Source organism: Setaria viridis, chromosome 5 (genome assembly GCF_005286985.2).
Source record: "Setaria viridis chromosome 5, Setaria_viridis_v4.0, whole genome shotgun sequence".
Classification (NCBI taxonomy): Eukaryota; Viridiplantae; Streptophyta; class Magnoliopsida; order Poales; family Poaceae; genus Setaria; species Setaria viridis.
Window position 1 is genome coordinate 12,263,467 of NC_048267.2, and position 64,487 is coordinate 12,327,953.

Sequence of the window (64,487 nt, forward strand, 5' to 3'; positions counted from 1 at the left end):
GTACGGGCCGGTGGAGAAGGAGAAGAAGCGGTTCTCCAACCTGCTGCAGGCCATCGAGCAGCTGAAGAGGAACGGGCTCACTAGCGTCGGGGTCATCGGAGCATACCATGCCCGACGGGTGGCGCCGCTGATGCTCCGGATCCGGCCGCTTGCCGCCATGACCCCCGACGCGCCGACCGAGGGCACCGCCTTGGCGACGGGCGCGCTCGCCGCCTCCGAGATCCGGCAACGGATTCGGGAGGCGCTGGAGGACAAGGACGTCGAGTACCCGATTCCCGGGCACCCGCCGATGCGCCCGGACGCAGGCTTCATAGACCTGGTAAGGAGTTGAGGCGTCGTCCTCCTTTCTTTGTATCCTGTGATCGTCACTCTGACGCGGAGCTGTTTTGCGTTTGTAGGGCCCACTAACCCGGGTCGTGGACTCGCTTCCGCCGGTGCCGGAAGATGCTGAGCGGCGAACGCGCAATCGTCTCCTTGCCGAGGCGCAGAAGCGTCGTAAGGACAAGGAGACGGCGAAGAAGCGGAAGAAGGCCGCCAAGGAGTTCCAGCGGCGGCGGAGGGGGTCGGTCGTGTCCGACGACGACGATGACGACGACGACGATGATGAAGAGGATGAAGATGAGGAAGATGATGAAGAGGAGGAGCTGATTTCCTCCCTCCGATCGGGCGCCCTTGCCATTCGGGAGGCACCCCCGCGGATGGCCGCGGGAGGTGAAGCGGGGGAGGCGTCCGCCCGGGCTTCGGCTCTACCAGGCCCTGGGGCTGCGCCTCAGGGGCTAGCACAGCGCGTCCCCCAGGAGTTAGCGCGGGACGCCCCCCAGGGGTCGGCGCAGGGCGTCTCCGAGGAGCGGGCGCGGGACGCTCCCCAGGGGTCGGCAAGGGGTGCCCCCCAGGGGTCGACACGGAGCGCCCCTCGGGGGTCTTCGGAGCCTGCCCCCGCCGCAGCTTCGGAGCCGGCACGGGGCGCTCCCCAGGAGTCCGCTCAGGGCGCTCCTCAGAGGTCCGTGGAGCCTGCCTCCACCGCCGTGCCCGCTACTGGAGAGCAGCGAAGCGGCGACAAGCGGCTGCTGCCGGATGCCTCGGGGTCGGCGTCGGGCTCCGAGTCGAAGCGCGCGCGCCGCCCTTGTGCTTCAGGGACGTAAGTTGGCCTTCCTTGCGCCTCGTTCCTCTCCTGTTCTTTGGTCCGTTTCTGCTGACGTCCGTTCATTGATGTGCAGCGCTGCTCCCTGAGGCCTTACCCTGCAGCTGGCGCCTAAGAAGGCGCTGCGGTTGTCGACCTCCTCCGGGGGGCGAACCGCGGTCCCGCCCGCGGCGAGCGGCGGGGTCCCTGGTGAGGCCGCGGACCCCTCCGCGGAGGTGGCCCCTGTGGCGGCGGCTGGCGGAGCGACGGCGGCGTCAGTCGCGGGAGGGGGAGCGGACCCCACTCCACCTTCGGTCCCCCCGGTCACCCCTACAGTGCAGGGCGCAATCCTCCTGGGTTCTCAGGCCGGGGAGGTGATCGACCTCGACGCCGACGAGGCAGAGGGGACGGCGGCGACGGGAGGTAGGGCGGAAGCCCCCGCAGCCGTGGCGGGATCAGAGGCGGAGGGAACGCCTGCCCCCGAAAGCGCGGCGGCGGCGGAGGCAGTGGTGACGGAGGCGGGGACCTCCGCCCCAATCACCCCCGTGGGAGTGGCTCCGGTGGCGGAGGCGGAGGGGCCCACTGGGATACCGCTGGCGGCCTCGGCGGCGACGAGCATGCAGGTGTCGGGGCCGTCGGTAGACCCGGCGGCTTCTAGTGCAATGGTGCCGACCTTAACGGCAGCGTCAGGGTCAGCCCCTGCCTCGGCCTCGGCTCCCTCCGTTCCCAGGGCGTGGAGGGGGTCCGTCCTTCGCTGGTCATCCCACGATGACCCGCCGAGGCATCTCTTCGCGCTGGACGACGCCGCTGAGTGGCACAAGTGGCAGGCGATGCAGGGCGGCCTTGCCCACATCCAGGCGGCTCTGTCTTCGACGTTGGGGGTTCTTGGTAACACCGTCCTCCCTGGCAGCCAGGTATGTTGCTCCTACTGTTGGTGATCAGCACCTCCCCTTTGCTTTTTTCCCTAACGGCACGTTGCTTTGCAGGCTCTCCAAGAGGGCAGTCGGGGGAAATCTGATTTCCTCCGGCGGCAGCAGGGTCTCTGGGAGCGCTTCAACGCCGAGAGGAAGCGTACCAGGGACCTGTCCCTGCAAGTCACCGCCGCCCAGGGGGTCATTCGTGACCTGCAAAGGCGTGAGGGGGCGGCGTTGGAGGAGGCGCGGCGAGCGGAGGCCAAGCTCCAAGCCGTCACTGAGAAAGCCCGCCTCGACCACGAGGAGTTCCAGGCTGTCGCTAAGAGGGTCCGCCGCGACGCCGAGGAGCTTCAAGCTGCCACTGAGAGGGCCCGTCGTGACGCCGGGGAGCTTGCGCAGCTGAGGGGGGAGCGTGAAGCCCTTAGCGCGGAGACTGGTCACCTTCGCTCACAAGTGCAGGGACTGCAGTCCGCCGTGTCTCGAGGAGCCGACCGGGAGCGCGAGTTGAAGGCCTGGGCCGACGGTGAGGTTTTTTCCGTTCCCGCGTTCCCGTGTCGTTTGTGTTCTGTTCTTTGACTTGGTGGGCTTTTCTGGATGGTTCCTGCAGGCGAAATCGCCAAGTTGCAGGGTTTGCTCGGCGCGGAGCGCAGCGAGCACGGCGTCCTGCGAGATGCGGTCCGCGTCGTCTGCGATGACTTTGGCGTAGTTCCGGAGGAGGGGTCGAGCTCTCTGCCGGCTCGTGTCCTCGGGGTACGCCATCAGCGTCGCGAGATCGCCGTGGACGCGCTTCACATCGGCATGCGGCGAGCCTTCGGGGTCTTCGGCTCCCATTATTCTGGCATATACTTTGCCGGGATGAGTGAAGGGTACGCCGCCAGTTACACCGAAGCTGAGCTGGACGGGATTGATGCAGCGGTGTCCGCACCGGCGGAGGCCCTCGCGAAGCTCCTGGAAGATGAGGCCGTCCCTCCTGCCGACCCCTCATCAAGTTAACTGTACCGGGCTTGTGCCCAAAAGTGTAATTATGTCAGTCTTGAACTTGTTTTGCGATGGCCATACGGGCCTGTTCTATGACTTCGTTGTGCGAAAGGTCCCGATCCCCTTTGCTGTTCCTTTGGGCTCGAAAGCTTAGAATGCGTTGTCGGGTGCGTCAGTAAGTTTTGATGGGCGAAGGTGCCGTAGCCGCTGGGGCGTAGGTTTTTTTCGCAGTTTGATCAAACTTGCCTGAGCACCGTTCACGCATCCTTCTCTTTTTTGCACCCAAAAGTCTAGAAAGGGAGTGTTCGGTTTGAAAAAGAAAAAACGTTTCTTTTAGATGGCGCCAAGCGGCTGGGGTCGGAACCCTTGATAGCCCCCGAGGGGTATGCGGTCCTGGAGCAAGGCCAGGGTCGGATACCCTTGAGCTTAAAGGAAAAGGCCTGAACCAAGGCGGCTCGGGGTTTCTTTTTTCGCAGAAGAACAAAACTGGTAGCCCCCGAGGGGTATGCGGCCCTGGAACGAGGCCAGGGTCAGATGCCCCTGAGCTTAAAGGAAAAAACGGAATTGAAGGCAAGCTTATGCAGAACTTGGAAATAAGAGCTATGGGTAAAAGCGCCTTAGCTGTTCTATGTTCCAGGCGTTGCTGAAGACCTGCCCGTCGGGAGTTGCCAGCTTGTAGGTGCCTGGCCGTAGCACTTGCACGACGATGAACGGGCCTTCCCATGGGGGAGTCAACTTGTGCCGACCCCTGTTGTCCTGGACGAGGTGGAGCACTAAATCACCGACGTTGAAGGCTCGGCCTTGTACCTTGCGGCTGTGGTAACACCGTAGAGCCTGCTGGTATTTAGCCGAGTGTAGTAGGGCTACGTCTCGCGCCTCAACGAGTTGATCTTGTGCGTCCTCGAGTGACGCCTGGTTTCCCTGTTCGTCGTATGCCTTGACCCTCGGCGACCCGTACTCTAGATCGGTGGGCAAGATGGCCTCTGACCCGTAGATCATGAAGAATGGGGTGAACCCCGTTGCCCGGCTGGGGGTCGTTCTCAGGCTCCAAAGGACTGCGGGAAGCTCCGCAACCCACCGTCCGCCGAACTTTTTAAAGCGGTCGAAGATCCGTGGCTTGAGACCCTGGAGTATCATGCCATTGGCTCGCTCGACTTGCCCATTCGTGCGGGGGTGCGCCACGGCCGCCCAATCCACTCGGATGTGGTGGTTGTCGCAGAACTGGAGGAATCTCTTCCCGGTGAACTGCGTGCCGTTGTCGGTGATGATGGAATTTGGGATCCCGAAGCGGTGGATGATGTCGGTGAAGAACTGTACCGCCTACTCGGACCTGATTTGCGCCACTGGTCTTGCTTCGATCCATTTGGAGAACTTGTCGACAGCGACGAGCAGATGGGTGAAGCCCCCGGGCGCCTTTTTGAAGGGTCCGACGAGATCCAGCCCCCAGACCGCAAACGGCCACGTGATGGGGATGGTCTGCAACGCCTGCGCGGGCAGGTGAGTCTAGCGGGCAAAGAACTAGCATCCTTCACAGGTGCGGACTACCTGGGTAGCATCCGCGACCGCGGTCGGCCAGTAAAAACCTCGTCGGAAGGCGTTGCCAACGAGGGTCCTTGGCGTGGCGTGGTGACCACAAGCTCCGACGTGGATATCCTGGATCAGCGCCTTTCCCTGTTCGATCGGGATGCAGCGCTGGAGGATCCCAGTGTGGCTTTTCTTGTAGAGCTCCCGGTCGATGATGGTGAAGGATTTGGCGCGGCGCGCGATCCTACGGGCCTCTGTTTTGTCTGCCGGGAGCGTGTCGCGGACGAGGTAGTCGAGGTATGGGGCTCTCCAGTCGATCGGGGGGTCGGCCCCCACCGCGGGGTCTGCCGTGATTTCCATGACCACGGGGTCGGACGGATTGGCTCCCGGGGCCGAGTCGGGCAAAGCAGTGTCGATTCCCTCGGGACTGGTGCTCGGGTCCGGGACAGGTGGCGCGTTGCCGACCTCCCCTGGCTCGGGTCCCGATCCCAGGGCTGGGGGTGCTTCGCCGACCCCTGCCGGCTCTAGATAACGGATTGAAGGCTTCAACTGGTCGCTAACGAAAACGCCGTCGGGGACGGGCATTCGGCCGGACGCCGCCTTCGCCAGCTCGTTGGCGGCTTCGTTGAAGCGCCTTGCGACGTGGTTGAGCTCTAACCCGTCGAACTTGTCTTTGAGCTTACGGACCTCGTTGCAGTAGGCTTCCATTTTGGGGTCGTGGCAGCTCCACTCCTTCATGACTTGTTCGACGACCAACTGGGAATCGCCCTGGACGTCCAGCCGACGGATACCCATCTCGATAGTGATGCGGAGTCCGTTGAGGAGGGCTTCGTACTCGGCGACAGTATTGGATGCAAGAAAATGGAGGCGGATCATGTACCTGATGCGCACGCCCAATGGAGAGACGAAGACGAGACCCGCTCCGGCGCGGGCCCTCATCAGTGACCCGTCGAAGTACATTGTCCAGTACTCCTGCTTCTCTGGCGCCGATGGGGTTTGAACCTCCGTCCACTCTGCCACGAAGTCGGCAAGTGCCTGGGACTTGATGGCGGTGCGGGGGACGTAGGTGATACCCTGGTCCATGAGCTCAAGCGCCCACTTCGCGATTCTCCCCGTAGCATTTGGGTTCCGGATTACTTCACCTAACGGGAATGATGAAACAACCGTTACCGGGTGGGAGGTAAAGTAGTGACGCAGCTTCCTCTTCGTGATAAGGATGGCGTAGACGAGCTTCTGGATCTGTGGATAACGCGTCTTGGATTCGGACAAGACTTCGCTGATGAAGTACACCGGGCGTTGCACCTTGAGAGTGTGTCCCTCCTCTTCCCGTTCCACCACCAGGGCCGCGCTAACCACCTGGGTGGTCGCCGCGATGTAGAGCAGGAGGGACTCGTCATCGGTGGGCGGGACTAGGATCGGGGCCTTCGTCAGGAGGTCCTTGAGTCGGTCAAGTGCCTCTTGGGCCTCGCTGGTCCATTCGAAACGGTCAGACTTCTTCAGGAGCCGATAGAGAGGAAGACCTCGCTCGCCGAGGCGCGAGATGAAGCGGCTTAGAGCTGCTAAGCATCCCATGACGCGTTGCACCCCCTTTATGTTCCGGATTGGCCCTATGTCGCCGATGGCCGCTATGTTCTCCAGATTTGCTTCGATGCCGCGCACGGAGACGATGAAGCCTAATAGCATGCCCCTTGGGACTCCGAACACACATTTCTCGGGATTGAGCTTAATACGCTTATCCCTCAGCCTTTCGAAGGCTAGTTCTAGGTTGGGAACGAGCTGGTCGCCCCTCCTGGATTTAACCACGATGTCGTCAACGTAGGCCTCAACGGTCCGCCCAATGAGGTCTCCGAAGCACTTCAGCATGCATCGCTGGAAGGTAGCCCCCGCGTTTTTGAGGTCGAACGGCATCTTAACGTAGCAGTAGGGACCAAAGGGGGTGATGAAGGAGGTAGCGAGCTGGTCGGCCTCTTTCATCCCGATCTGATGGTAGCCGGAATATGCGTCGAGGAAGCTGAGGGTCTCGCACTCGGCGGTTGAGTCGACTATTTGGTCTATGCGTGGTAAAGGAAACGGGTCCTTTGGACACGCTTTGTTGAGACCGGTATAATCGACACACATCCTCCATTTCCCGTTCTTTTTTGGTACAAGGACAGGATTAGCCAGCCACTCGGGGTGGCGCACTTCCTTGATGAACCCGGCCGTCAGAAGATTCTGGAGCTCTTCGCCGATGGCCTTACGCCTTTCCTCGTCGAAACGGCGCAATCCTTGCTTCACTGGCTTGGAGCCGGCTCTGATGTTCAAGGAATGCTCGGCGACTTCTCTCGGGATGCCAGGCATGTCCGAGGGCTTCCACGCGAAGACGTCGCTGTTCGCGCGGAGGAAGTCGACGAGCGCGCTTTCCTATTTGGGGGATAGGGCCGCGCTGATCCGCACAACCCCTTCGTTGGAACAGCCGGGATCGAGAGGGACTTCCTTGATACCTTCAGCAGGCTCAAAGGAGATGTTCGGCTGCTTGGAGTCGGGCCGATCCTCGGTGGCCTCCGCAAGCTGGACCGCCAAGCCGCTCATGACGGTGATGGCCGCGGCGTATTCGCAGCACTCTACGTCGCACTCGTATGCCTTCTGAAAGGTCGTGCCGACGGTGATGACCCCGTTGGGCCCCGGCAGCTTGAGCTTGAGGTAGGTGTAGTTGGGGATAGCCATGAACTTTGTGTAGCACGGCCGTCCCAAGATGGCATGGTAGGTTCTGCGGAACCCCACCACCTCGAAGGTGAGGACCTCCTTCCTGTAGTTGGAAGGGGTCCCGAACAAACGGGCAGGTTGATTTGCCCGAGAGGCGTCGCCTGCTTCCCTGGCACGACGCCATGGAAAGGCGCCTTGCTGGGATGGAGGCGGGAACGGTCGATCCCCATAGCGTTGAGAGTCTCGGCGTAGAGGAGGTTGAGGCCGCTGCCCCCATCCATGAGTACCTTGGTGAGGCGCGTTGTGCCGACGATGGGGTTGACGACGAGAGGGTAACGCCCCGGATGCCGGACGCGTCCAGGGTGGTCGAACCTATCGAAGGTGATGGCCGGCCCCGACCAGTCAAGGAAGGCCAGAGTCGCAGGCTCGGTCGCGTAGACCTCCCGGCGCTCCAGCTTTTGCTGGCACTTGGTGTCGTATGCCGCGGAGCCGCCGAAGATCATGAAGCAGCCGTCCACCTTGGGGAAGCCGTCTTCCTTCTCTTCGTCGCCCTTCCTTTCCTCATCGGGCTTCCGCTTCCGATCACCTTTCACCAGATTGCCCACGAAGTATCTCTTCATGAGGTTGCAGTCTTTGTAGGCGTGCTTCACGGGGAACTCGTGATTCGGGCACGGTCCCTCAAGCAATTTGTCGAAGAAGCTGGGAGCGCCCTCGGGGGGCGGCTGCCCCCGCTTGCGCTCGACCGTGGCCATGAGGGGGGCCTCGCGCCGTTGTTTGCCCTTCTTCTTCTGCTGGCGGTTGGAGGTGCCTTCGTCGGCATCCTCCTCCCGTTTCGCCTTGCCTTTGGAGCGGTCGAAGATCGCTCCGACGGCCTCTTCACCCGAGGCGTAGCTAGTGGCGATATTGAGGAGCTCCTCCGTGGTTCGCGGGCCTCGGTGCCCCAGCTCGTGGACGAGGGGCCGACAAGATGTTCCTGCTAGGAAGGCTCCTATGATGTCGGCATCCGCGACGTTGGAGAGCTCGGTGCGCTTTCTGGAGAAGCGCCGGATGTAATCCCGGAGGGACTCGTCCGCCCCCTGGCAACAGCTCCAGAGATCCCAGGAGTTGCCGGGGCGCGTGTACGTGCCCTGGAAGTTTCCTATGAAAACCTCCTTCAGGTCGTTCCAGCTACGAACGCGTCCCGAAGGGATATGTTCTAGCCAAGCTCGCGTTGAGTCAGCCAGGAAGAGGGGTAGGTTGCGGATGATAAACAGGTCATCATCCGCCCCGCCGGCTTGACATGCAAGTCGGTAATCGCTGAGCCACACTCCAGGATTCGTCTCCCCTGAGTATTTGGCTATACTCGTGGGTTGCCTGAAGCGAGGCGGAAAAGGCGCATTCAGGATGCGCGTAGAGAAGGCCCGGGGCCCAGCCGAACCGGGGCTCGGGCTGCGGTCTTCCCCGCTGTCGTAGCGCCCGCCACGATGGACGTGGTAGCCTCGATCTACCCCGTCCTCCCTGTCCGCGCGAGAGCGTCTCCGCGCGTTCAGGGTGTCGCGGGCGTCACGGACGAGGCCGACGCGCTGGTGGACGGATCGAGCCTCGCCTCCCGCGGGTGGTGGAGTCCGTCGGGCGGACGCGGCCTGATTCGCCCCCGGAGGGGGTTGATGGACAGATTCCCCCCGCCTTTCCGGGGGCGCGTCGGGCGTCGCCCGGCTGGCGTTCTGCCCGCGTCGCCAGGACGCCGAACTTTCCGCCTGCTGGACGGCAGCGCATTCGAGCAGGTTGCGCATCTCCTGGCGTGCCCGTCGCTCCTCGGGCGTCGCTGGTTCGGGGAGCTGTCGGAGCAACACCGCCGCGGCTGCGACATTTTGGCTAGCGCGGGCGAAGAGCTGCGGACGCTCTTCGTCCGCGCAGATGCGTTGCTGGACGTCGCGCGCCCGTTGTCGCGCTCCCCCCTCGTGGTGGGGGTGCTCGACTTCTTGGCGGGTGCCCGCGCGCGCCTCTGGTTGCCGAGAGCACTCCGGGGCCCTTGGTAAGGCTCCGGTTGTAGCTGCGGCGCGCGAGGGGGGAGCACTTTGTCTCCCCTCGGCATCGTTGCCGTTGGATCCCTCGGAGTGCGCGTCGACCACGAGGCACTCGCGCGAGGGGTGGCGACTCCCGCTGCTGGAGCCAGCGTCAGAGATCATCCTCGTCGCGCCTACGAGCTCGTTGCTCGCGGGCAACACGGTCATGGACCGCGCTAGGAGGCGTCCGTAAGCCCCCGTGGCGTTGCGTAGCCTGAAGGGCCATCCCCCTGGTGAGGTCCTTCCGGTAAGCGAGCGGCCGCTCGCCGCCGTCCCGGCGGCAGGGCCGGGGGCAGCTGGGCGAGCGGGTAGGACGAGGACAGGGATCAGCTTGATCCCTTCCCCGGTGGCGAGGAAGTCCAGGCTCCTGAATCGGATCAGGGAGCCTGGAGCAAAGCTACTATCGTAATTGGCCATCTGAGGCTGGGAAGGTACGCGCAAAGGTCCCCTACCTGGCGCGCCAACTGTCGTTGTCAAGATTGGCGGATCAAGACTTAGACTAGTAAATTTCTTTTATGCACGTAAAGCCTCAGGTGGTGGCGTGGGAGACACGGGTTAGACTGGTTCGGGCAAGGGAAGCCCTACGTCCAGTATCAAGGATACTCGTATTGCCCACGCGGGGTTCTGTAGTAGGGGTTACAGATTGACGAGAGAGGGACTGGTCCCAAGTCTCTCTTGTGCTTGTGCTCTCTGGGAGCGTATTAATGTGCTTGTGGCTTGTGAGAGAAGAAGCCCCCCTCCCCTCCGGCCCTGGGTTCCTCCTTTTATATCGCAAGGGGGGTGGCCGGAGTTACAGCTGGGATCGGGCGAAGAGGAGCGTGAAGTGTAAACGTAGTACGGTAAAAAATACGGCAGGAAGGAGGAGCAAGTTCCTAGACGCCCGACGCCTCCGCCGGCCTCTGGCGAGCGCCGGCGTGCATGCCGGAGGGGGAGGCGGCCGTGTGCCAACTGTCGTCGCTCCCTACAGATAGCTCATTCGGCATTCGTAGGCGTCGGGTTATGATGAAGGCGTTTCGTCGTTATTTCGGTGTCCGTTGGAGAGGACGGTGGATGCTGCTGTCCTGATGATGGCTCCTGGAGAGAGGGCGTCACATCCTTGCTGCCGGGCGCACGGGACCCGAGGGCGCGCGGGGCCCGAGGACAGGCCAGTCTCTCCTCCGCTCCGGTCGGCGCAGGCCATGAGTACCCTGCGGCGAATGGAAGCGAGCCACCAGCACTGTAGCTTGTACAGTTTGGTCATGCATGGGTACTTGCGGCGGGTGGCGTGAGGAGCGCGGTCACCCTTCCCTCTGCCAGGCCTGCGGCGCATTTATGACGAGGTCGACGGGGGGGGACCCACAGGTTTGTTCATCTTGCCCACCTGGTCCGCATCCGAGGGGGATGCCTGCCCTGGGGGGCCCAGCGAGCCCGACCCCTTCGCTTGGGGTCGGACGAGGCGGAACCTTGTAGCGAGGGGTCGGGCGCCTCCGACCCCGGGGCCGCAGTCGGACGAGGCGGAAGCCTCGTGGAGGGAGGTCGGGCGCTCCTGACCCTGAGGCCGTGGTCGGGCGAGGCGGAGTTTTGATTATGCTTAGGTGGGCCCGAGCCTTCGCGTCTGCTCCTTTAAGCGGTATTTTAGGGGATCGTTAATATTTCCCCCCAACACTATTCCTATTCATACTCAAATAAAAGGGAAAAGAAAAGCATCCCTGAGAGTTTATTCGAAGTGATCTGTTTTAGATAATGGTTGACTAACTTATAATTGTGTAAACTGAAAATGCTGCTAATGCGACCAAATTGGGATAAAAACGTGGTATATTGAGAGAAGGAAAAATAATGATCAAAACCATTAGAGTTGCCTAGCTGTGCATTGCAATTCGAGTATATAAGAATGGTTTCAGTTATTCTTCCCTGTGTTTCTTTCCAATTTGCATAGCATCATACCGTGCTAATAGCTAATAATGTAAATTCACAATATCAATATGGCTATCGATTTACTACACGTTTCTAATGCTGCACTAAAGGTGCTTGCCATCCAGTGGTCTAGCACAAAAGAATTGTAATTAACAGGTAGGCCAGTCAAATGTATTTACATATTCTGCCCTCAAAAATAATGGAGAGCAACAGTTAGAAAATCAGTTCAAAGGATTGGTTTAACAAATTTGCAGTCACAAAGCTTGCTCTCAGATGGATCCTTCCACCATGATAAGTTGCCAGGTATATACATTGTGCCGTTTGATTTTTGTTCGGGCATGGGAATTTTTAGATCAGTCCTAGCATGTCCTACGACCAAGAGAAAGGTAGGAGAAATGGGCTTGAAGCAGCAACATGATAAAATTAATATGGATAAAATTCGAAAAAACATGGGCAAAGCTTTGTTCCTATAAACAGCTGTTAGGAAGTATATATGTGTATTATGAAGTATTTATTCTTTCCATGTATACTTTGTATTCCTTGTACCTCAAGACATATTGACTATATAATAGAGGTCAACCCCCCATTAGGGTGTGTGGTGTTTCCTCATCTAATTCTCTACATAGTATCACGAGACCGGAATCAATCTAATATGGGACTCTCCTTCTGCTCCACTCCTCCTCCCCAGCGCACCTAGAACCCTAGGCGCCCACCTGCGTGGCGGTGCTCCCTCCCCTCCTTGCACTAGCGCAACCCCCCTTCCTCCCATGGCCACCCACTCCACCGCCGACTCCTCCCTGTCCGGCGGCGACCTCCTTATCTCCGGCAATGCCACCGCCCCTCCTATCGGCTCTGGCACCCCTGCACCACCTCCTGGTCCGCCTCCTGGCGCCGGCACCTCTCCTGGTGGCGGCCTGCCTCTCATTCATACGCCGCTGCCCGTCGTCCACCCCTACGTCACCGTCTCCGTCAAGTCTCACGTCCCCATGATGTTGACGATGAAGTCCTCCACCTACTCCAAGTGGGTGTCCTTCTTCAAGTCTATGTGCGGCAAGTTCAGCCTCAAGTTGCACATCGACGGCACGGTGGCGCCTTGTCCCCAAGACCCCAACTGGGATCAAGCGGATTGCTGCGTCCACTCCTGGTTCTTCAGTTCTGTCGATGACTCCGTCCTCGACCTCGCCATGACCGACGACGACCAGACCGCCCAGGATCTCTAGCTTGCCATCGAGGGACTCTTCTGCGCCAACAAGCAGTCCCAGGTGATCTTCCTCAGCCACGACTTCCACTCCATGACGTAGGGCGACTCCTCCATCGCCGAGTACTGTCAGCGCATGAAGACCCTCGCCAACGCCCTCCGCGACGTCGACCATCCCATTCAGGACACCTAGCTTGTCTTGAATCTCCTCCGCGGCCTCAACCCGCGCTACTCCAAAACCGCCGACGACATCACCAACTCCACCACCGGCTTCCCCAGCTTCGCCCAGGCTCGCGACATGCTGACCTTGAAGGAGCTTCGCCTCACCAACGAGGCAAAGGTCTCCACCTCCACCGTCCTCCTCGCTGCGACCAGCTCGACGCCTTCCTCCTCTACCTATTCGGGCGGGTGCCGCTCCTCCTCTGGCTCAGTCCAGGGCAACGGCGGCGGCGGCGCCTTCAACCAAAAGAAGGGTGGCGGCAGCGGTGGTGGCGGCAAGAAGAAGTGGAACGGGAAGCGCAGTGGCGGCCGGTTCCAGCAGCCTACTTATGGTGGACAGCAGGCCGACCAGCCACGCCCCTCCGGTCCGTGGTTCTGCTTCAGTCCAAGGATTGGACCCTATGGCGCAAAGCAGCAGGCCGGCGGCTATGGATCCGATGGCGTGGGCGGCTAGCATGCCTCTGCCCCCGGACTCCTAGACCCACCACCCTAGGTGCACACGGCGTACACTCCTCTCCATGCGCCTGTCCAGGAACCCTCGGCGGCTCCGATGTGGGATCAAGCCGATCTGGTTGATGCCCTCAACCAGATGGCCCTGCACAATGGCGGCTGGGTGGTCAACTCCAATGCCTCCGGCCACGTGGCTTCGTTTGATGGTATACTCCAATCTCGCCTACCTCCCTCTCATTCTTTCATCACCGTAGGCAACGGTTAAACTCTTCCTATTATATGCCGTGGCAACTCCACCCTCTCTACCCCCACTTCATAGTTCCACCTAAATAATGTCCTCATTGCTCCCTCTTTAGTCTGTAACCTAATTTCTGTTCGTTAGTTTACTAGGGACAATAATCACACTATAAAATTTGACGTTCTTGGTTTTTCTATCAAGGACATCCAGACTAGATGTGTGATTCTTCGGTGCAATAGTGCTGGCGATCTTTACACCATCCCACCTGCCGCCAGCCCAGCAGCTCCCCACGCCGACCTCGCCACCTCCTCCAGCTTGTGGCATCTTCGTCTTGGTCATTCAGGTTCCGCCGCCATCAACACTCTTAGACTTCATTCCTCCATAGCTTGTAATAAAGGGACACATACTTTATGTCATTCGTTTCCATATACTTCTCCACATAACGGGGAAGCTGAATGTGTTCTCCACACTCTTAATAATGTGACTCGCACCTTGCTGATTCACTCGTCTATGGACGCCTCATATTGAGCTGAGACGCTCGCCACCGCCACCTATCTTCTGAACAGGCGCCCTTGCTCCGCCGTCCAGAACGATATTCCCTATCGCTTCCTATATTCCCAGCCTCCCGAGTACTCTCACTTGCGTATATTCGGTTGTCTTTGCTAGCCTAACCTTTCAGCCACGGCACGCCACAAACTTGCTCCTCGCTCCACAGCCTATGTCTTCCTTGGTAATCCCTCTTCTCACAAGGGGTACCGCTGCCTTGACTTGCCCGTCGAGTCATTATTTCTCGTCATGTTATCTTCGATGAGCCTGTTTTTCCCTTCTCCTCCCACCCCACCCTCTTGTCACAGCTCGACTTCCTCTTGTAAGTCGACTATATTGTTGCTTGAAACTATTCAAGTTATTGTAACCATTGGATGGGTTGGTCACAGAATAAACTATTCTATGGCCATACGTGGAGTATACTATATATATAGTTTTTCCTATATATCCAAACATAACGCATATCCGGTCAAAACGATCAACAAATTGTAACGGGTGAAGTACTTATCTGCCGATGCCCAGCCGAAACTAGTAAATTTACAGTAACTCTCACCTTGGGATACAAGTAGGAAACGTCTATTCTCCCCTCGGTCGTCAGCTCGCTTTCATGCCCAGCGCCTCTTGTTTGCTCATGTGAGCTAAAGTGCAGCTGATGAGCGTGTAGTGTTTCTGACCATCGTCAACCACGTGTCCATGAAGAATGCATGTATCGGACAGGAGCCTGTGGTTCACAGTTTCACACCGGTAAGTGTGGCACCAGCGCCTACCGCGGGGCAGAATTCGTCTACGAGAAAGCGACCTCTGATTTGGCTTTTGAGTTGGTCGTTGATGACGGCAGCGATCGGTGTTTCCGATCTTGGAAACGACCTCTGACTCGTTCGCGATGCGTTCTCGAGTTCAGCTGGCTCGTCACCTTCAGATACGGGCAGGAAACCTTCACAGCATGTGGCATCTCGATCGGGAGGTGGCCTCCGGACCAGCACGAAATGGCTGACCTGCAGACTGCAGTAGTGTTTTTTTTTTCTTTTCATGAAATATCGAAGGTAACTGTATTTCCTGCAGTAGGCGGTGTCCGTGAGAGCCAAACGGCGATCACCGCAGAACGAACTCGTCTACGAGAAAGATAATAAGGTGTTGTTTGATCCTGGAGCTTCATGTCATATCAAATATTCGGAAGCTAATTAGAAGGATTAATATGAGTTAATTATAAAATTAATTATATAGATGGAGGCTAAACGGTGAGATAAATCTATTAAGCCTAATTAATCCATCATTAGCAAATGGTTATTGCAGCGGCATATTATCAAATCATGGACTAATTAGGTTTAATAGATTCATCTTACCGTTTAGCCTCCATCTGTGCAATAAGTTTTGTAAATAGTTTATGTTTAATACTTCTAATTAATATATAAATATTCGATGTGATAGGAACTAAGTTTAGCCCGGAAAACACCCATACGACTCCGATATTCACAAGCGGCAGCAGGCGAGGTCGCACAAGCGTCTCCGTCGTGCTTCCGTGTTGTGTTTCTGTTACCTTGCCGCAGTAGCAGCATGTATTATTAGCTAGAAAACTATATATAGCAAACGTAGAAAACGGATTAAGTTCTGCAAGTTATTTTGTTTGAGAAATCATCAAATTCAAGTCATTATAGGGTCTAGCCGCGTTTAGGTGCAAATCTATCTTGACGACTCCTGGTCGTGGAGGTTCATGACAGACACTCCTGGAGTATGGCCATAGTATGCGCCAAAACTTTTGCTCGGTTGTATACGTTTTCCAAAGTTGAGCCCTCCCTTTTTTTTCCTTTATATAGGGGTGTTTGATACAAGTACTAAACTTTAGAAGGGTCACATCGGATGTTCGGACGCTAATTAGGAGGACTAAACATGAGCTAATTATAAAACTAACTGCAAAACCTCTATACTAATTCGCGAGAAGAATCTATTAAGCCTAATTAATCCATCATTAGCAATAGTTACTGTAGCACCACATTGTCAAATTATGGACTAATTAGGCTTAATAGATTCGCCTCGCAAATTAGACTCCATCTGTTCAATTAGTTTTGTAATTAAATTATATTTTAATTAGTATCTAAACATCCGATGTGACATGTCCGACGTTGGATCCAATAGTCAGGAGACTTGAGATTTGGCTGTTGGGATGGTGACGACAGAGATCGGCGCCTCCGATCTTGAAAACGACCTCAGACTCGTTCGCGACGCGTCCTCCAGTTCTTGCCCGTCAAGCACTCAACAGCCAACAGTCAACAGTTGGCAGCGGCACCGACTGCTGTGCTGAGTACATCCAATCCAAAACCCCAGAGCAGTGTGCGTATCTGCCAACGCCTAACTGAAGGAAGTAAAACTTGAAGACTGCAGCGACACTCGCCTTTCAGATGCAAGTAGGGAACTGTCCATCTCGTCCCTCGGTCATCTGCTCGTCTTCAACCCAACAACCCCTCTTGCTCATGTGAGCTTCCCGAATTGCTACGCTACACTAGCTCCCTCCCTCATGCTCCATGCCTCCCTCAACCTTCCTCTGCCTGCTGCTGGCCGCCGCGCCCCTACTCGCGCCGGCCGGCCGCGTCCACGCGCAGGGCGGCTTCTTCCCCACGCCGGCATCCACTAAAGTGTCCACCAGCTGGACCATCAGCCTGAAGGCGGACGGCCATGGCGCGCAGCAGCACTTCGGCTACATGGACGGCATGTCGGTGAGCGTCTTCCTCCTCCAGTCCGTCCACGGTCCGACGCAGGAAGGCCTCTGCTTCGCCGCGTGCTTCTACTGCACCGACCCATGCACAGATTTCTACTTCGGCGTCTGCATCCTCCAAGTCGACAGCGGCGGTTTCCTCAGCTGGCCGAACGCCGGCACCCTGCAGGTCGTCTGGTCCGCGAACCGGGACCGCGCCGTCCGTGAGAACGCCACCCTCAGCTTCACGGCCAGCGGCGACCTCCTGCTCCGGGACACCCATGGGAGCTTCGTCTGGTCCACGAACACCTCAAACCAGTCCGTTGCCGGTATGACCGTCACCAAGTCCGGCAACCTGGTGCTCTTCGACGGCAAGAACTTGCCGGTGTGGCAGTCCTTCAGCCACCCGACAGATTGCCTGCTCCCGGGCCAGCAATTGGTGGAGGGGATGAGGTTAACGCCGAATGCCTCCGCCACCAACTGGACGAGCAACAGTCAGCTGTATGTTACTGTCCGTGCTGATGGTTTATATGCATTGGTTGAATCTTCGCCTCCTCAACTTTACTACCAAAAGACGGTGCCCAAATCCGGAAACAGGAAAACTTACATGACCCTGACAAATGACTCCGTGGCAATCTTCACATCCTCCTCCTCTGACAATGTATCAACTCTAGAGACGGGCAGCACGATCAACATAACAGCAGGAGGAATGGGGTACATAAGGCTTGAATCTGACGGACACCTGAAGTTGTATAAGCATAAAGGAATAGACGGATGGGTGATGGTGCAGGATATTCTGAAGGGGCAGGTAGATGATTGTGCTTACCCGACCGTCTGCGGTGAGTACGGCATATGCAACAATGGGCAGTGTACATGCCCGATTGTCAACAGCTCTACATACTTCAAGCAGATTGATGACCGCAGGATCAACCTCGGATGTGCACCGGTGACTCCAATTTCTTGTGCGTCGATGCAAGACCACCAGCTCCTTGCTCTAAGTAATGCTTCTTACTTCAATTATGTAGATTCAAGGGCCGCTTTGCCTCAGATGATTGATGAAGAGAGTTGCAAGAAGGCCTGCTTGCAGAACTGCTCCTGCAAGGCTGCATTCTTTCAGTACGGTGGTAATGACACTTCTCAAGGCTCATGTTACCTTCCAACACAAATCTTTTCGTTGCAAGTAAACCAGTGGGAAGTAACTCATTATAGTTCTTCTGCATACCTTAAGGTGCAGATCACACAGCCACCCCCAAGTCCTAGTCCCTCGAAATCGAATGGTACAGCAAATAGGTCGACACCCAAAGGAAGTACAAGTATTACTGCAGGCGCAATTGCTGGCTTCACAGTAGCAGGAGTCGTCTCTTTACTATCTGTGATCATCATTACATTAGTGATCCTTCGGAGGCGATATCAGCTTAGAGATGATGAGGACGAGTTTGGAGAAGTACCAGGTATGACTACTAGGTACAAATTTGAACAGTTGAAAGTAGCAACCGAACAATTCAGCAAATTGCTTGGGAAAGGAGGATTTGGGTCTGTTTTTGAGGGGCAGGTAGGCGAACAGAAAGTTGCTGTAAAACAGCTGGATCAAGCTGGTCAAGGAAAGAAGGAATTCTTGGCAGAAGTTGAGACAATTGGAAACATTCATCACATAAATCTGGTGAGATTGATCGGCTTCTGCGCGGAGAAATCTCACAGACTCCTAGTGTATGAATATATGTCCAAAGGATCATTGGACCAGTGGATCTATTTCCAAGATGCAAATAGGCCTCTGGATTGGCATACACGATGCAGGATTATCACTGATATTGCCAAGGGCCTAGCTTATCTTCATGAAGAGTGCAGGCAACGAATTGCTCATTTGGATATCAAACCACAAAATATCCTCTTAGATGACAACTTCAATGCAAAACTTTCTGATTTTGGACTATCTAAGATGATTGACAGGGATAAGAGCCAAGTGATTACAAGAATGAGAGGCACACCTGGATATTTAGCTCCTGAGTGGTTGACATCACAAATCACTGAGAAAGCCGACATATACAGCTTTGGTGTAGTAGTCATGGAAATTATCAGTGGGAGAAAGAATCTTGATTATTCCCAACCCCAAGAAAGCATTCATCTCATTAGCATATTGCAGGACAAGGTAAGAAATGATCAATTGGAAGATTTGATTGGTATGAATGGCAATGAAATGCAAATTCACAAAGAAGAAATGATCCAGATGATGAAGCTCGCCATGTGGTGTTTGCAGATTGATTACAACAAGAGGCCTCAAATGTCGGTTGTTGTCAAAGTACTGGAAGGTACAATGAATGTGGAAACTAATATAGAATTCAACTTTGTAGCTACGGTTCCAGGCAACCTTGGCAATGATGGGAAGTTGGCTTCATCTGCTCCACTTCTAGCCTCTCATTTATCAGGTCCTAGGTGAAATGAACCTATTCTGAGTAAAGATCACGCATAGAATATTTGTATACCAAGAATCAACCATGTTACAAAAAATTGTATATTCTGATGTACGCAAATATTTCCCAGCAGTCTTCTCACATGAATATCAAAATACCATTAATTTTTTTTATATGGACCAGATGAAGAGCACAGTTCAAGTTTTTTGCGGTGCCAGTTAATTTTTCTCTATGGATAGAATAAGTATCAAGTTTATATATTCTACAAATAATGCTAGAATTAAGTGTAAACACTGACAACATAACTTTATGTTAGATCTTTGTTAGTGTTAGGCTTTTGTGTTCCTGCTTTTCAAGAAAGAGTGACGGTAATTCTGAGCATTAGTTGTGGTTAATAACAAAAAAAATTAACTAAACAATTTCACAAATTTGGAGAGTATACTTGCAGTTGGTCTTATAGCTACAGGCTTGTCCCGTGATATTTTTTAAAGTAAAGAAATTGCAACAGATACCTTGTACAATGTGTGAGCAGTAGGCATATATAACCAGGCAGAAAGGTAACACACAAGTGAAGTTGAAGTAGTATTATGTACCAGTAATCAGTAGATGGTTCCATCTATAGATAAAATGCCACTTGAACAGAGCATTCTTGCTTAGATATACTTCCTGAGAAACCATATACATTTTGACACCTCTGGCATGCACTTATAGTTTGAGATGCCCTGTTGCTAGTTGTCTTCATATTGTGTCATTTGTCTGGCATCAAAAATTGCAGCTTGATTTCACTTCCCTTCCTGCAAAGCCAATAGAACTATACGAGGAGGCTGTTACTAGTTCTTTCCATTCCTTGATATTGCTAGGAGCCAGGAGTTAAACCACATTTAGCTTATATAATTTGTTCTCTCTGAGATGATTCATCTAGAAGCATCTCTGATAGCAACAATCAGCGGATCTCTCCATAATAGCGTAAGGATGAATTGATCAAACCCATGAAGATGCCCAAGATCAAGGCAATTCACTGTTTCTATCAGTCAAAGCACTAGTTACTGGCACGTTGCACCTCCAAATCCACTGGAGGTTTCAAGAATGTTCATGGTGCTCTTGTTGCAAGAGATACAAACCCTCTCAACATTAACCAATCACCATATTTCCAGCCAAAGACGACGAAGGAACAGGCTTAGATATAGCAAACCAAAGTGTCCCCTGGCTCTCCATTTCCTCAGCCACTCAGTTTGCATCCTGAAACTCAGAGCACACGACCGCAATTCATCACATCATCCTTGCTTGGACCTGATCCTTTGCATTCCACAAGTACCCCAGATGCAGCAGAAGGCTGGAGAACTGGAGATCGCTTCACTGCAGAAACAGCATCAAGATCGAGCACTCGTATCCTATAAGGAGCACGTTGGCTCTCTGTTTCGCCCACCACTGACAGGAGAGGCAGGACCGCAGGAGCAACTCCACGCAGACCACTGAACCCGCTGCGACATCCTCATCATAAGCCACGCCCTCTTGTAGATACTCATCTTTCCTTAAGCCCTGCTCACTGGCCTCACTAGCACATGAGACGGCGCCACAGCCGAGGCAACTGCCTCCCAGAGTGGAACTGCTCGACGCAGCATTTCATCGAACAGGTGGCCGGCGACCCCACGGCAACGGAAGCCCAACTCGTCAGGGGAATCGAAGGCCTTGATCACAGCAGCCTGACAGGCGTGAGTAGTTGAAGCGCACGCCAAGTGCAGCGTGCAGGGGATAACAAGGGATCGGAGTAAGGGACCCCGGCAGTGCGCTGGCCGTGGCCGGCGAGATCGCGGCCGCGCAGGGGCAGAGACAGCGTGGCTGCGTGAGTCGACTGATGACTCTGACGTGCGGGCCAGCACAACGAAAACCGGCACCGACGACTTTCTCGCGAACGTTCAGCTGTGCAGGGAGAAGCGCTACAGGCTGAAGGTTCTCCTCTCAAAAAAGGGTGAATTGACGGTTTTCTTTTGTTCAGGACTTCTGTAATTTCGGTAGATTGCACTCTTAGGGGTGTTTGGATCTTTGCTAAAGTTTAGCCTGAATCACATCGGATATTTGATGCTAATTAGGAAGATTAAATATAGATTAATGATAAAAATAATTGTATAAATAAGGGTTAATTCACGAGATGAATTCATTAAACTTAATTAGTTCACGATTACCACATGTGATGTTACAGTAAACATGTGCTAATCATAGATTAATTAGGTTTAATGGATTCGTCTCGCAAATTAGCCCTCATTTATGCAATTATTTTTTTCATTAGCCTATGTTTAATCATCCTATTGGCATCCAAATATTCGATGTGACCCGAGCTAAACTTTAGCCAAGGATCCAAACACCCCCTTAGTTTGTCGTAGACATGATCATGGACCGCCTGACCCGACAAACCCGACCCGACCCACCTGGAAAAAACCCGATCTGATCCAACCCGACCATGTGACGGGTCGGGCGCGGATCAAATTTTTTGACTCAGGATCCGAAAAAACCTTACCCAACCCGAAAATTACACACAAAAATCCGAACCCAACCCGATCCAACCATGTGACGGGTCAGGTGTGGGCCAAAAATTCCAACCCAACAACCCCATCCGAACCTGACCCGACGACGAATGATCAGGTCTAGTTTGTCCCTATGGTTTCTTTCGATAAGGAAGGCAATACTGTTATGGTCGTGCTTATAATTTTGAGATTGTCTGTAGGATGGTATCGTTTAATCAGGGGTTGGCCTGAAGGGCAGTGAGGTGCTTCGTACTCGCTGAAAAAAAAGTTCAGTTCTCAGTAAGTCACCGGAATGACGTCGGGGTTGTAAGCCTGAGAACCTCGCTTGTGCCAATTTATTTGTTGAATGAAAACAATATTTCAACGACGTGTCAAAGAGATACGGCTATGGCTATTCTCCGAACCGACGAGTTTGCATAGGAGGGAGATGGAATTTCTAACTGAGTTCAGTTCAGGGCGACAGATAGCAAGTTCGTGCGTGCAGTGGCGGATTCAGAAACAGGCTTCACCCCGAGCTAACTAATATAAGACTTAAAATCTTCTCTAGATATAACATATTTTTTTAAAGAACAGTAGAACACAAATAATTATATAATTCCCTAGATTCTAAGTGTTCAACCAAAAGACTCAAACAATACGTAGAATATTGAAGGTAGAAAAGTACCAAATTAAGAGTCTTTAAAAAAAAAGAACCATACATGTCTTCATGAATTAACAACACTTCCACTTGTACCGACATCCTCAATTCTACATAAAAATTTTCAACATCTCAGCCCTTTATAAAGCAAAATAACATTATGTATTGAAATAGACTAATACAATTAAACAACACGCACCTTGAGCCCTCGTTTGGCAAATTCATCTTACGGTTTCTTAAAACTTGAAAGCGCTTTAGAATTTTTCATCTTCAATCGACGCAAACATATCCCTCTCAATATAGCACATCATGCTACTATTCAGCCAATCATCATTCATTTTATTTCTTCATTCGGTATTGATAATATTCATAGCAGAGAAGGCTCTTTCAACTGTTGCTGTTGCCACCGGCAAAATCAATGCAAGTTCAGTGAGACGATACACCAAAGGAAAAGTTGTATCTCTTTTAGTCTAAACCATTTTCTCAGCAAGGTTACCAAGATCAGTACAAGTGTCAAAATTATCATCATTTCTGACTTCATCAATGAATATACGAAGGTTACCCGCAAGCTTTATGTAGTCATAATCACATAAGTCATCTTTATAAATCTTAGCAAGATCAACTAACTTCTATACTTCAAAGTTGGCAAAAGAATTCCTCAGATCAAGACAAGCAACACATCTCAAGAGTTGAGTTGATCTTTCTAGACATCGATTGTATAACTCACAATAAACTTGATCAATCACAACATTGAAAATTCCATGATGAAAATGATGGTAGTAACTCATTAATTTAGCACCACGACATCTCAAACGACCTCTAACTGGTATCATATCTTGCATATTAGGAATTTCTATGTTATTGAGGAGGTACCTTTACCTCTTCAAAAAGAGCATCCCAACCATTTCCCCTCATTTCATTCATATTTCTCATCATAGAGCCAATTAATCCTATTGCACGAATAATATTTTCATTTTTTTTTTGCAAACATTGTGACAGGTCTTGAGTCATCTCCAGTACTCTGATCATAAGATGTAATATGAACACAAATTCAAATGACTCCATTCTTTGAATCAATCCAGAGGTTGTAGTTTTCTTTTCCCATAAGTTCCATCTTCTCTAATATTCTCCAACACCTCCAGTACAGAGGACCACATGATCATAAGACGTGCTAATATTTTATGATGTCTACCCCACCGCCAGGCCTAGCAAGACTAGTTTCTTGGTTTTTCCCTCTCCCAGAAAAAATAGCACTACTATCTAACTGCTCAACAAGCTTATCATGATGACTTTGAAGGAGTTGATCTTTCCTCTTGCAAGAAGCACTAACAACATTGATGATTGAAATGATATAATTGAAGAAATCAAAAGTTGAGCCACAACACTTGGCTATAGAAACTACCACAAGCTGCAATTGATGAGCAAAACAGTGGATGTAAAAGGCATATGGGTTTTCATTCAATACCAATCTTTGTAACCCATGAAATTGTCCTCTCATATTTGAAGCTCCATCGTATCCTTACCCTCTAATCTTGGAAATAGATAGACCATATCTTCTAAGCATAGTATCCAATGCTTCTTTTAGTGAAGTTGATGTGGTGTCAGAAACATATTTAATGCTAAGAAACCTCTCAATCACACTTCCTTTATCATTGACAAACCTACAAGAGAAAAGAGAAAATAGTGTTACTTGAAAGCAACAAAAGAAAACCAATGAAATAACCAAATGGAGAGGAGGTATATACCTCACAACTACAGCCATTTGTTTCTTAATAGATGCATCACGAGCCTCATCGACAAGCACCGCAAACCAACGATCTCCTATTTCACTTTTAATTAACTCACTTGTCTCCTCTGCACAAGCCCTAGCCAAATCTTTCTGAACCATTGGACTACTCATTTGATTATTCCCTGGAGCATTTTCACCAGTCACAAGTGCAGCCTTAGGATCCTTCTTTCTGTACCATTCAAGCATCTCCATAAAATTCCCTTTATTTCTTGATGTTTTAGACTCATCATGTCCACGAAAGGCTAGAGCTTGCAAAAGGATAAATCTAACAATGCCTAACATGATAGTTAAATGAGCTTTATATGCCTCCTCTTCTGCTGCACTTGTAACAGTCCACACATGTTTAACACTTTGCCTCTGATTTTTAAAATCAAGTGCATGCTTTCTTGCATTATTATGAAAGCCATCAATTGATTGAGCATGCTCCTTGAAAGAATCCTTTGCATTCTTACAATTTCTAAACCCAACTTTGATGAATGTATCATTATTATGAAACCCAGCTTGTTGTGGCTTAAAGAGATAGCAACAAAAGCAATAAGCTGCATCCTTGGCTACACTGTACTCTAACCAATCAAATTGATCAAACCATGATCCAACAAATCCTCTTGATTGGCCTTTACCATCTTTTTTCGTTTTTGAAAACTTATGACTAGCTGGCCTATATGGACCTATTTGTAGATATGCTCTCCTTGCCTCATCCCTAATGTCACGATGAAAATCATCAATTGACTTCCTTTCTCCTGGATCAACAACTATATCTCTCATATCAAGTTCAATCTGTGGTCTTTTTTGCTCAACCCGGCTTTCTATACTTTCGGCACCACTTGTTGACGCATTTTTTTAGCATAGTATTTCTCCATTCTAAGGTATGAAATATTGCAATTGCAAAGTGAGACTCAAATACTCAATGACAGTCCTGCTCAATGAAATGAATTATTCATGACTTTGCAAATTGTAATGTAAAAAGAAATGAAACTAGAAATCAACCTATTTCATGGAGTGATGGAGCAATCATGGATCCGCTCCGCTCAGGCACTCAACAGGGGGCTGGCGAGGGGCTGAGGCGGTCAGGCGGGCACCTGGGCGCCGGGCAGCGACCTGGCGACGCGCGGTCGGTGGGGAGCCGGGGACACGGGGCCTGGCGGTCGGGAGTCCCTGGGATGGGAGGCGGCGAGTCGGGGGGGGGGGGGGGTGGGCGGACGCCTGGGCAGATAGGAGTCGGCCGAGCGCGATTTTGCGAGGGCTAGGGCGACAGCCAGTTGATGGGCCGACTTCTCCTCGGGATGGGCTAATGGGCTAGGAAGCCTTTTTATTCCATTTTTATGAAGGACCTTCTGTGGCGGAACCGCCCAACTTAAACTGGTTTAAGTGCGCCTAATCGCTGTTGGAACAGCAATTATTCGAAATGCACTTAAAACAGTATAAGTCCGGTAGTCCGTCGAGTGTCCCTATGACTCCTCGAAACATCCACGACTTGTTCCATAGTCATACATCAGGATTGCTTCTGCGATGGGATAGCATCAACAAATATTATATTTTACATACATAACAGAGGTATGATTTATTACAAACCATGGATTGAAAGAAACTTAACAGTGCAAGTTAAACCATTACTAAGAGTTTAAAATATAAACCAGTCCGGGGCAAGTAATTAAACGTCTAAGTTTTATTCTAGGGTATCATGAGACTCATGAGATACCCTAGTTCTTCAGAGCTTCCTCCTCGGTGGGTCCCTCCTGGGTTTCTGAAAACAGCAACAAAGGATTCCCTGAGTACGAACTACTCAGAAAGTCTGACCCGACTAACCAATATAGATAGTTTTTCTTTTACTGAATGATAGTTGTTTGGTGTACTGGCTGACTCACATTTTTGCGGAAAGGCTTACTATAAGTGGAACCTTAACTTTATTCTTTTATTTCTATTTAGTTGTTACCTAACCGGTCTAGATGAATAAAATATTTTTGAGCACTCATTGGAACTAAGTCATACAGCATATTAACTTCATGAAAAACATTGTACTCAACTGGATTACACTACGATGTTGAACGGTGATCAAAGTGCATTCATAACCGAGAATTGCGACGATCCGGACCGATTTACATCCTGCAGGAGATACCCGACCACCAGCCATGTACAACTGTACGGGTTGTACACAACAACCTTTCAATTAGTCGTACTCAAAGATTGGGAATATAACTACCCGAACCCAGGGACGCACCCTCACATGGGACCCCACGTCTGGCCTAATCTCCATGTGAGTTTTAGGCTACGCCCCTGCCATTCTCCAGCACGTCAAGCACAGGTATGAAATATTCCCGATCAGAGAGCCAACTAACCTACCGGGCTATGCTGGTCCTGTCGGTGTTTTATACCGGCCGTCTACCAAGGGGTACATGAGGTAGCAGAATGTGTAGCGGGGGATCGCCGGACCTGGAACTTGAAGGTAAAAGCGAGGACACGAGACACGGATTTAGATAAGTTTGGGCCGCCAGAGTAGCGTAATACCCTACGTCCTATTTAGAGGTGTTTGTATACTGCGCCCTGCGCTTGGGTGTTGAGGTGTGACCTGCCGAGCTAGATACCCCTGCCCTCCTTTATATACTCCAGGGGGCAGAGTACTAGTCGGATTACAAGGAGGAGTCCTAGTAGGATTACACGAGATGAGTCCTAGTAGGATTACAGGGGAATCCTAGTAGGAGTCTGACTTCTTCCTTCCTTGCGGGTATTGGGGATGTATCCCCGACAAGCCCCCGAGTGCTTCATAGTCGAATGCAGCAGTCTTCGAGTAGTCTTGAGATATTCGCCGAGTAGTCTTGGTGCTCTTCGAGTACTTTGTCAGGCTGAATCTTTCAATGCTTCTCAAAGCTGCCATGAGGCTATGGTGTGCTTAAAGTCTTGATCAACATGATATTGTAGTCTTCATGTATGGAGGGCGGCAAAAGTCGCACTCCATATGGAGTAGCCCTCGAGCCTTAGGTTGAATCGTAGAATCAGGCTGAGGGTCAAAATCTTGAATCTTCCTCTTTCGACTTGAAAAAATCAATTGTTGGGTGTACCTTATCAGCCCCCGAGCCTTGGATTGATTGAATAATCAACCCGAGGGTCTTGAATCTTCACTCAGGTCATCATTCGAGTAGTCTTGTAGCGTCCAGCCCTCGAGCTTGTGCGCCAGGTAAGTCGTTGGAGCCACGTCGAGTGGTTTTGCGGCGTCCAGCCCCCGAGCCTAGGAGCTAGCTCAGCCACTGGAGATATTCCGAGTACTGATTGGTGCTTAGCCCCCAAGTTCGGGAACTAGCCTGTGCCGTTGGAGGCATGCTTAGCATCGCTGAAGCTCGATCTGAAAGAAAAGATGCATACATTATGTAGCATTTTCATAGGATTTTGAAACTGCTGAAATTTATTCAGTGATCAATATGAAAGTTGTGTCATGCTCTTATTTCGGTCATATTCTTCCCGAGTAGTTAGCCTTTTACGATTAGGCTCTCAGTCTCTGGGTAGCCGTTGTCACTGCGTGTGTGAGATCGTTGTCTCGTATACGCGTATGGGCTTAGGCGTGATAGATGCGCCTGAGGCTTTCATGAGTTAAGGCATGTTCTGCTCGAGAAGAGTAGTGACCTTAAGAGAAGACAAAAGTGAGAGTAGTCACTGCTGTGACAAGAAAGAGACTGCACGATTGCGAGTCAAGCTCTTATTTCAGTCATACTCTTCTCGAGTAGTTAGCCTGTTATGCTTAGACTCTCAGCCTCTGGGTAGCCGTTGCCACTGCGTGTGTGAGACCTTTGTCTCGTATACGCGTATGGGCTTAGGCGTGACAGATGCGCCTGAGGTTTTCACGAGTTAAGGCGTGTTCTGCTCGAGAAGAGTAGTAACCTTAAGAGAAGACAAAAGTGAGAGTAGTCGTGCTGCTGCGACAAGAAAGAGACTGCGCGATTGCGCAAGAGTTTGCTACCCTCCGGTGAGTAGAGCGCGCGTTGTGCGTAAGAGTTTCAAGCGAGTAGAGCGCGTGTTGCGAGCAAACGGAAAATAAGCCGGAAAATAATTTAAAAAAGTGACTTAGCTTGATTTGTGGATGATTGTTGACAAAGCCGTGACGGTCGTTGATGAAGCCGTAACGGTTGTTGACGAAGTCAACTAGTCGGAGGCGATTCTGACTAGTTGTCGATGATGCGAAGTTTGCCCTGACTAATTTTTTAGTCGAGACAAGGAGTTGGAGTAGTCCACCATCGACTAGCCTTGTAGTCGAGACGAGTAGTAGAAGTAGTCATCAGCGAGCGTCGCGATATGGTCGGAGTAGTCGTCGACGAGCCGCCCGTAGTAGTCGATGAGCGCCGCGACGTACTCGGAGAAGTCATCGGCGAGCGTCATGACGAAGTAGTTGTCAGTGTCTTGCCGAGTGAAGTAGTTGAGGAGAGTAGTCGAATCGTTGCCGAGCCGCCCGTAGTCGTCGGCGAGCTCGCAACATAGTTGAAGTCGTCGACGAGCTGCCCGTAGTCGACGGGTTCGTCGGCAAGCCGACCGTGGTCGTCGGCATGCCTGCGACATAGTCAAAGAAATCATCGGTGAGCTGCCCGTAGTCGTCGGCGGGCTCGCGATGTAGTCGGACTTTTGAGTTGTAGTCGAACTCGGAGTCGCTATCAGACTTCGAGTCGGAGTTGAAGCTGGAGTCGCCATCGGATTCCGTGTTGCGGTCGAACCCGGAGTCGTCATCGGACTCAGAGTCGTGGCAAGACCCGGAGTCGCCGTTGGACTCCGAGTTGTAGTCGGACCCGGAGTCGCCATTGGACTCCAAGTTCAAGTCGCGATCGGACCCGTAGCCGCCGTTGGAGTTCGAGTTCGAATCACGGTCGAACCCGAAGTCACCGTAGGAGTACGAGTTTGCAGTCAAACCTTGATTTGAGGTTTAATTTGTCGATTTTCTTGGCGAGATTTTCTGCTTCTTGTGGAAGAGAGTTCCCGTCGAGGCGCTTCTTCTCCTGGTTGTCAATGATTCAGCATTGTAAGGACCTAGGTGATGCAAAGTCAGGACTCGAAGACGAAGGTTGCGCCCACTTTGAAAGCGAACGCCGGCTTGAAGATGAGGTCCTTCAAGCTCGCTTGATGATCTCGACGATCTACCCCATGGTAGGCTCCAATGTCGGTGTTTTATACCGGCCGTCTACCAAGGGGTACCCGAGGTAGCAGAATGTGTAGCGGGGGATCGCCGGACCTGGAACTTGAAGGTAAAAGCGAGGACACAAGACACGGATTTAGACAGGTTCGGGCTGCCAGAGTAGCATAATACCCTACGTCCTGTTTAGGGGTGTTTGTATACTGCGCCCTACGCTTGGGTGTTGAGGTGTGACCTACCAAGCTAGGTACCCCTGCCCTCCTTTATATACTCCAGGGGGCAGAGTACTAGTCGGATTACAAGGAGGAGTCCTAGTAGGATTACACGAGATGAGTCCAAGTAGAATTATAGGGGAATCCTAGTAGGAGTCTGACTTCTTCCTTCCTTGCGGGTGTTGGGGATGTATCCCCGACAGGTCCCATACCCAGTAAGCAACCAGGTAAAATCACTTGATCAAAGGTTAAGACAACAAACGGTCCTGAACCATATTAACTTAGCAGACAGAACTACCATCTCTAGCTTCTGTCCGCATTTCCAAAATCTCAGGCCATTTCCCTGATTAACATGTATGACCATCTTTGCCTTAGTGTTGAGTAACCAAAGTTACTCATAGGTATCTAAGCATGCTAAGCATAGGATAGTTACTAGTTAGTGAACAAGTGGTGAAGATGTCCTCTAAACAAGGTAGGATCATGCACAAGAGTAGGTTTCAATCAACTCCTAGACTTAATGCATTCATATGGAAAATAACCAATAATTGGACACATGAAATAATAACTCCAAAGTAGGTAGGTATAGATGCACCGGGGCTTGCCTGGGATCAACAAATGTTAGTTCTTCGGAAAACCCCTTCCATAAAAGAGGCACTTCAACATTTCTTGGACTCTGTCAATCTTCAGATGAATTCCACAAATCCCACTGTAGGAGCTTTGACATCTATGATTTAGTACATGCAGGAGTTAGAGATGCAAACTTTTGAACACATGGTGATACAACTTTCCTTCATGATAAAGTTGCAAGCCAACAATGACTTAGACAACTTAACTTCATGATAAAGTTGCAAGCCAACAAAACTCTACCCGTAACATCTAACCCACGATTTTTAATTTCTTTACTAACCTGCCTTAAGCCCTTTCTTTTATTTTAGAAAAGCATTACAAATATTTTCTAATCTCAAAACTTATTTCCTATGATTTAATAATAATTTGTGAATAAGAAAACATTATTCATGATTTTATGCATTTAATAAAGGTTAGGCATTTATTTAAATACCTTAATCAAAAGGCATTAAATAAACACCTAAATTTTATTATATTTCCTAGGGTTTAAGAATTTTTAATGCATAAAGGAAAAATAAAACAATCCTAATAAAATTGGTTTCACTATTTTTGGACATTTCTACAATTTCTGGTGAATTAAATAGTGAAAACACGAATTTAAACTATTATCTCCAAACTGAAAACCTATTATTATCCCCACCCCCCTTGAAAAACTTTCTCACTCACCCACGGCCTACCCACAGACTCAGACACGTGGGCCCGCTTGGTCAAAAATAGAAAGCCGACCTTGACTGCAGCTTTCCCAGCGGGTAACGGCGCTAGCTTGCCGGCAGCAAGGTCTCCGGCGGTGGGAACTGGGCCGCTACGCTCCCTGGTGGTGTTTTGGTTCAAGAAAATGGGCTGCGCAGGGGCTCTTGACGGCGGCGGCGGGCAAGGCCGGAACATGGCCGGCGCGGGCGGCGGCGGTGAGAGCTCTTCGGTCAAGGACTGGCTCTTGAGCTTTGGTAGGACCCACGCAGGCGCCCAGAGCTAAGAACTCGGGTGGAGAGGGGTGGTGCAAGGGGGCTCACCAGAGAGGTGGCTATGGCGGCCGGCGGACGGGAAGAACAGCGGGGACGAGCTCGCCGGCGCGGAGCTGCGGAACTGAGGGGCCGGGAGTGAAGATGGGATGGAGGTGGAGCTATGGACGAGAGAAAAATGAAGGGAGAGGCGGCGGAGCTCCGGACTCGACCGGCGATGGTGCTGCTGTGCTCTGCTCTTGGCCGGGAGAAGAAAAGAACGGTGACACAATAAAACGGATAAGAGCAAGGGCGGGAGCAGTACTTATTTGAAGCTTTTCACCGCGCATGGCTGCCACCTCAGCTCGCTGGTGTACTGGCGTGGGCGGGGACGTGGCTCAGCTCGTCGTGCTGGCCGGCGCACAGAGGTGCCATGCTGCGGCACGCTTCCTCCTCTGTTCTCTCTGCCCCCCCCCCCATTCTTTTCCTCTTTCTTTTGTTTTTCTTCCAACCAACAATTTCAGGCCCAAAATTCATCGAATTTTCAATCCAAACTTTCTAATCTCCCTTAGACAAACTTGTAGAGAATCCCAAGCACTCCATTTGTTATTTTTGCTTCACGTTGAAAGGATCGCTCTAAGACCATGAATTCGAGCTCCAAAGTTTCTGACAAAACTAAGATTGTAACTGAATCAAACAATTCAGTTTCGTCAGACCTCTCGGCAGAGCCATTTGCTCCACTTTGGGTTCGATTTTAACTGCCCAAACTCACTTTATCTTGCCCAACTTCCACTGATCTTAGTTCAACATACAACAAAGGTTCCATTTTGCACATAAGAACCCATCTCTTACACACTAGATTTTTCAAAAACTTGCACCAAAGATTGCTAAGCAGCACTGTTCTTGAGGACAGCATGAAGTTCTAACTTTGAGCCTCCAAAGAAATTTGAATTCTTTGCTTTCTTTGGCCAGCAACACATCCAAAACACCCTTTATGAAAGTTGGAGGAAATCCAAAGTTCTACCTTTCATAGATTTGAACTTTTGGCTGAATCTAGCTCCTTCCTCGTGAAAAACGTCTCTGAACTTTTCTGGACATTGAACTTCAGCTTAACTAAATTTTCTCCTTTTGAACCTTGCGGTCAGAAACTTCAACAACCAATTACGACAAAAATCCAAACTGCTCTTTCAAAAGTACCTTTATAAAAGTTGTAGGAAATTTGCTAAATTTTAATTCATCTTACTACACCTCCTTCAGATTCCCAACCAATCGAGGAGAATTTCCTTCTGAACCTGACTGCTATTTTTCCCCTTTTCAACAGCTAAGCCTTTGACAGATTATCTTCAGGTCGATTTTCGTGGCTAAAATTCAACAGAGGCTTACTTAGAGCCCTTAAATAAAGTTGTAGGAAATGTCTGTGACTATCTTTGATACATTCGGAGTTTCTGCTGATTTTGACTCTAAGGGTTCGAAATTTGCTTCCAAAACCAACTGTTACTGTTCATTCCTCCAGTATTGACAGAACTGTCAATTTTTCTGAGCTGAAGGTTCAGATTGTGTTTATTCCATTTTTTTCACTTAAACTCTCAAAACTTCCTTAATAGAAGTTGTAGAGAACCTATTTCTCTACATTTCTCTTATTCATCTCAAAAGTCAAATCCTTCTTTTTCTCTTCCAAATCTAGCTTTGAAGCTAACTGCCATTTCTTGCTTTTCACTGAACTGAATTTGCACTCTGTACTTCTTAACAGAACAGCACCCCCTACTCCAATTAAATCTTGAATTTCCACTTAACACTTCAAATGCCAATTATTTCATGCCAAACTTGGAGATCATGCTAAGCTTGATATAAAAGTTCCATTTTGCCTATAAAACCAAAAGATCACATAGGATTTCTTCAAAATCTCTTGAATCAAAATTCGTTTCTTTTAGAACTGTTTTTCTAGAGGCAATCATTCCTATTTTCAGTTAGTGAACAGGAGCATCCTCCATTTTGATTTTTGGACAATTTAAGGTCCATTTGCTTCTCAAATGGTCTCTTTAAGTTCCAATTGTCCATAAAGTCCAAATCCACGCATTTGTCATCTTTTTCTAAATTTGAATCTCAATTTGGCATTTTTATCGACATTTGACTTAAAGTTGACTTTTGCCAATAAACTCTCTTAGCACCCAAATTTTGTCCTCAACCTCAAAATGACCATTCTTAAACCTTTTTAACACTTGGTTGTTACAGCTTCCCACTGCTTGTGGGCCTTGCCCCGGGCTGCAGCTCGGGCAGCTCGGGGCCCAGATCCGCTCCTGCGTGCGTGCATGGCGTACCGTACATGAACACGATGAAGCGAATTCGGTCTCGATCACGAGTCGGAGGCAAAGTCGGCTCTTCGATATTGTCTCGTGTCCGAGAAGCAGGGTGGGAGGTCTAGGCAGGAGTCTTTAGATGCAAGTGCAACACCGAATCGAGCTTCGAGAGAGAGGCAGATCGACGATGGAACCAGGAAGCGATGCGGACGAGCGTGGCCAAGCCGCCGTCACCGCCGTGGGAAAGCAGGCGCAGCGCTGTAGCAAGTCGGCTCCGGCGGGGAAGAGGTTGCATGAGCTGATGCCGCGGGAGCAGAGGTACACGGAGGTGCTCTTGTTCACGTGGCAGATGATCGCGGACGCGGAAGCGTACATCGCCATGACAGAGGATGAGGTGGAGGAAGAGTACCTCCGGGCGGGGAAGCTCCATAGGTATGATCTTGACAAGGAGCGGCAGAAGCGCATCTCCAGGATCGCCAGGAGGTGGCCGCCGCCTGACCGCTTCATCCCCGAGATTAGCGAGTACCTCAAGCTCATCGAAGAGGACGAGCAGGACGACGGGATCCATCAACCGGATCAGTAGAATTCTGGACTGAAGTCCCCACCTTAATTTGAGTGAACTGGCAAAGTCCTGGCCCTTTGATGGCCGATCGAGATGGTTACAATTAGTAGAAAACTTAGATGGAGGCGTCGCAAGTTATGCAAGACATTGAGAATTTTTATTCAGCATTTTCAGTCACCAAACGAGTTGTTGGCTCTTAATCTAACATTTAATATGACAACTCCATTAGCATACAAGATACAACAATAGCACTCGATCATTGATTCATCTTTGGAACAGCAGTCAGCAGGCTCTGCTACAGGTGCCCAGACTCCTAGAGTGTACAAACCTGATCTCTGGTACAACCGTATAAGCACTTTGAATGAGGATACCAACCAAAAATCAATAAAAAAAATGTAAATGAAAGATGATCTACTATGTCTTATGCCATCGCAAAGTTGATTCTCGCCCACATGCACCACCGCATTGCCTGCCAATAATGTATGGTTCGGTGGTTCACACCTGTAAGCGGAGGTGAGAAGAATGAGGACAACTCAATCGTATTCATCAGAGGCTTACGCCTTTTGTACAAGTACATCACGGTCATGGAGCTAACTAATCTAGCTACATTCAAGGAGAGCCGCAGGACGTGTGAAACTGCTTGCTAACACCCCCCCCCCCCCCCCCCGCAGTGTGAGCGTCGTTGCCGGCGACGCACAGACTGTCTCGAAACTCTCTGAAGCTTGCCATCGGTAGGCCCTTAGTCATCACGTCGGCGAGCTGCTGTGTCGTGGGTACTTGAAGAACTTGGCATTGGCCAACAGCGACCTTTTCCCGGACGAAGTGCACATCGAGCTCAATGTGCTTGGTGCGTTTATGGTGCACTGGGTTGAAGCTCATGTAGCAGGCGGAGATATTGTCGCAGAAGACGATCGTGGCCTTGATCAGTGGGCAGCCGAGCTCGCTGAGGAGCTGCCGGAGCCATGTGCCCTCAGCCACAGCGTTTGCAACGCCGCGGTATTCAACTTCGGCGCTTGATCGGGAGACCGTGGTTTGTCGTTTTGACGACCACGAGAGGAGGGAGTCCCCCATGAACACGCAGAATCCTGAGGTCGAGCGCCGGGTGTCAGGGCATCCGGCCCAGTCTACATCAGAGTAGGCGACGAGGTCGGAGTTGTTGCTGTGCCGGAGATGAAGCCCGAGCGCCGTGGTGCCACGGACGTAGCGGAGAATTCGCTTGACGAGGCCTTGGTGCGCCGTTGTGGGGGCGTGCATGTGAAGACATGCTTGCTGGATGGCATCGGTAGACGAGGCTTCGGTAGTCTGAGGCATCCGCAGTTGACAGAGGGGAGCCAGCGTCGCTGGAGAGCTTGCCGGCGGTGTCGACGGGTGTGTCGCAGGGCTGGCAGTCTGTCATACCGGCGCGATCAAGCAAGTCGAGGGCGTACTGCTGTTGTTGGAGGAAGAATCCATCGGCGTTGCGCTGAACCTGGATGCCGAGGAAGTAGTGGACGGCCCCCATGTCTTTGAGCTTGAACTCGGCGTTGATGGTGCTCACGACCCAGCGCAGCAGCTCGCTGGAAGAGGCTGTGAGCACGATGTCATCCACGTAGAGGAGAAGGTACACAGACTCCTTGTTGCGGCGCAGAACGAAGAGGGAGTTGTCAGAGCGTGTGGCCCGGAATCCCATCGAGCCGAGGAATGTCGCCAGCCGTAGGTACCAGGCCCTGGGCGCCTGCTTCAAGCCGTAGAGGCTCTTGGAGAGGCGGCTCACCAGGTTCTGGTTGTCAGTGAAGCCGGCGGGTTGTCGAGCGTAGACCTGTTCGTCGAGGACACCGTGAAGAAAGGCGTTGTTGACGTCGAGCTGGTGAACTGGCCATTGGCGCTGCGCGGCGAGAGCGAGCACCGTGCGCACTGTGGCTGGTTTGACGACCGGGCAGTACGTCTCACCGTAGTCGATGCCGGCGCGTTGGGTGAAGCCGCGGACGACCCAACGTGCCTTGTACCGGTCAAAGCTTCCATCTTCTTTGAATTTGTGACGGAAGATCCACTTGCCGCTGACTATGTGAGCACCATGGGGACGGGGAACGAGCTTCCACGTGTTATTGGCAAGCAAGGCATCAAACTCGGACTGCATCGCCTTGTTCCAGTTGGGATCCTTGAGTGCCTGATTCACCGTGCGCGGGATGGGCGAGATGGTCGTCGTGGTTGCTGTCGCGGCATAGCGGGGGTTGGGCTTGAACGTCCCCACATGCGCCCTGGTCACCATGGGGTGAGTGGCTTGAGGGGCGGCCGGGGCTAGTGACGAGATAGGAGCCACAGGATCTGGTGTCGATGACGATGTACTGGGCGCCGGATTTGGTAGCGACGAGGTGGGCCTTGGCGACGGTGTTCGTGGTGAAGCCGACGGGGAGCCGTGCGCACCGTGCACTGGCGAGGGGGGTTGTGGCGAAGTGGACAAAGAGCCGTGTGCACCTGGCGCTGTTGGTGACGCTTGTGGAGGTGGCTCATCTTGTGTTGCGTGAAGATTCGGACGCCACGGATCGTACGCACAGGATGCTGGAGAGTTTGTGGCAGTGCCCGATCGAAAGGGGAAGACTGCTTCGTCGAAGTAGACGTGCCGGGAGGTGAGCACTTTCCGCGTCGACATGTTGTAACACCGGTATCCACGGTGATCCTGCGAGTAACCAATGAACACACAAGCTGCAGAGCGCGGTGAGAGTTTATTAGAGATTGTGGCTTGGGTGTTTGGGTAACACAGGCAACCGAAAACCCTTAGTGACATGTAGTCGGGATCAGTGTGGTAGAGTAGGGAAAATGGCATGGACAGTGATCAGGGTTTGCAGGGTTTGCAATTTAGAAGATAGGTCGAGGTGTGGAGAGCTTCGACCTAGAAGACGGGAGGAAGAGCAGCGTGAAGAAGCAATGCACGAACGCCCTCATTTAAAGTGCGCAGGATCCGTTCAGCTTTGCCGTTCTGCTGAGAAGTGTAGGGGCAGGAGAGCCTGAGAAGAACGCCGTGCGTGGAGTAGAATCGACGAAGGACAGAGTTGTCAAACTCGCGTCCATTGTCTGTTTGGAAAGCGCAAATGGAGCTATTGAACTGCGTACAAGCATAAGCATGAAAAGACATGATATGTTGGGCAACGTCAGATTTGTGGCGCAGGGGGAAAGTCCAGACGAAGTGTGTGAAATCATCTAGCAGAACAAGATAGTACTGAAATCCAGTAAAGCTTAAGACAGGCGAGGTCCAAACATCACAGTGAATCAATTCAAAAGGAACTGTAGTTTTAGGAGTAGATGAATGACATGGAAGACGGACATGTTTGCCTGTACGGCAAGCATGACAAGTATGTGAGGGCTCCTTATTACAATTGAAATCAAAAGACTGAAGAAGACGACGGAAGGATTCGTTCCCGGGGTGGCCAAGTCGCTGGTGCCACAAGTCTGCAGAGACGGTGGCGAGGCAGTGGTTGGATGCAAGGGTTGCCGGGTGCAGTGGATAGAGATCGCCCTCGCTGTTACTACGGAGAATCACCGCCTGGGTGTGCCGATCCTTAATAGAGAAACCACAATCGTCAAATTCAACTGTGATAGGATTGTCACGTGTAAGAGCACGAACTGAAATAAGGTTCTTGATGAGTGAGGGAGAGACAAGAACATTGTTCAGGAAGAGAGGATTGGAGGTAGTGGGTAGAGAGGAAGAACCAGTGTGGGTAATTGGGAGAGAGGTGCCATTACCGACAACGATTCGTGTTGAGGAAGAGTTGGGAGAGAGGGAAGTGATGTTACCAGAGGCTCTGATACCATGTAAGCGGAGGTGAGAAGAATGAGGACAACTCAATCGTATTCATCAGAGGCTTACGTCTTTTGTACAAGTACATCACGGTCATGGAGCTAACTAATCTAGCTACATTCAAGGAGAGCCGCAGGACGTGTGAAACTGCTTGCTAACAACACCATGCAAGGACTCCATGTCCATGGCCTGCCGTTCTCGTATACACGTATGTCGGTGAAGAAATCAGTGGCAAAGCAAGGGCACGCAGAGGTCCAAGATTCATCTACAACTCTGATTGTATATCGTATTACCGTTAGAGCAGACGCATCCGTATAGGCTCGCTAATTGGATTGTAATCCAACTCTAATCCACCCAATCCACATCAAGTTAATTTATTTTTTGAACCCAACTCACCCCATATTTATATTATCTAAACCCAAGCCAATTCACCTATTAGTTGATACAACCTATGGGTTTGCTATAAAAAACTATAGTTTGCTATATAAACTTATGGGCTCATATAAAAAAAACTCGTATATATTTGAAATAAATGTGAGTCCGACGTGTGGGTCCTGCGTCAAGAGCTGGACTCTAAAACTAAAATGTCGTGTTCACACCTTAAAATTTTAACGAAATTGATCGAAATTTGTTGGAGATGACAAAGTTTGACTACCCGCTACTTTGTGTTAAATAGTATGGCTAAATATACATTTGGGCCCCGCGTTAAGAGCCACATCCTAGAATTAAAACCTCGCGTTCACACCTTAAAATTTTAGCAAAATTCATCAAAGTTTGTTGGAGATGACTCAATTTGACTGCCCACTACTTTGTGTAAAATAGTATGGCTAAACATACATGTAGATCCCGGGTCAAAAGCCGAACCCTATAATTAAAACCTCGCGTTCACACTTTAAAATTTTAGTGAAATTGATCAAAATTTGTTGGCTATAACTCAGTTTAAATGTCCTCTACTTTGTGCAAAATAGTATAATTGGACTTTGAAGGGAACATAGACCTGGGGTCTCCAATGGATCTGCTTTTCCACAACGCCTGGTCCAACGAGAGGCGAAGCGATAATGCACGCCTAGGCTGGTCCAGATATGCAACGCTAGGCCGAGACCGTGATCCGGCCACCAACCGGCGCCTCCGGCCAGGAGGAACAGTCAGCACCCCGATCAGGCCTTCTGGTCGGGGCCAGGACCACAGTCCGACTCCGACCGAGCTCCCCCGACCGGGGATACGCCGGACCGACTCACACCGATCCCCCGACCGACACGGTCGGGACCGACCGGGACGACCGACTGGGGACACCCGCTCGGTATGCACCCGGGGAGTAGGTGAAACGGATAAGGAAAGGCACTCAAGTCAACTACCATACAGAAGACCGTACCCTGCCACGCCCTACGCACGCACTGCATACTGTCGCCCCGCCATGTCAGGCGGACACTATGCTACCTACCTGTCATGACGGAGCGACCGTACGAGATGAACAGGAATGGAGGGCGACAGCCATCCCGTACTAGATGATGTGGGCACTGGCAAGATTAGGCACGCCCGTGCACCTTTTCTCTCCCTCTCTCTAACTTGTAAGGCCGTCCCCTTGAACTATAAAGGGGGCGCGCTCTCTCTCCCTCGCGGGGAGACTCTCTAGTTCTCTCGACACACTCCGACGCTCATACGCACTTGAACACTCTCTCCAACACTTAGCACACGTTCAAGCCCCCGTCACCCTCCTCCACTCGGACCAGAGCACGACCGGGTCTCGGACACCCCCTTCTCATCCCTCACCCATTTGTACCCCCACTGCAAACTTCGATCACCTGGGCTCAGGAATAGAGTCGACAACCGACCTTGAACTGGACGTAGGGCACATTGCCTGAGCAAGTATAAATCCTGTGTCATTGCGTGCTAGGCCATGTCCGATCTAACGCACAGAAAAACTACTAACATTTACTTGTCGGCCAGATTCCACACTGACAGTTGGCGCCGTCCGTGGGGAGAACGCCGCGCATTCGCGTCTTCGGTCATCGGATGGCCCCTTCCTGCCGCTTTTGGCATGGCGAGCTCGAGCGATACGATTCGCTTCAGCTCGCTGGAGTTTCCCGCGCCCCCGCTCGGGGGGATGTGGGTTCCACCCTTCTTCACGTCATCCCAGACTTTCCGCTTCGGGAGCTTGGACTTCGTCGCCGACCAGCTCGGTGTACTTTGCCTCCGTGAGGAGGCGCCCGCCCCAGCATCCCCAGGAGGAGGAGCGCCCTCCACGGATCCCGAGCCACTAGACGACATCGACGTCGAGGCTCTTGCGCTCCACCTCGAGTCCACATGGGCTCGAACCCCACGGTGAGTGACATAGACATCATCCAATATTCACTGTTCAACACTTTCCGCCAGCTCTCCGTAGGGACCCCATGTCTCCGCCGTGCTCGCCACATGGTCGGTTTCCCTACGGCCTCGCGTCCCCCGTGGACGCGGATGCACAGGGGCTTCGGAGGGCCATAACGCCACCCCCTCTCACGTCCGAGTTTGTGGGGATGGTGGGCTATGCCCCCGCCTCCTTCCATGACCTCTGCGATGAAGAGGTCGAGAGCGACGGCTCCAGCATCAGCGACTTTATGGCACCTAGTCATCCCCAGTCCCAGGAGTGCGCCATGGCGGATGCCCCGGGACAGCCATTGGAGGTGGTGGGGGCCCGGCAGACTCACACCCCCCCAGACCATCATGCGGAGGCCTTGGCACGCGCACAGGACTGCAGCGACGAGCCGCAACAACGGCAACAGAGCTAACAAACACCTGCGCCAGCGCACCCAGCGCAGAGCTCTGAGCCGCACACGTGCAACCTGGCAAGCGGCGCTCGAGGCTGCTTCCGCCAAATCCAGCACAACATCCTCGCCGGGGGGAGACAATCCCCCTTAGTTCGCTCGGGCGGGCCAGAACACCACTGCCGTGGTGATGCTACTGCGCAGCCTCCCTAAGCCCGCCGACCCCCAGGAGCAAGTGATCCACCGGAACCTTCGGGCACTGGTGAAGACCGCCGCTGTCCAGCAGGCGGAGAGGTCCGCGTCACGACAGCGGCATGCGGCCCCTTGCCCGACCGGGGTGTTGGGGCTGCACCAGTCGAATCGCTCTGTCCACCCACCACAGCAGCCACCTCGAGCAGAGCAGGGCGTCGCGGTTGTGCCGCAACCCGACTCGGCACCTGCTCCACGACCGATCTGTTGGAGGTATGCCCTAGAGGCAATCATAGAAATGATGATATTCCATTTGTATCCATGATTTGTATATTGTGTTCATTGAATATCCATTAAAGGCTACTTGAATTGATTTGCAATTATGTGAATTGTATGTGAAACTCTTTACTTGTATGGTTATTCTAAAGTTGTCCCTAGTCGGAGTTCATGTGAGGACACACATGAATATTAGACTAGCACATGTATTAGTTGATGACTATGTTTCACAAGTCATGGACATGGAGATGTTGAACTAATAATGTGGACACATGTGGAGACATGTGCTAGGACTGACCCAACACGAGAAGTAGTTCTCTCTTTAAACAACATATACGCTTTGTCCTTAGACCTGAGATTGTCGCATGTATTCTAGATGTGGATCGACCTACTTAGGGGCTATCAAACGCTACGCCGTAACAGGGTAGTTATAAAGGTAGCTTTCGGGTTTGTCAAGAAGCATGCTATGAGACATGGTCAATCAAGATGGGATTTGCCCCTCTCTGATTGAGAGTGATATCTCTGGGCCCCTCGAGTGATCGGATCCGAAAATGCATGGCCATGCTACGTACGGTTAAGAGTTAACCTACAAAGGGATTCCGAATCACAGGATCGAGAAAGAGCGGTCGGCTTGAAGCTAGACCAAATATCGTGAGGCAAAGGGAATAGCATGTATATTATGTTGTGATGGTTCGTCTGATATGATCTTCGTGTGCGTATAGGAGTTGGCACGTCTTGCTAGAGGCCGCTACCGACTATTGGGCCGAGTAGGAGTACTCGGGCCATGTCTATACGTATCCGAACCCATAGGGTCACACACTTAAGGGGCTGGAAGCCCAATTCGGATCAGATCCGAGTTGGATTAGGTTTAGAAGTACTAATGGGCCTCGGATCCAGAGGCCCGTCAGGAACCTCTATAAATAGAGGGGTGGGGGCGCCCTAGGGTACACACCTTTTTGGCGAAACACACCTGCCGCGCCTCCCACGCCCTCGCCTGTTGCAACTCGCGGATCTAGCAGTCCGACTTGCGACGCTTCCTCCCTGCACGTGTGGATACCTTGGAGGTGTTGCGCCTGCAGCACTTGGACGAGCCGCCGACGAGCCACGACGAGCCGCCGACGAGCCACGACGAGCCGCGGCACCGGAGGCGATCTTGCTGCACGTGGACGAGCTGCTGAGGAGCTGCTGGACGTGACGTGATCGACTACGTACGACTACGATCGACTACGTACGACTACGTGATCGTCTTCACTGCATCGACGCATATCTACATCTTCCGCACCAGTAGTGCGTCGAGTGGTAATCCCGTGATCCTTATACGGCAGTTCTTCCTGGTTATACGCGGTAGAAATTTTGTTTTGCGCTAGCGTAGCCTACCTCGTATCCCAACAGTGGTATCAGAGCCGTAGCTGCTTAGTTTTGGATTCGGGATGTGTGCATATGGAGATATGTGAGTTTTCCGTTTGATCTATGTCCTGTTTTCGTGCCCTTGCTGCAATGGTAGTGTAACGACATACTCCTACCGGTCGGTTTCCGCCATCGGAGTTAAGTGATACACGTAAAACCAGTTGCAGTGAGCGAAGATCAATATGATTGGTCGAATCGAAATCCAGGGTCATACGCCAGGCGCATTAGATGTGCAATGGTAGATGAGATCTACTGCCGGGGTCGGGATTTTTGCCGTATGCGTATGCTTCGGTAAATCAGCCGTAACTTTTCGGTACGATCTCGGATCGGGGCGAATTTTATATGAAAATTGATCTATAGAAAAAGTTACACATGAAGTTCAACCGCTTCGCCGTTTTCGGCGAGATTAGATTTCCCAAATTCGGCTTGGAAGATGGAGTTTCGGGCATCCGAAGTTTGGAACGTTAGGGCGCCTAACTCTGTTTTGCAGGATGTATGTATGTATCTTGTGATTAGTATGGCCCCCTTGTGTATGTGATGCATGTGTGTAACTCATTCGTGACCTGCGTGTCGCGCGTACGGCAACACGGCAGGAGCCATATGTGTTGTCACTTTATTGTATTTAATGGTCTGCATACCAATCTGTGATGATCCAAGCAACTATGTAATTTTCATTACTAGCTTCTTTACTAGCTATTAGGTGTAATAGCATGTTCTAAGTTCTTGGAGGACTCATCATCAGAAGGATGGCGCACATGGAACATGGAGATGGAGATCACCATGGTGAACAGCTTCTATGTAGATGGAGATCACCATAAGAAAAACGGGTCATACTGTGTCACAACTGTGTGAATGCTATTCTGTTTATGTTTTACTTTCTGCATGCTGTGATGTTAGAAGTAGAACGATCCCTCACAAAGTTTAAGTTAGTATGCCCTCCCAACTAAAACTTGCACCGTCCCATGTCTTGTACAATTAGTGGTGGGTCTATGAAATTAGGGTGCCACTAGTTTTCCTTGACTAGACGGGTTTGTGTCGGACACTTACACGCATAAGGGTTGGTTTGCTTAACAAGGTTATCTTAACGGTTAAGGACCTTGGGGCATAAATGTTGGGCGCCGAGACATAGAGATGTCACCCGACAACAGGAGTCATATGTGATATGATTAGCAAAAGTTGCTTACCGATCTACCTTGTTTGCTAGCGGTGATGCTAAAGCTCACTAGTGGACTTGTTAGTTGTGGATCCTGAATCACTAAGTTTCAATAGAGGGATATTGATTTTAGTGGGAGTAGATTCTGTTAAAATAGTTTAATGTGATTTGCTCTATCATGGATACGTTTGTCTTAGTGTATTTTGCATTACTTTGTTGTAGATTAAATGGCACCTAGCAGCACTACACCGTTTGCTTTGCGTTCGGTCCTTGAGAAGGACAAGTTGAATGGAACAAATTACTCGGATTGGATCCGTAACCTGAGAATCGTTCTCAGGGCTGAGAAAAAAGGAAGATGTTCTAGACAACCCACTACCAGAAGAACCTGCTGATGATGCACCCGCTGCTGCTAAGAATGCTTACAAGAAAGCATGTGATGCTAACCTCGAAGTAAGCTGCCTTATGCTTGCTTGCATGGAACCCGAGCTGCAGATGCAGTTCGAAACAAACCATGAGGCGCACGATATGATCGTGGCGCTTAGAAACATGTTCCAAACACAGGCCAGGACTGAAAGGTTCAATGTGTCTAAGGCTTTTGTTGAGAGCAAGCTAGCAGAAGGCGCAGCAGTAGGACCACACGTAATCAAGATGGTTGGTTACACTCAACGGTTGGAGAAGCTAGGCTTCCCACTGGGCCAAGAGTTGGCCACTGATTTTATTCTTTCGTCTCTTCCGCCTAGCTATGGGAACTTCATCTCGAACTACCATATGCATGGGATGGAGAAGGGTCTGAATGAGCTGTGTGGCATGCTTAAAACAGCAGACGCTGACATCAAGAAAAGCGCTAGTACTAGCCATGTGATGGCTATACAGAACAAGCCTAGCTTTAAGAAGAAGGGCAATTCTTGGAAGAAGAAGGGCAAGGCTGGAACGTCCAAGCCAAACCCAGCGCCCAAGGTTAAAGCTGGACCTGGACCTGCTCCAGATAAAGAGTGCTTTTACTGTCATGAACTTGGTCACTGGAAGAGAAACTGCAAGCAGTACCTAGCTTCCTTGAAGAATGGCTGAAGTAAGAGTACTTCTACCTCAGGTACGCTTGTTGTTAATGTTATAGACAACATATTTCTCGCTGATACAATTATTAATTCTTGGGTATTTGATACCGGATCGGTTGCTCATATTTGCAATTCGATGCAGGGAATGATAAGAAGTAGAAGCGTGGAAAGAGGAGAAGTTGATTTCCGCGTGGGCAATAATGCAAGAGTTGCTGCGTTGACCGTCGGGACGATGCAACTCCACCTCCCGTCAGGATTTATTATGGAGTTGAATAATTGTTATTTTGTTCCTAGTTTAAGTCGAAACATTTTGTCTCCTTCATGCTTGATGAAGAATGGTTATTCATTTGCGAGTGAAAACAATGGTTGTGTGATCTCTAAGAATAATATGTTTATGGCTTTTGCACCCATTGTGAATGGATTATTTGTTTTAAATCTTGATGGTTCACCTGTCTGTAATGTAAGTGCTAAAAGGCCTCGGCCTAATGATTTGAGTCCTACCTACTTGTGGCATTATCGTTTGGGTCATATAAGTGAAAAGCGCATGAAGAAGCTCCATTCTGATGGACTTCTAACTTCGTTTGATTTTGAATCATACGAGACATGTGAGGCTTGCTTGCTAGGCAAGATGACCAAGACGCCTTTCACAGGATTTCCTGAGAGAGCAGTAGACTTGTTGGAACTCGTACATAGTGATGTATGCGGACCAATGAGCACGACGGCTAGAGGAGGATTCCAATACTTCATAACTTTCACTAATGATTTTAGTAGATATGGCTATGTCTACTTGATGAGGCACAAGTCTGAAACCTTTGAAAAGTTCAAGGAATTTCAGAATGAAGTTGAAAATCAGCGTGGCAAGAAAATTAAGGCCTTACGATCTGATCGTGGAGGCGAGTATTTGAGCCACGAGTTTAGCAATCATCTAAAGAGTTGCGGAATTGTTCCACAACTTACGCCGCCTGGAACACCTCAGAGAAACGGTGTGTCCGAGCGACGTAATCGAACTTTGTTAGACATGGTTCGATCAATGATGAGCCAGTCGGACCTACCGTTGTCATTTTGGGGATACGCTCTAGAAACAGCAGCTTTCACACTTAATAGGGTACCATCTAAATCCGTAGTTAAGACACCATATGAGATATGGACTGGAAAGGTTCCTAGTTTGTCTTTTCTAAAGATTTGGGGATGTGAAGTCTTCGTCAAGCGACTTCAGTCGGACAAGATCACACCCAAGTCGGATAAGTGCATTTTCGTGGGATATCCAAAGGAAACTTTGGGATATTATTTCTACAACCGATCAGAAGGCAAAGTGTTTGTCGCTCGGAACGGGGTTTTCCTAGAGAAAGAGTTTCTCAAAGGAGAAAAGAGTGGAAAGACAGTGCATCTTGAAGAAGTTCAAGATGAGCCGATCGGGCAAGAATGAATGAGTGATGCTAACGTAGCAGAACAAGTTGAGATACCCATGGCAAGAGAAGCACCGCCACAACCACGAAGGTTGGCAAGGCTCCGCGAAATGCGGGAAATATTATTGTTGGACAATGATGAGCCTGCGACATATACAGAAGCAATGATGGACCCAGACTCCGAAAAATGGCAGAGTGCCATGCAATCCGAAATAGAGTCCATGGGAGACAATCAAGTTTGGAACTTGGTTGACCCGCCTGATGGTGTTAAAGCCATAGAGTGCAAGTGGATCTATAAGAAGAAAAAGGACATGGATGGAAATGTTCACATCTATAAAGCACGACTTGTCGCAAAAGGTTTTCGACAAGTTCAAGGAGTTGACTACGACGAGACCTTCTCGCCCGTAGTGATGCTTAAGTCCATTCGGATTATTCTAGCTATAGCTGCATATTTCGATTATGAGATATGGCAGATGGATGTCAAGACAGCTTTCCTGAATGGAAACCTAGCTGAGGACGTGTATATGATACAGCCCGAGGGTTTTGTCGATCCGAAAAATGCTGAAAAGGTATGCAAGCTTCAGAGATCCATTTATGGATTGAAGCAAGCATCTAGGAGTTGGAACATTCATTTTGATGAAGTGGTCAAAGGGTTTGACTTCACCAAGAACGAAGAAGAGTCTTGTGTTTACAAGAAGGTTAGTGGAGCTCTGTAGTATTTCTAATCTTATATGTGGATGACATATTACTGATTGGAAATAACATTCCTATGCTTGAGTCCGTAAAGACTTCACTGAAAAATAGTTTTTCGATGAAGGACTTAGGGGAAGCGGCATATATTCTGGGTATTAAGATCTATAGAGATAGATCGAGAAGGCTTATAGGTTTAAGCCAAGATACTTACATTGACAAAGTGTTGAAGCGGTTCAGCATGGAAGAGGCAAAGAAAGGGTTCTTGCCTATGTCACATGGCATACATCTCAGCAAGACTCAGTGTCCTTCGACTGCTAATGAGCGGGATCGCATGAGTAGAGTGCCATATGCCTCGGCTATTGGATCTATCATGTATGCAATGATAAGTACTCGCCCAGATGTTTCATATGCGCTAAGTATGACAAGCAGACACCAATCTGATCCAGGTGAGAGTCACTGGACAGCGGTGAAAAACATTCTTAAGTACTCGAGAAGGACTAAAGATATGTTCCTCGTCTATGGAGGTGAGGAGGAGCTCGTTGTAACAGGTTACACCGATGCTAGTTTCCAAACCGACAGAGATGATTCAAATTCACAATCAGGATTTGTGTTCACACTGAATGGTGGTGCTGTTAGTTGGAAGAGTTCCAAGCAGGAGACGGTGGCCGATTCTACAACAGAAGCCGAGTACATCGCGGCTTCGGAAGCCGCGAAGGAAGGTGTTTGGATAAGTAATTTCCTCATTGAGCTTGGTGTGTTCCCGAATGCGTCCAGCCCATTGAATCTCTTCTGTGATAATGATGGGGCAATTGTGCAAGCAAAGGAGCCAAGGAACCACCAGAAGAACAAACACGTAATGCGGCGATTTCATCTCATTCGAGACTTCGTTAACCAGGGTGAGATCAAGATATGCAAAATACACACGGATCTGAATATTTCTGATCCGTTGATAAAACCACTCCCGCAGGCTAAGCACGATGCGCATGTAAGAGCTATGGGTATTAGGTACCTTCTAGATTGACTCTAGTGCAAGTGGGAGACTGTTGGAGGTATGCCCTAGAGGCAATCATAGAGATGATGATATTCCATTTGTATCCATGATTTGTATATTGTGTTCATTGAATATCCATTAAAGGCTACTTGAATTGATTTGCAATTATGTGAATTGTATGTGAAACTCTTTACTTGTATGGTTATTCTAAAGTTGTCCCTAGTCGGAGTTCATGTGAGGACACACATGAATATTAGACTAGCACATGTATTAGTTGATGACTATGTTTCACAAGTCATGGACATGGAGATGTTGAACTAATAATGTGGACACATGTGGAGACATGTGCTAGGACTGACCCAACACGAGAAGTAGTTCTCTCTTTAAACAACATATACGCTTTGTCCTTAGACCTGAGATTGTCGCATGTATTCTAGATGTGGATCGACCTACTTAGGGGCTATCAAACGCTACGCCGTAACAGGGTAGTTATAAAGGTAGCTTTCGGGTTTGTCAAGAAGCATGCTATGAGACATGGTCAATCAAGATGGGATTTGCCCCTCTCTGATTGAGAGTGATATCTCTGGGCCCCTCGAGTGATCGGATCCGAAAATGCATGGCCATGCTACGTACGGTTAAGAGTTAACCTACAAAGGGATTCCGAATCACAGGATCGAGAAAGAGCGGTCGGCTTGAAGCTAGACCAAATATCGTGAGGCAAAGGGAATAGCATGTATATTATGTTGTGATGGTTCGTCTGATATGATCTTCGTGTGCGTATAGGAGTTGGCACGTCTTGCTAGAGGCCGCTACCGACTATTGGGCCGAGTAGGAGTACTCGGGCCATGTCTATACGTATCCGAACCCATAGGGTCACACACTTAAGGGGCTGGAAGCCCAATTCGGATCAGATCCGAGTTGGATTAGGTTTAGAAGTACTAATGGGCCTCGGATCCAGAGGCCCGTCAGGAACCTCTATAAATAGAGGGGTGGGGGCGCCCTAGGGTACACACCTTTTTGGCGAAACACACCTGCCGCGCCTCCCACGCCCTCGCCTGTTGCAACTCGCGGATCTAGCAGTCCGACTTGCGACGCTTCCTCCCTGCACGTGTGGATACCTTGGAGGTGTTGCGCCTGCAGCACTTGGACGAGCCGCCGACGAGCCACGACGAGCCGCGGCACCGGAGGCGATCTTGCTGCACGTGGACGAGCTGCTGAGGAGCTGCTGGACGTGACGTGATCAACTACGTACGACTACGATCGACTACGTACGACTACGTGATCGTCTTCACTGCATCGACGCATATCTACATCTTCCGCACCAGTAGTGCATCGAGTGGTAATCCCGTGATCCTTATACGGCAGTTCTTCCTGGTTATACGTGGTAGAAATTTTGTTTTGCGCTAGCGTAGCCTACCTCGTATCCCAACACGATCGCATGTCCGCAAGCGGCTCAGGCCGAACCGTGACGCTAGCATCGTCATCAACACCCGACGTCTGGCTCAACATGACGTCGATGTCCACCGGGTGGCGGCGAGCGTTGGCGGTGTGGGCCCCAGCCGGCCTGCCGAGGAGTACGAGGAGACGCACCCTAGGCGTGGCGGCCGACCAAGTGACCGATACGGCGACCGGAGTCCTAGCTCGAACCGCCCGGGACCACGGGCCTTTGGTCGCCACATTAAGAAATTGCCATTTCCACAGTGCTTCCGACCACCCACCAACATCGCCAAGTACACTGGGGAGATGAACCCTAGTGTATGGCTCAAAGACTTCCGGCTCACCTGCCGAGCTAGCGGAGCGGATGATGATTACTTCATCATCCAGTACCTCCCCATCTGCGTAGAGAAGTTTGTTCGGGCATGGCTCGAATTCCTACCGCCCAATAGCATCCACGACTGGGCGGGCCTCAAGAAGGTCTTTGTCGGGAACTTTCAGGGTATGTACATCTATTCTGGGAATTCTTGGGACCTCAAGAGCTGCAAGCAGGAGCCCGACGAGTCCCTGCAGGATTACATCCATAGGTTCTCAAGGCAATCCAACTCCCTTCCTGATGTCATCGACGCGTCATCAGTGCGTTCCTCTCTGGAACAACTTGCAAGACCCCAGTCCACAAGCTCAGCTGCTTGAAGCCCCGTACCACCCGTGACCTGCTTGACATCGCCACAAACCATGCCTCCGGTGAGGAGGCGGTCGGGGTGGTCTTCAACAGCGGTCGGGACAAGGGCAAGGCCAAGCATGAGGTCCAGGATAAGGGCCCCTCCGCACATCAGGGCAAGAAGAACAAGAAGGACCGTACACGATGGCCAAGGTGATCTGACCAGGCGCCTACCCACTGAAGGACAACAACGGCAACAACCTCACCAACTCATGAAACATTGAACAATTACATCGTTTCTTTCCCTAACTTGGTTTTCAATAGTCATTTTCATTCGACACTCTCCTATAGCGCCCCATCCCAAGCACTCTCGGCCTGGGTCGCTCCGGGGCTCCACGGGGGTATGGTACCACCCCCTCCTTACTTTCGTGCAATCACGCACCGCGCCCGAACGAAAGGGTGTCCCGTTCTTCTGACTACCCTAAGTAACTTACGCTTCAGCCTCCTGACCGACCAAACCCCGCCATGACCTACGGTTACGAGCAGCTAGCCTCGCGAGCCATGCTCGGGTTCAAAAAGTTGCAGCCTACGGTCAACGGGCAGGTTTGAAAGAAAAAGGGTAAGAAGTAGAATTACTTAAGGGCAAAAATGAGGACGGGCGGGACAAGCTCCCCTTCATGTTTAATATGATCACAAAAAACTTAAATTGTTCATTTGGGGACTCTTAGTCCCCCGCGAAATTCATCATAATACAAAGAACTAACTACTTCTATGAAATTCTACGACTGCCCCCCGGTCGCGTTGGCTGGCGACGCGGTTGGCGTGGACGAAGGCGTCTCAGTTGTGGTCGGGATGACATTCTGCTCCGACCCGGTCTCCACCGCTTCATCAGGATTGGCGACGCCTTCCTGACCCACGCCTGCAGCCTCCTCTGAGCGGCGAGCCTCCGTCACCCACTGCGGGGTGGTATGCTCGGTGACCGCCTGCGTGTGCGGCACCAAGCTCTCCCCCAGCACCTGGATCTCGTCCGTGCTCCACCCATCAGCATACCCTCCGCAGATGGCCTTGAAGTTTAGGGTTGGATGGTGGGTCGCCACTGACGTCAGCACCCTCGACGCCCCGTAGAACACGCCTTTGGAGATGAACGCCTCAACCTCATCCGGGATCTCCACGAGCTGGATGGCGGGCGCGTTGGTGCTCGGGCCCGATTCGAGGACCTCAACAACCACCACTTGCGCCACGTTGTGGAGTTGGTCAAGCTCTCCCTCAAGGGCAGCTCGCTCCTCCAGGGACCAGGCCAACGCCTCCTTACTCCGACCGACCGCTGCTCGGGTCATCTCCAAGTTCGACTCCAAGGCTGCACGAGAAGCCAAGTCAGTAAAAGGCAAAATGGGCATGACCGCGACTTAAAAGACCCTCCACCTTCCCAGGCAGGGTTTGGAGGGGTCCACCGTCAGAATCTCCATCGAGGAGAGGCCAACGGGCCACCCGAGTTGGTCGGACGGCTCGAGCATTTGCCGAAAGACAGGTAAGGAGCAATGGAATACCACACAAAGGCTACGTTGACCCCGTCATGAATGACGGATCCGGATTCCACTTGGGCATGCCCCGTTAGGAGCTCCCCAAGCCTGTCACTCGAGCCGTCGAGGTAAGTGGCGTCGGTTCAACCCCTCCGGTTGCGGAAATCGTGGGAGGGGCGATGCCTAGAAACCCGACCGAGATAATTTTACCGACCCTCCGTTCTCTTTCCCAATACAAGAGCACTCATTCATTTCATTCATCCATCTCATGCATGCATGCATTCATTCATACATTCAATCATCGCATTACATTGCTTTGCATCATGTCACAAAGCAATATCCGGCTTAATCGAAACAAGTCGCGGCCGACCGAGCTTCGAAGGCTGGTCCGCGAAGGACTCAAGGCCGCCTCGCGTCAAACGGAGCTAGGGGAAAAGCAGATGAGCCCCAGCGGCCTCCGCCCGACCCGCTCAGAAGCGGACAGGGTCATCTCAACTTCTCGTTCGATCTTGACCACGAGCCATGCCCATAGAATCTCCATCAAGGAGAGGCCAACGGGCCGCCCGAGTCGGTCGGACGGCTCGGGCATCTGCCGAGAGGCGGGTCAAGGAGCAGTGGAATACCACATGAGGGCTATGCCGACCCCGTCACGAACAATGGACCTGGATTCCACTCGGACATGCCTGTTAGGAGCTCATCGAGCCTACCACTCGAGCCATCGAGGCAAGTGGCGTCAGCTCAACCCCTCCGGTTGCGGAAACCGCGGACGGGGTGACGCAGGAAAAGACGCGACCCCGACCGAGCCCAATGGGGCTCAGGGGCTCGAGCCGCCAGATCCCGACTTGGGAATCTGATCGGTGACACGGTTCGCAGTCAGGAACACGCACAGACGGACACCCCAACCCGCAATAGGGATCGCCTCATACTGACCGGTGGGAACACATGAGTCCGCCACCTTGGAAAGATTCAGCCTTAGACCGACTGCCCAGTCAGCCACAGGCTTGGGGGCTAGACCCACCGGGTCCACTCACGCGAACCTAACAGAAGACGGACTACCAGCAAAGTCCCCCCCCCCGGGGCTGGGCACCTATATCTGCTCGGCGCACCTTCACGGTCTTCGCCAGTCCTCTTCTCGGGGGCTAGGCACCTATACCTACTCGACGCGCCTCCGCGGCCTTCGCCAGTCCTCTCCTTAGGGGCTAGGTGCCTATACCTACTCGACGCGCCTCCGCGGCCTTTGCCAGTCCTTTCCTCGGGGGCTGGGCGCCAATATCTACTCGGCGCGCCTCCGCAGCCTTCACCAATCCTCTCCTCGAGGGATGGGCACCTGATCCTACTCAGCAACCCTACACAGCACCGCAAACAAAGGGGGAAAACGCCAAAGTCCCAATGACAACCCGCCTCCACGGCGCGATGGGCATAGGAAACATATAACAATGAAAGCTTTCATTAAGCTAAAAAAAAGGCTTTTACAGTATCACGCAAAGCGTGCGTGAATAGCCTCGGGGCTGCTCTACACCTCAAAGCAAGAAGTGTCAGGGCGTTAGGAGAAGAAAGAGCGCATGTAAGAAAGCTGCGCTCGAACAAAGTTCTCTCCTCACTTTGCAGCAACTGGGACAAGACCCGGTCGGGATGCACAATGCTCTCTCCTTACGAGAATTCTTCTAGCATCGTGGCCCCTGGACATACCCAAAGAGACTACGAAGGGAAGGAGCATCTGAGCACCCATTACGAGAAGTCTTCTGGCATCATGAAGTATAGCCGAAGCTACCCCTAGCGAAGAATAAAAGCCTCAAACCAACCAGCGCTATAACTCAAGCCATGAGGACTCCAGATGCAGAAGCAGTCCTATTTGTAGCCGGGCCACCGGCTACCATCTAGGAGCGTTATAGTACGCGCCCATGACTGCGCAGTAAACGTACCTAGGCACAAGGCGACGGTAAGGTATCCGCGCGAAGCTTATCCTTATCGTCGGGAATCCAGAGCTAGTGTTCACATGCAGCTCAAAACAAAGCTGAACGACGCTCCCGTTTGTCCCTCCTAACAGGGCAGCAACCTAATAATCAAAATCCAACAAGCCCTTTCACGGCTTCAAAAAGCCACAAAGGGTCTCGAGGGCTGCTGACGGGTCCATAGACCCGGGGTCCCCAATGGGTCCGCTTTTCCACAACGCATAGCCCAACAAGAGGCGCAACGATAATGCACACCTGGGCCGGTCCAGATATGCAATGCCCGGCTGAGACCATGATCCGGCCACCGACCGGTGCCTCCAGCCAAGAGGCCCGGTCGGTACCACGGTCCGACTCCGACCGAGCTCCCCCAACTGGGGATATGCCGGACCGACTCACACCGCTCCCCCGACCGACACGGTCGGGGCCGACCGGGGACGCCCGCTTGGTATAGGCTAGGGGAGTAGGTGAAACGAATAAGGAGAGGCACTCAAGTAAACTACCATACAGAAGACCGTACCCCACCACACCCTGCGCACGCACTGCACAGTGCCATCCCACCATGTCAAGCAAACACTATGCTACCTACCTGTCATGATGGAGCGACCAGATGAGATGAACAGGGATGGAGGGCGATGGCCATCCCGTACCCGAGATGTGGGCACTGACAAGATTAGGCAGCACTCGTGCACCTTTTCTCTCCCTCTCTTAGACTAGTAAGGCCATCCCCTTGAACTATAAAGGGAGGTGTGCTCTCTCTCCCTTGGGGAGGGAGACTCTCTGGCTCTCTCAAGACACTCTGACACTCATACGCACTCGAACACTCTCTCCAACACTTAGCGCACATTCAAGCCCACGTCACTCTCCTCCACTCGAACCAGAGCAGGACCGGGCCTTACTCCCACTACAAACTTCGAGCACCTGGGCTCAGGAATACAGTCAATCGACCGACCTCGAACTGAACATAGGGCACGTTGCCCGAACCAGTATAAATCATGTGTCATTGCGTGCTAGGCCATAACCGATCTAACGTACGACAAAACTACTAATATTTACTTGTCGACCAGATTCCGCACCGACAAACTTATATGTGGGCCCACATCAAGAATCGGATCGTTAAATTGTTTTGTGAATCAAACCAATGCAACCTACTCTAAACTACTCCCAAACTATTTCCTCTTAGGAGGAATCCAAACCAAACCAAACAATTTGATGAATTAGCCTATTAATAACCAATCTAAACAACTTCCAAAAGAAACTCAATCCAATTAGCAGTGCTTGATCCGTATACAACTCCGGTTCTGCCCGTTGAAAACAAAAAGGTTACGATGCAGCTACAGATTGATCCAACAACGCACGAGGTAGAAGATATATCTTGGAGAATTCGGTGACCGAGATCTCAAGCCAGATCGAGAGGCATGGAGCACGCAGGGTCAGAGAGGGACAGGGCCGAGGAGGACCTGCACCGTCCTCCGTCGGAAGAAGTAAAGAGGAAGGCCAAGGCCCATAGCATCTCCGCTCGCCCTCTAGAGAGAACGAATCGAACTTCGCGGGAGCGGTGGGAGGCGATGAAGCGGGAGTTCGTCCAGGCGGCGATCGCGGACGCGTAGGCATACATCGACATGACGGTGGAGGAGTACCATCGGGCGGGGAGGCTCCATAGGTACGACCCGGACACGGAGTGGATGAAGCGTCTCGCCAGGGTGGCCAAGAAGCACCCGCCGTCGGAAGGCCTCGTCCCCCGAATGGAAGAGTTCCTCCAGCTCCTTGAGGAAGATGAGCACGTAGGAGTATGGCATTAACCCGTTTGCTGCTGTCATTGCTTGTTGCAGAACAGAAGTCATCATCTTTTCTGCCTCGTTTACTAGAGCTGTTCCATCTTTTTTTATCCGCCGACAGATTTTTAGAAGAAAATCAGTCAAATTTTTTGATATTGCAAATATTGTCATTTGTTGTTGCAAATATTATTCTCGATATTTCAAAATATTTTGTGATCTTAGGGAAGGAAATGTGGCAGATTTTCTTGATGTTACATATGATATTTACTATGTTTTAATGTATTATTCTCGTATCATGCATAATACTTCATATTTCATTTATATGTAACAGAGGAGAATAACATCTGCAATATTAAAGAATAATATATGCAACGTCATCGACGGATAAATAGACACACTCTCTTTTTTTTATAATGCATGTCGTCGTATACTGACATGCGGATTGTTTAGTGCTGGCTTACCATCGACCATCGTTGTGTAGCGAGCGGTAACTAAACGATGGCAAATGATGTTGACTTGTTCTTGATTGTTTACTGCGCTTCATGCAAATGCTAAAGTAGCTAAAAATTATTTGCAGAGTGATTGCAACACGAGGCGTGAAAAATCGTCACTCGTAAAAAAAAGAAAAAGTCGTCCCTCGTCTGAGAAAGATGGGATGTGTCTTGCCGGAATCATAGGCAGCCGCCAGCCGGCCCGCCGCGATAGCCTCACCGAGCCAGAGGCCCAGGGCCCAGAGACGAGGGGTGTCTGGCTGACGCGCGGGCTACCCTACGATAACCGCCTCGCGTCAAGTAGCCATCCGCTTCCAAGGCGGACAAGCGCAATGCGCCTCCGATGCCATCACGACCCCCGAATGACAGGAGTGCCCACCGAAGGACTGATTTCCTCGTGGTCCGTGTTGTCAGTGACCCGTGCACCAGAACGCGGGGGCGGGGGGATCCGGTCCAATGCCTGCCGCCAAGAAATTAGAGAGGCGGGAAACCGCCTCTGGTGGCCTCTGTTCGGCCGTTCCAATCCAATCCAATCCCGCGCGCGGCGCCCCTCCTCTCGGCCCTTCTTCTTCCCCCGATTCGGAAACCCTAGTTCCCTCGATTGTAGAACCTTCCTCTTCCCCTCGATTCGGAGAACCCTAGGCGCGGAGGGTTCTAGAACCTTCTGGCGCGGGAGGATGGCGGGAGGGGCCGTGGACCAGTCGCTGCTCGACCTGCTGCCCCAGATCCACGCCCTCTTCTCCGACCCGCTTCGTGTGGTAATGATGGAATCGACCCCTTTCTCTAAATTCTCCGCTCGATTTCGCGGAGCGTGGCTGAGCTGTTCCGTAGATTCCTAGGATTGGGGGTTTAGATGCCATGGATTCCGTCGGTTTTGTTGCTCATTTTGGCGTGGTTAGGGCGAGGTCAACTTTCTGAGGTTGTTGCTGATGCTTGTTACGATTATGGTTTGTTCTGGTTACCACTGTCTGACTGTGTGAGGAAATAGCGCAAAATTGCATTGCTTCCTGCATATTTGTTGATGCAGTGCACTCTCCGTTCTTAGAATAAAAATCAAAGAATAAAGAGAAAAATGGCATGAGTTTCATTTGTGCATTGTACTTAGCTCCTGTATCGAATATAGATTACTAGGTAATTTGATTCATGTTTCTTTTAACACTAAGATGTGATTTACTGCAACTCCTCGCTGAAACCTGCGGATGCGATTCGCTGAGTTGTCATATTATAATTGGTTTAGGTTTGTCTAATTCTGTTCTGCGTGGCATTCTCACAAATGATGAAAATGGGTTAATGAGATATCTACGTTTGATGAGTTTGTCCACAGGAGTGATGAAAGCACATTGTGTTACTTGAACTGAATATGATGAAGCCATGATATGCCTTTGCTACTTGGGATTGTTGCTTACTCCTCTAGTTTGTCTCCATTGTTAGGTTTTTTGTTATTGATATACTTTTCCCAGTGCCAATGTTCCAACATTTTCTTTGTGCTTCTGTAACAGATTTCGTATAAATGGCTTAGTCGGAACTTCTCTGTATCATCAAATGATGCCAAGAGGTAACATTTCAGCCTTATAACATTTGCCCTGGAAAACTGTAATATCATGAGCGCGACTTATGTAGTTTCCAAATATCATTCAGGTTGCTTCAGGAGTTTGTCGACAAAAATGGAGCCGACCTCCAAGTGATTTACAGTGTGTCAGGGTGGCTGAAGAATAATCCCCAAAATTATTGTGTAAAGCTCACTTCAGGCCCAAAACTTGAAGGTAATGCATGAATTTCTATTCTTATGGTGCATTTTCCAAAATTAAGGCTTCCCCTCTAAGATAAATGTTGGATCTGAAATGTTTCTTGTCTTCATTCCCTAGAGATATGCTGTTTTGTAGTGCCAAACTTCTTACCTGAATAGTTAATATCTTTGTTCCATGCAGAAGCAAGACAAGCATTCAAAGATTCTTGTTCGGTTCAGGTCTACAGTATCCAGGCATCTATTCCAAAAGATACTGCGGTACTATGGAATCCTGAATTTGTTCAGGCAGAAGAGCTTTTCAACCAACCTTTTGATGAAGAGAACTGTTTGAGAGATAATAGGTATTGTTCTCTTAGCCCCCTTGGTTTTCCTCCCAAGTGTCAAGTAGGTATACCTACTACCTAGAAAAGAATTGTAAGTGAAGGCATAACCAGATGAAAATACATTACTAAACACACAGAGATGGAGATACAGTAATATATAACAATAGCTAAATTTCAATGGTAACACCATGATGCAAACTTTGCGTTTTATATGCATGTCGTATATGTTACTTTTATCCATGATCATTATTCTCAATTATGTGCAGATTTTGTGGTGTTTTCAATTCTTTTGTCAAGCGAACATCCAGTGGGAAGCATGTGAGCTCATTGCCACCAAAGCCTGTAAATGGTGCTGCGGTAGCTGCACAGTCAAAACCTAGTGTTACCCCAAAGGAGCAGTCTGTTACTGCTCGGCAGCAGGATTTGCCTGGAGTGTCTAGTCTAAAGCAGGGAGCAGGCAATAAGTCTGAGAAGGATAGTTTCACAGTATTAGATAAAGCTGCCACTGCTCCTGTTTCCAAAGAACCATCAATTGTTGCCCATGCAAACAAAAATAAAGCTCAGAATGGCAAGGCCATGCCTGGTAATGGTGGATCGCTGGCTAACATGTGGGGCCGTGCATCAGCAAAACCGAAGCCTCCAGCTACCACTAATCCTGCAGCTGTAGCAAGTGTTGCAGGTATGTCCCACAAATGTTCATGTTTAATATTTTTCCTTTACTTTCATTGCGTATAACTCTGAGCATACATCTAGTCTATATTCTTTGTAGCTTACTACTGTATATCTCACGCTGTCAATATTTTCAGCTACTGCTGATGCACAAATATGTGCAAAGGAAGAAGCAGATGCTGATAGCAGTGATGACGAACAGGGACTAAAGTACAGGAGGGGCTCTGGCAATGCAAGTAACAGAAAGAGAAGAGCAGTTTTTGATTTTTCAGATGATGAGGAAGATGACAATATTGTAAGCATTGCATCTCCTGAGCTACCAAAACCGCAAGCCCCAGACCCTGTTACCCAAACTGCTGAAGACACTGAAGCAGATCAAAAGAACATGGAAAATAAAGAAGATATACCAAGCAATGTGAAAGGTTGCTCAAGGGGGTTGGATTTTGAGTTAACTTCAGAATGTAAAAGTAAAAGTGTCAATACTATAAATTATTCTGGGATTACTTTAAAAGAAAAGAGCAGTGATCCTCCAATCAATGACAATAAGCAGGATTCCACAGCTGAGCCTGCTTCCACCTCACCGAAGAGAAGAAAGGTTTTGAAGACACGTATAGATGAGCGAGGAAGGGAAGGTAGTTAGATTGACACTAGGCATACTCAGTCTTTCTTTCTTTTTTAATGCTTACTGGCAAGTGCAAAAGTAAACTCTGCAATAAGAAAGCAAACTCCAATGCCGCACAACGCACATCATAATTCTGCTGACATGCTGTGTCGAAATGTTGACCTGGTGCAAAATTATTTTAGCAATCTGCAACTAAAAATAATATGTTATGATGCTATAGCCAAATGTTGTTTATGATCCTATAGTCAAATGTTGTAGTTATCAAAACACTGAACATTTTCTTAAGATCTAGATTATTTTACTTTTAGTCTGATTGCATTCATAGAGTCCACAATTTTTTATAGGTTCCCATGATAGATGTTGTTATTATCACGTATCCTTTTGCTTGTTATCCCATATGCTTTTCTGATTTGGCAGCATGAATGCATGATTCTAAACTTGTTGAAGTTTTGCTTATAATTGCTTATAATCTTTTTCAGTTACTGAGGTTGTCTGGGAGGGTGAAGCTTCTGCTGGTGACAAGACAGAGAAGAATGCGAACACTACTACTGCGAGCAGGTAATGGACTTCTTTTTATTTTGTAACATGTGAAATTTCTTGATAATCGTGATCAATGAAATTATATTTGCATGTTTATACTTGAAACCGTACGATGGCAGTTGGTACTGGGAGTGAAGCGAATATCATTCGACTCTCTTATCACAAACCATCTTTTCTTGCCTTGATAATCAGGAGAGAGAAAAAAAAGGAAAATTGCATGTTGAGTTTAGTATGCTACCCATATAAGCATAATTATAAAAAAAACTTATATAGTTTACAATAAGAAACACTTGTTTAGCTGGAGTTGCAATAGCATCAATTTTTCAAGTCCTATTTATCTAGACTTTGTTTGGCTGAGTGATCCCAAATTAGCAGAGAAAAATCTGCAAAGTGATCTGTCTATCCTGTCATAGTTCCTTTTGTAAAATGACTACAACATTTTTAGTCTAATTAGAGGGAAATTGACCTAAAACAGATGATGCAAGGCAGTTAATTTGTGAACCAATGTGACTTCATTTGGCCAGACCTCTGCTGGCATATTTCCAAGTTTATTAATCTGTCTTTATTATTGCCTGAGAAATTTGAAACCTGAGCAAATGACTTGTCCGCATGTTAGATGGCAACCAGCAGTTCTTTCATAACGTAATAGTAAAAAACTATCAAGCTTTGTGGTTACTTAATTTTATGCCTGATTGCCTGAATTAATAGGTTACCTTAATCCTAGAAAAACTGCTCAGTACCTATCAGTTGATTACTGAATCATTCAGTCTTCCTCAGATACCTGACTTCCTATCCATTTTCCGCTTTACTTTTGGAACTGGCTGTTTTTTTTATACAAATCTGCCTGGAGGATTAACCTGTGAGGCAGAAGCATCTGCCAATCTGTTGTTGCTTAGATCTATTGGCTTCTTGAAATTCCTTAATATTGATCTAAAAAAACAGACATCAGTAGAGATGCAATTGAAGAGCAGCACCTCCCTGACCTGATGCTCGTTTTGTGTTAGGATCATCATCATACTATCAGATAGCTTGTGCCAGTGTCCTCGTTTCTGGTTTCACTGCATTGCTAATACCTACTGCTGCTTCTCATTAGCCTCTAATATTCTGTCAGGGCGGCTCCTTCAAGCAAGCCACAGCCAGCAGCAAACGCTGACAAGAGCAAAGCTCCAAGCAAAGCAGCAGGCAGCAAGAAACCTGCGAAGGCCGGCACTGGCACCAAGCAAGGGAGCATCATGTCATTCTTCAAGAAGGCATAAAGACTGCAGGGCTGCACACACTTGTCAGATGGGCTTGCTCAGCAGATTGTCGTGTTTCCGCTGCACACTGGCATTCAGCCGCTACTAAACTGGCCCCCCGGCCAGGCGACTGAAGTGGCTCCTCTACCTGAATCTCGTCATGTGCACGCTGGGAGCAGGCGCCCGTTAGTTTAGTCGTATCATTTTGTTGTAGCAAGAGTAGTGTTGATTGAATCAAGCCGAGAGGACGTTTGGGAGCTCAGAGATTGTCTTTCTGTTGATGTACATATAATTGTACCGACGCGACTCACGTTTGCACTTTGCACGGTGTTGTGTACTTGTGTTGTCTGGAAGTGGGAGGAAGAAGCACTTTTGGGGTATCTCTGTGGTTCGTCGGAACAACCACCGGAACAGGAAGAGGCATGTGTGATGGGTCGGCGATATGGGCCTCTGGGGGAAAGTATGGCAGGTGCTCCGTGCTCGTGTGCTTGCCTGGGCTCACCGTCTGGTCAGAATCAGGGTGTGGGCGAACTCTGACAGGAGCACTCACTGTTCCGTGCAACACCTGCCGCTCCTCCCCTATGCTCCATGATGATCGCTGATCGATTTCTTGGGCTTTCCCCATGACGCGTGCCAAGTAAGCCTCTGACCGCAAAGCGTATCCAAGTATATCCAGTCCAACTGACCACAACCAACTCTGAACTTTTGGCGCTTGCTGTAGTATCCGATTGATTGCTGTGTAAAGAGGAGAGATTGAGAAGTAAAGGAGGCGGCTGCCAAAGAGAGAGGTAGCAGAGTGAAACACACGGAAAGCGATCGGGATACACACTATGATGAATTGATGACCGTGTAGGGAGTAGCCAAATTGGCATTTTGCTATAAATGCGCAACTGTAACATTTCGTTTGTATTTGTGAATTATTGTCCAAACATTGACTAATTAGGCTCAAAAGATTCGTCTCGCAAAGTACAACAAAAATGTGCAATTAGTTTTTGATTTCGTCTACATTTAGTATTTCATGCATGTACCGCAAGTTTGATGTGATGGAGAATCTTCTTTTTGTATAGTGCCAAAGTTGGAAATTTGGGGTAACTAAACATGGCCTATGATGAATTGATGACCGTGTTCGACAAGCCAAAGGCTCTCGAACTCCCAGCAAGGCTCTCGAACTCCTAGCTTTCGACCGCGCCCGCCCGTGCGCGCGTTGACGCCTTTCAGCCATGGTCACCGCGTTCGCATCTATAAGCAGGCTCGTTTTAGAGCTTACTCGTGATGTAGGGGTCTGTTTAGCATGGCTCCATTTCAGCAACTTCAGCAAAAATTTCAGCTAAACATCTCAGCTCCAAAACTCTATGGAGTTGCTAACTTCACGGAACTGTAGTGCAAATAGGAATGGAGCTTTGGAGCACCTCTTTTGCAGCTCCAAAACCACCTCTTTTGAACCTCCTCGTGGAGTTGGTGGGTAATTACCCACCAATGCCACTGGTTAAAAAAAATAGTTCGTTCTTTTCCTCCGAGACTCCCCCGTGCTTGTTTTTCTCCGTCCTGCTCCTGTTTCGGCCGCCGCCGCCACCACCCACACTAGCGGCCGCCGTCCACCCCCGCCACCGGCGGCCCGAGGCCCGCCGCCGGCCTCCTAGCCCTGCCCAGCCACCTAGCCCCATCAACCGTCGCGTACCGCCCGAGCCCTGCCGACTGCCGCCCTCGTGAATGCCCCGCCGACTGCCACCTGCCACTCTAGCCTCGCCGCCAGCCGCAGAGCCCCGCTAACAGCCGTCCAGCCACCATCCAACCATGTCAGGAGGAGATCTCCCGCCGGCTGCATTCACAAGGTATTTTTTTTCAATTCTGATTTATTTTGTTTTTTTTGATTTGCTTGTCAACGAAATTTGCTGCATTAGGTAACTTGGTTTGATTTGTATACATTTGTATACATATGGACAGTACCATTGTTGTAGATATGGACAGTACCGGCTTGTAGATATTTTGAAATCCAAAATTTGTTGTCTGTACTAGAAAAATATGGACAATACCATTTTTAGTGAAGTAGATTAATGCCTTCTAATATGAAATTTGTGTGTTGGATAGATGCCTGAAATTGATTGGAACTCGAAGAACACTTAAGTGCTCTGTATGTTGTTTGCTGAACAAGTTGGAAAAGGAAATCGGCCAAACACACACTTGAATGCACTTGGTTATGCTAAGGTTGAGAAAGGGTTCAAAGAAAGGACTGGAATTGTAGCTACCAAGGTTCAGATCAAGAACAAATGGGACAAGTTGAAGGAAGATTTCAAGGTATGGAAGAAATGCTGAGGCAAACGGGGACTGGTTGGGACCCTATAAAGAAGACTATTGCTATGGATGATGAATGGTGGAAAAAAGCTAGAGCTGTAAGTTGGTTCTAAAATTTTAATATATTTGTTTTGCATATGTCAATTCGGTTGGTAATACTTATAATAATATGTGTTATTTTACTTATTTTAGGACATTCCGGGTTGTGGAAAGTTCAAAAGAATGGTCTTAAGAATGAAGATGAATTAGCCAAGTGTTTTGCTGACATCACTATATTAGTATTGATCATTGGTCTTCTCATGTTGTGAATGTTGAAGCAACCGGAAATATTGATGAGGCACAAGATGAGGCAAACAATTTTGAGCCACAAGATGATGATTTCATTCCTAAAACACAAGAGGAGGATATTAGTATTTCTCCTCCACCTGCGAGTGGCAAGAGATTGGCAAGGCTTGTTGAAAGAAGTGGCAAGAAGGTGAAGTCTGAAGATGCACTCCTAATTCACGAAGCAGTAGCAAAGGGAGATGTTCATGACCTTGCCTACTAATGAGATTAGGTTCAATTGACTTAGGAGGAAATACAATGACAAATATGAAAAGTAGAAATGGCAGTGAGAGTGATGTCCTTTATGTATGCCACAATTTATTTTTATCGCATGTATGCTATAGTTTATTTTCTTGTAGTTCATTTATGTATAGTATGACTATATCCATCGCCCTAGCATGGAATTAGTGTAATGATTATTGTAACGATCTTATTTTGGAACTATGAACTTATTTCGTAATTTCGGCTTGAGGCAAATGACATGTAATTTATTATCATGTTGGACTTTACTGCATGTAATTTCATTTCATATTTGTGAAAAGTAGTTCAAGTCGAACCAGGAGTAAGAATGGTAATTTAGCCTCAAACTCCTCTTTTCTTGAGCTAGGCACCCTCCTAGCCAAACATCCCATCAGACAGCTCCAACTCTATCCAAAACTAACTTCGTCTGAAGTTTTAAAATGGAGCAGCTCCACTCGTAGTTGAAGTCATGCCAAAACAAGATATATATATATATATATCGTGGTGGCGCCACGCGACGGCGACGCAGCGGCTTAGAGCCCGTTTGGTTACTTTTGCTTATTTTTAGCACGTGTCACATCGAATGTTTAGATACTAATTAGGAGTATTAAACGTAGACTATTTACAAAACTCGTGGAGGCTAAACGGCGAGACGAATCTATTAAGCCTAATTAATCCATCATTAGCAAATGTTTACTGTAGCAACACATTGTCAAATTATGGACTAATTAGGCTTAATAGATTCATCTCGCCGTTTAGCCTCCACTTATGTAATCGGTTTTGTAAATAATCTACGTTTAATACTCCTAATTAGTATCTAAACATTCGATGTGATGGATGTTTAAATTTAAATTAGTGAACCAAACTAGACCTTAGTTCGCGCCATCACGCGACGACGTGCTTATCTAGACCCATGCATGCACGCGTCCAACTGATGACCGTGACCACACACATCGATCAACGCTCCATTTAGTTCCGTGTTCACGCAAGGCCTGTCGGATGCGTGTACAGTGCGGTCATTAAAGTTCTGACGATCCGAGCTCTGATGAAGCACCGCACAGCTGAAAGAAACTTGAGAACCATGCCGGGGGACCTGCAGAACAGAAGCATCCATTGGATCGCCGCGGCCTCGTGTCGTCAAAACGTGAATCCTTTTATCTTTTAAGGCAGCTCGTGGGCCCGCGCCACCGTCCCGCCGTGCCGTCCAAAAAAATCGATCGAGTTGGGACTTGTGAGCTGACGACTGACAAGACACACAGAGGTAGTAGTGCTTGCTGCTAACCGCTCTCGCCTTGTTTAGTTCACTTCCAAATCTTAACTTTGACACTATGCAAAAATAAGATTCCTCTCACATCAAACTTGCGGTACATACATGGAGTAC

The 64,487-nt window shown here is 50.1% G+C and overlaps 3 protein-coding genes across 3 annotated transcripts; 2 read left to right on the plus strand and 1 right to left on the minus strand.

The window, feature by feature from the left end:
- Window positions 1-3,588: 3,588 nt before the first annotated feature.
- LOC117856792 (uncharacterized) lies at window positions 3,589-5,251 on the minus strand. Its single transcript, XM_034739183.2, is given in 4 exon segments — window positions 3,589-3,598; window positions 3,971-4,257; window positions 4,444-4,963; window positions 5,060-5,251. Coding segments are annotated over 4 exon segments (1,002 nt in total). The 5' UTR covers window positions 5,245-5,251.
- A 10,914-nt stretch (window positions 5,252-16,165) lies between these two features.
- LOC117855253 (G-type lectin S-receptor-like serine/threonine-protein kinase SD2-5) lies at window positions 16,166-19,077 on the plus strand. The gene has a single exon (XM_072294234.1). It carries the CDS (start codon window positions 16,327-16,329, stop codon window positions 18,928-18,930), a length of 2,604 nt encoding a protein of 867 aa, XP_072150335.1. The 5' UTR covers window positions 16,166-16,326; the 3' UTR covers window positions 18,931-19,077.
- Window positions 19,078-55,540: 36,463 nt separating this feature from the next.
- Window positions 55,541-60,630, plus strand: LOC117858224 (uncharacterized). Its single transcript, XM_034741253.2, has 8 exons — window positions 55,541-55,872; window positions 56,614-56,669; window positions 56,753-56,877; window positions 57,043-57,202; window positions 57,451-57,863; window positions 57,991-58,485; window positions 58,955-59,033; window positions 60,127-60,630. Exons 1-8 carry the CDS (start codon window positions 55,792-55,794, stop codon window positions 60,269-60,271), a joined length of 1,554 nt encoding a protein of 517 aa, XP_034597144.1. The 5' UTR covers window positions 55,541-55,791; the 3' UTR covers window positions 60,272-60,630.
- The last annotated feature ends 3,857 nt before the right edge of the window (window positions 60,631-64,487 follow it).

Coding starts and splice junctions, on each gene's coding strand:
- LOC117858224 (XM_034741253.2), top strand. CDS start 55,792: ATGGCGGGAGGGGCCGTGGACCAGTCGCTGCTCGACCTGCTGCCCCAG. Junction 56,878..57,042: donor TTCAGGCCCAAAACTTGAAG/GTAATGCATGAA, acceptor TGTTCCATGCAG/AAGCAAGACAAGCATTCAAA. Junction 57,203..57,450: donor AACTGTTTGAGAGATAATAG/GTATTGTTCTCT, acceptor AATTATGTGCAG/ATTTTGTGGTGTTTTCAATT.
- LOC117855253 (XM_072294234.1), top strand. CDS start 16,327: ATGCCTCCCTCAACCTTCCTCTGCCTGCTGCTGGCCGCCGCGCCCCTA.